The sequence below is a fragment of the Heptranchias perlo genome, chromosome 5 (genome assembly GCF_035084215.1).
Source record: "Heptranchias perlo isolate sHepPer1 chromosome 5, sHepPer1.hap1, whole genome shotgun sequence".
NCBI lineage: Eukaryota > Metazoa > Chordata > Chondrichthyes > Hexanchiformes > Hexanchidae > Heptranchias > Heptranchias perlo.
In genome coordinates, this window is record NC_090329.1 from 136,746,817 (window position 1) to 136,818,905 (window position 72,089).

Here is a 72,089-nt window from a genome sequence, read left to right on the forward strand (position 1 = left end):
GTTAAACTCACATTGAATATTATTATTGTCACCACTACTGCCACGTCTTGGCCATGCGTGACTGGCTTTTGTGATAGGGCCCTTTCATGAGGTTCACCATGAATGCCCACACTTGATGCCACCCATTGGGTCACTCTACAGTGGGTGTATGTATAGTTGCAGGACTGTTTTGTGCAGGAACGGGGGGGGGGGGTAGCGGGGCTGGTGTGGGCACTGCTCTATCCAGGTGGTGAGGACTGGACTCTTCACACTGCCTGATGTTAGGAGAACTGTTCACATATCAGTGACTCCCTGGCCTCATGAGCAGCCAGGTAAGCTGCTGTTCTGCCCATGGGCTCCTCCTCCTCCGCCTCCGCCTCCTCCTCCTCAATGTGGATGGCAGATGTGGTTGGGGCCACCTCAAGTGGCACCCCCTCTGTTGTGCTATGTTGTGCAGGGCTCAACACACGACTATAATGTGTCCCACTCTGTCTGGTGCGTGTTGAAGCTCTCCCCAGAACGATCAAGGCACCTAAATCGGGTCTTGAGCATGCTCAATTGTAGACCTGGTGGCGATGTGGCTGTCGTTATATCGACACAGTTGCTCGGTGATGGGGTTCATCAGAGGTGTCATGAGCCACGTGTGCAGGGGGTATCCCTTGTTCCCAAGGAACCAGACCTTAAGGGTGTTTGGTGCGTGGAAGAGGGGCAGGATGTTGGACTCCCGGAGGATGAAGGAATCGTGGCAGCTGCCAGGGAATCTGGCGCACACGTGAAGGAATCTTTTGCGATGGTCACAAATGAGCTGAGTGTTGGTGGAGTGATAGCCCTTCCTGTTGATGAACAGTCCTGGCTCGTGTGGAGGTGCTCGTATTGCTATATGGGTGCAATCAATTGCACCCTGCACCCATGGGAAGCCAGCCACAAAGTGAAATCCCACTGCCCTCTCTGTCTGGCTGAGGTCGTCCATGGGGAAGTTGACATACTGTGAGGCCCTGCGGAACAAGCCGTCGGTGACCTGCCTTATGTACTTGTGTGCAGACGACTAAGAGACCCCGGCGATGTCCCCGGTGGCACCCGGGAATGATCTGGAGGTGAAGAAATTGAGGGCAGTGTTGACTTTGACAGCGACAGGTAAGGCGATGCTGCTCGGCCCAGCCGGGTGCCGCTCTGCATGAAGGAGGCTGCGGATGTCTGCGACTATCTGAGCCTCCATATGCACTGCTCCTGAGAGAGGTTCAGGAAGTTGAGTCTCAATCTGTAGACCCTGTTGTGAGGGTAGTGCCTCCTGCGACGCCGCTCTCTCTGTTGTTGCCCTGTGTGCTCTTGTGCAGGTGCCTGTGGCGCAGCACTGTGTTATGAAGCTCCAAGTGGCGGAGATGGACGCCGTGCCTGGCGAGGCTGGTGATGTTGCTCGCCCTTGGATGTAGTGGTGAATGAAGCCCTGGCGCCCCCCCCCATCCTAACGGTGTGAGTTTGCGGGGGTCCGCAATGTAGTTAAATATGTTTGAACGGAAGAATTTTGAGTGGAAAGTAAGAATTTTGAGTGAAAACACAAAGATCTCACAGCCAAAACTTTGTCTGAAAGAACTGAGTGCCCTGCTGCAGTAAATGACTTTGTCCCCCCATCTGTCAAATAAGCATTTGAATGTGCAACTGGCTGCTGGCTGCAACATGTGTGTGTGTTGGTGTGTGTGAATGGGTGTGATTGTGTGTGTGATTGTGTGTATGTGTGAGTGTGTGTATGTGTGAGTGTGTGTGAGTGTGTGGGTGTGTATGATTGTGCGTGGGGCAGAGGTGCTGTTGTCATGGGAGCACAGTGAGGAAGTGGGAATGATTACTGAGTCCGGCAGGTCATTCAAATTACTCTGCATTAGGGTTAGGGTTAGGGTGCTCATATATGGTAAGCAGATCGCTTAAGACATGAATAGGTTATTTGTTCAGTAACTGTGTGTTTAGTGCAGTTGCCTCTACAGAAAGAAGAAACCTTTTTCTGTAATTTGTGTTTATTTTTACAGAGAGTGAAATTGAAATTCATGAAGAGATGGATAACAGGTAAGTAGAGAAAGCAACAATTTGTATAGTGCCTTTCATGTAATGACTTGAGCTTGGGTGTACAGGGCACAATTTCAAAATTTGCGGATGACACAAAACTTGGAAGTGTAGTAAACAGTGAGGAGGATAGTGATAGACTTCAAGAGGACATAGACAGGCTGGTGGAATGGGTGGACACATGGCAGATGAAATTTAACGCAGGGATGGGCAGTTGAGATTGTCCAGGTTACTTACCCGCCCTGGAGCAGCCTGGAGCTGAGCGCTCCCGATTATAACCTGCTCTACTGAGCAGGCAGCAAGGACACCCGGCCAAAGCCAGTGGGGTCCATGATGTCACTGGGACCTGACTGCAATTTTAACTCAGTGGCCTGAGCAGGGGAGTTGCAATTGGTTTTCCCACCAGGTGAAGACAGTTGGGAGGGAGGATCGGTGCCACAAGAGGTCCAAACAGGTATGTTATTTTAACTTTTGCTGTGATGCCAAGAGCAGCAGGAGCCCCATAAGAAACGCTTAGGCCTCCCTCTGCCATGGATTCGTACCCCCACCCCCCACCATCCTAATCATGAGACCCCCTCAAGGCGACCTTGGCAGCTGAATCAGCCAACTACTTGGTGTCAGTGGGCGGCTGTTGGGCCAGGAGATTTCCCACTGCTCCTGCCCGCAATGGGTGCGATGTCATCTGGCGGGATTTAAATTAGGCCTGGGAGTTACGAACATAAGAAATAGGAGCATGAGTAGGCCATACGGCCCCTCGAGCCTGCTCTGCCATTCAATCAGATCATGGCTGATCTTCTACCTCAACTCCACTTTCCCGCCCTATCCCTGTATCCCTTGATTCCTTCAGTGTCCAAATATCCATCGATTTCTTTCATGAACATACTCAAAGACTGAGCATCCACAGCCCTCTGGGGTAGTGAATTCCAAAGATTCACAACCCTCTGCATGAAGAAATTTTTCATCATCTCGGTCCTAAATGGCCGACCCCTTATCCTGAGACTGTACCCTCTAGTTCTAGACTCCCAACCAGGGGAAACAGCCTCTCAGCATCTACCGTGTCAAGTCCTTTAAGAATTTTATACATTTCAATGTGATCACCTCTCATTTTTCCAAACTCTAGAGAATATAGGCCCATTTTACTCAGTCTCTCCTTATAGGACAACCCTCTCATACCAGGAATTAATCTTGTAATCCCCTCCAAGGCAAGGAAACCAAAACTGTACACAGCACTCCAGGTGTGGTCTCATCAGACCATATATAATTGTAGCAAGACCTCCTTACTCTTATACTCCAACCTCCTTGCAATAAAAGCGAACATACCATTTGCCTTCCTTATTGCTTGCTGTACCTGCATATTTACTTTCTGTGATTTGTGTACAAGGTCAACCAAATCTCTCCGAATACCAACATTTCTTAGTCTCTCACTTTTAAAAAAATATTCTGCTTTTCTGTACTTCCTACCAAAGTGGCTAATTTCACATTTCCCCACATTTTACTCCATCTGCCACCTTCTCACCCATTCACTTAACCTGCCTCTCTAGTTGTGCAGCCTTTTTCTGTCCCCCTCACAGCTTACTTTCCCACCGAGCTTTGTATTGTCAGCCTATTCTCTGTTTTCTGTCCTTTTGTTATTCATTCATGGGATGTGGGCGTCGCTGGCAAGGCCAGCATTTATTGCTCATCCCTAATTGCCCTTGAAAAGGTGGTGAGCCGCCTTCTTAAACCGCTGCAGTCTGTGTGGTGAAGTTCTCCCACAGTGCTGTTCGGTAGGGAGTTCCAGGATCTTGACCCAGCGATGATGAAGGAATGGCGACATATTTCCAAGTCAGGATGGTGTGTGACTTGGAGAGGAACATGCAGGTGGCGTTGTTTCCATGCGCCTGCTGTCCTTGTCCTTCTAGGTGGTAGAGGTCGCGGGTTTGGGAGGTGCAGTGGAAGAAGCCTTGGCGAGTTGCTGCAGTGCATCTTGTAGATGGTACACACTGCAGCCACGGTGCGCTGTTTGAGGTGGTGGATGGGGTGCCAATCAAGGGGGCTGCTTTGTCCTGGATGGTGTCGAGCTTCTTGAGTGTTGTTGGAGCTGCACTCATCCAGGCAAGTGGAGAGTATTCCATCACACTCCTGACTTGTGCCTTGTAGATGGTGGAAAGGCTTTGGGGAGTCAGGAGGTGAGTCACTTGCCGCACAATACCCAGCCTCTGACCTGCTCTTGTAGCCACAGTATTTATGTGGCTGGTCCAGTTAAGTTTCTGGTCATTGGTGACCCCCAGGATGTTGATAGTGGGGGATTCGGTGATGGTAATGCCGTTGAATGTCAAGGGGAGGTGGATAGACTCTCTCTTGTTGGAGATAGTCATTGCCTGGCACTTGTCTGGCGTGAATGTTACTTGCCACTTATCAGCCCAAGCCTGGATGTTGTCCAGGTCTTGCTGCATGCGGGCTCGGACTGCGTCATTATCTGAGGGGTTGCGAATGGAACTGAACACTGTGCAATCATCAGCGAAAACCCCACTTCTGACCTTATGATGGATCTTGTGTAACAACTTCTTGTGTGGCAGCTTATCAAATGCCTTTTGAAAATCCAAATATACTACATCCACTGATTCCCTTTTATCTACTCAAAAAACTCGAATAGATTTGTCAAACACGATTTCCCTTTCATAAAACCGTGTTGACTCTGCCTAATCATATTATGATTTTCTAAGTGCCCTGTGACTAAAATAGCCAGGGCCTCATTTTCTGCAGCAGTTTCTAACTCTCACAGCTACCTACCCACCCAAAACCCGCCGGAGTTAAAATTGGGCCGTAGGATTTTGACTTTGTTGCTTTGGGTTGGGATGGGTAATGAAGCAGTGGAGATTGGGAAAGGCAGGGTGTGAAGGGGTCATGAGAGAGATGGGGGGAATGGGGAGGATATTACAGAGGTCAACCCGCGGCAAGCAAACTGGATACAATATTTGCCAGAAGCGGGGGATGAGCCCTTTGGGGTGGCTGGTCAGGGAGAGACAGCCATTGTAATGAAGCAACTGCTTCATTACAATGGAGAGGAGCTTCCACTGCCTGAACGAAAATTGGAGCAGGGCCAAACTTAGGTGGCAATCAGGAGAGGGTGGGGGGGGGAACTGATACCACCTAATTTTGCAACTCAATTCACATCATCTGCAACCATTTTCAGGAACAGAAAGGGTGTAAGATACACCAAAATCAGCCCCATCATGCCTTTCCACCTCTTGGACCAGCTTCAGTTCAATTCAGGCAGGGGATCAAGGTCTCCTCTCTCCAGGATCTGATGGAACATAGGCCTGCTGGCCTGGTTGCTTATCCTGATCAGAGCTGTAGTTGTCTTATCCGTTTGTCCGGCCCAGTGCAGGTAATTACTGGATCGATTCTTCTAGGCTCTGATGAGCCAATAAGAATGGCTACAAGTTTATTGATGTAACGTACCTGTGCATTTCTCAAGCTCTAGGTCAGAAGACAAGAAATCTGCACACCTTACCCTGTCCCCCACTTCAGAGGATTTGGTGACACAAATACAAAATATAGTCGGAGTAATGGAACAGACTGTTGGTAAGGAACAAAACATCAGCAAATGTAATTTCATATGTTAAATTCATTCACAGAATACTCGAGGTATATTTATACATATATATATATATATACACATAATATATATGTATATATATGTAAAACAGATACCCAGGAATGAATTACAGGCTATGAACTATTCAGTGGATTCAGGTGGTTTAGAGAGAGAATAGCAGATACCTGAGTACGAGTTACAGGCTATAATTACGTAGAATTTTACAGCATAGAAACAGGCCATTCGGCCCAACAGCTCCACATGAGCCTCCTCCCAACTTAATTCATCTAACCCTATCAGCATACCCTTCTATTCCTTTCTCCCTTGTGTACTTATTGAGCTTCCCTTAAATGCATCGATATAGAAACCGTCTGTTGTAGAAACTGCCCGTTGCAGAACCAGCCTATAAAGAAACGGACCGTCGTCGAAACCGCCCGTGAGAGTAACCGCCCGTGAGAGTAACCGCTCGTGAGAGTAACCGCCCTTGAGAGAAATCGTCCATGAGAGAAATCGCCCGTGAGAGAAACCGCCCGTGAGAGAAATCGCCCGTGAGAGAAACCGCCCGTGAGAGAAATCGCCCGTGAGAGAAACCGCCTGTGAGAGAAACCACCCTTGAGAGAAATCGCCCATGAGAGAAATCGCCCGTGAGAGAAACTGCCCGTGGGAGTAACGGACCGTCGTCGAAACCGCCGTGAGAGAAACCGCCCGTGAGAGAAACCGCCCGTGAGAGAAACCGCCCGTGAGAGAAATCGCCCGTGAGAGAAACCGCCTGTGAGAGAAACCGCCCTTGAGAGAAATCGCCCATGGGAGTAACGGACCGTCGTCGAAACCGCCCGTGAGAGAAATCGCCCGTGAGAGAAATCGCCCATGAGAGAAAACGCCCGTGAGAGAAATCGCCCATGGGAGTAACGGACCGTCGTCGAAACCGCCCGTGAGAGAAACCGCCCGTGAGAGAAACCGCCCATGAGAGAAATCGCCCATGAGAGAAATCGCCCGTGAGAGAAACCGCCCGTGAGAGAAATCGCCCGTGAGAGAAATCGCCCGTGAGAGAAACCGCCCGTGAGAGAAACCGCCCGTGAGAGTAACGGACCGTCGTCGAAACGGCCCATTATAGAAACGGCCCGTTGTAGGAACGGCCCATTGTAGGAACGGCCCGTTGTAGGAACGGCCCGTTGTAGGAACGGCCCGTTGTAGGAACGGCCCGTTGTAGGAACCGCCCATTGTAGGAACGGCCCATTGTAGGAACGGCCCATTGTAGGAACCGCCCATTGTAGGAACGGCCCATTGTAGAAACCGCCCATTGTAGGAACCGCCCATTGTAGGAATGGCTCATTGTAGGAACGGCCCATTGTAGGAACGGCCCATTGTAGGAACGGCCCATTGTAGGAACGGCCCATTGTAGAAACCGCCCATTGTAGGAACGGCCCATTGTAGGAACGGCCCATTGTAGGAACGGCCCATTGTAGAAACCGCCCATTGTAGGAACGGCCCATTGTAGGAACGGCCCATTGTAGAAACCGCCCATTGTAGGAACGGCCCATTGTAGGAACCGCCCATTGTAGGAACGGCCCATTGTAGGAACGGCCCATTGTAGGAACGGCCCATTGTAGGAACGGCCCATTGTAGAAACCGCCCATTGTAGGAACCGCCCATTGTAGGAACCGCCCATTGTAGGAACGGCCCATTGTAGGAACGGCCCATTGTAGGAACGGCCCATTGTAGGAACGGCCCATTGTAGGAACGGCCCATTGTAGGAACGGCCCATTGTAGGAACGGCCCATTGTAGGAACGGCCCATTGTAGGAACAGCCCATTGTAGAAACCGCCCATTGTAGGAACGGCCCATTGTAGGAACAGCCCATTGTAGAAACCGCCCATTGTAGGAAGGGCCCATTGTAGGAACCGCCCATTGTAGGAACCGCCCATTGCAGTAACGGCCCATTGTAGGAACGGCCCATTGTAGGAACGGCCCATTGTAGGAACCGCCCATTATAGGAACGGCCCATTGTAGGAACGGCCCATTGTAGGAACGGCCCATTGTAGGAACGGCCCATTGTAGGAACGGCCCATTGTAGGAACGGCCCATTGTAGGAACGGCCCATTGTAGGAACGGCCCATTGTAGGAACCGCCCATTGTAGGAACGGCCCATTGTAGGAACCGCCCATTGTAGAAACCGCCCATTGTAGGAAGGGCCCATTGTAGGAACGGACCATTGTAGGAACGGCCCATTGTAGAAACCGCCCATTGTAGGAACCGCCCATTGTAGGAACGGCCCATTGTAGGAACGGCCCATTGTAGGAACGGCCCATTGTAGGAACGGCCCATTGTAGGAACCGCCCATTGTAGGAACGGCCCATTGTAGGAACCGCCCATTGTAGGAACGGCCCATTATAGAAACCGCCCATTGTAGGAACGGCCCATTAAAGAAACCGCCCATTGTAGGAACGGCCCATTATAGAAACCGCCCATTGTAGCAACGGCCCATTATAGAAACCGCCCATTGTAGGAACGGCCCATTGTAGGAACGGCCCATTGTAGAAACCGCCCATTGTAGGAACGGCCCATTGTAGAAACCGCCCATTGTAGGAACCGCCCATTGTAGGAACCGCCCATTGTGGAAACCGCCCATTGTAGGAACGGCCCGTTGTAGGAACGGCCCGTTGTAGGAACGGCCCGTTGTAGGAACGGCCCATTGTAGGAACCGCCCATTGTAGGAACGGCCCATTGTAGGAACGGCCCATTGTAGGAACCGCCCATTGTAGGAACGGCCCATTGTAGGAACGGCCCATTGTAGAAACCGCCCATTGTAGGAACGGCCCATTGTAGGAACGGCTCATTGTAGGAACGGCCCATTGTAGGAACGGCCCATTGTAGGAACGGCCCATTGTAGGAACGGCCCATTGTAGGAACGGCCCATTGTAGAAACCGCCCATTGTAGGAACGGCCCATTGTAGGAACGGCCCATTGTAGAAACCGCCCATTGTAGGAACGGCCCATTGTAGGAACGGCCCATTGTAGAAACCGCCCATTGTAGGAACGGCCCATTGTAGGAACCGCCCATTGTAGGAACGGCCCATTGTAGGAACGGCCCATTGTAGGAACGGCCCATTGTAGGAACGGCCCATTGTAGAAACCGCCCATTGTAGGAACCGCCCATTGTAGGAACCGCCCATTGTAGGAACGGCCCATTGTAGGAACGGCCCATTGTAGGAACGGCCCATTGTAGGAACGGCCCATTGTAGGAACGGCCCATTGTAGGAACGGCCCATTGTAGGAACGGCCCATTGTAGAAACCGCCCATTGTAGGAACGGCCCATTGTAGGAACAGCCCATTGTAGAAACCGCCCATTGTAGGAAGGGCCCATTGTAGGAACCGCCCATTGTAGGAACCGCCCATTGTAGTAACGGCCCATTGTAGGAACGGCCCATTGTAGGAACGGCCCATTGTAGGAACCGCCCATTATAGGAACGGCCCATTGTAGGAACGGCCCATTGTAGGAACGGCCCATTGTAGGAACGGCCCATTGTAGGAACGGCCCATTGTAGGAACGGCCCATTGTAGGAACGGCCCATTGTAGGAACGGCCCATTGTAGGAACCGCCCATTGTAGGAACGGCCCATTGTAGGAACCGCCCATTGTAGAAACCGCCCATTGTAGGAAGGGCCCATTGTAGGAACGGACCATTGTAGGAACGGCCCATTGTAGAAACCGCCCATTGTAGGAACCGCCCATTGTAGGAACGGCCCATTGTAGGAACGGCCCATTGTAGGAACGGCCCATTGTAGGAACGGCCCATTGTAGGAACCGCCCATTGTAGGAACGGCCCATTGTAGGAACCGCCCATTGTAGGAACGGCCCATTATAGAAACCGCCCATTGTAGGAACGGCCCATTAAAGAAACCGCCCATTGTAGGAACGGCCCATTATAGAAACCGCCCATTGTAGGAACGGCCCATTATAGAAACCGCCCATTGTAGGAACGGCCCATTGTAGGAACGGCCCATTGTAGAAACCGCCCATTGTAGGAACGGCCCATTGTAGAAACCGCCCATTGTAGGAACCGCCCATTGTAGGAACCGCCCATTGTGGAAACCGCCCATTGTAGGAACGGCCCATTGTAGGAACGGCCCATTGTAGGAACGGCCCATTGTAGGAACGGCCCATTGTAGAAACCGCCCATTGTAGGAACAGCCCATTGTAGAAACCGCCCATTGTAGGAACGGCCCATTGTGGAAACCGCCCATTGTAGGAACGGCCCATTGTAGGAACGGCCCATTGTAGGAACGGCCCATTGTAGGAACGGCCCATTGTAGGAACGGCCCATTGTAGGAACCGCCCATTGTAGGAACGGCCCATTATAGATACCGCCCATTGTAGGAACGGCCCATTAAAGAAACCGCCCATTGTAGGAACGGCCCATTATAGAAACCGTCCATTGTAGGAACGGCCCATTATAGAAACCGCCCATTGTCGGAACGGCCCATTAAAGAAACCGCCCATTGTAGGAACGGCCCATTGTAGGAACGGCCCATTGTAGCAACGGCCCATTGTAGGAACCGCCCATTGTAGGAACGGCCCATTGTAGGAACGGCCCATTGTAGGAACCGCCCATTGTAGGAACGGCCCATTGTAGAAACCGCCCATTGTAGGAACGGCCCATTGTAGGAACGGCCCATTGTAGGAACGGCCCATTGTAGGAACGGCCCATTGTAGGAACCGCCCATTGCAGGAACGGCCCATTATAGATACCGCCCATTGTAGGAACGGCCCATTAAAGAAACCGCCCATTGTAGGAACGGCCCATTATAGAAACCGTCCATTGTAGGAACGGCCCATTATAGAAACCGCCCATTGTAGGAACGGCCCATTAAAGAAACCGCCCATTGTAGGAACGGCCCATTGTAGGAACGGCCCATTGTAGCAACGGCCCATTGTAGGAACCGCCCATTGTAGGAACGGCCCATTGCAGGAACGGCCCATTGTAGGAACCGCCCATTGTAGGAACGGCCCATTGTAGAAACCGCCCATTGTAGGAACGGGCCATTGTAGAAACCGCCCATTGTAGGAACCGCCCATTGTAGGAACCGCCCATTGTAGGAACGGCCCATTGTAGGAACCGCCCATTGTAGGAACGGCCCATTGTAGAAACCGCTCATTGTAGGAACCGCCCATTGTAGGAACGGCCCATTGTAGGAACGGCCCATTATAGAAACCGCCCATTGTAGGAACCGCCCATTGTAGGAACCGCCCATTGTAGGAACGGCCCATTGTAGGAACGGCCCATTGTAGAAACCGCCCATTGTAGGAAGGGCCCATTGTAGGAACGGCCCATTGTAGGAACGGCCCATTGTCGAAACCGCCCATTGTAGGAACCGCCCATTGTAGGAACGGCCCATTGTAGGAACGGTCCATTGTAGGAACGGCCCATTGTAGGAACGGCCCATTGTAGGAACCGCCCATTGTAGGAACGGCCCATTGTAGGAACGGCCCATTGTAGGAACGGCCCATTGTAGAAACGGCCCATTGTAGGAACGGCCCATTGTAGGAACGGCCCATTGTAGGAACGGCCCATTGTAGGAACCGCCCATGAAAGAAACCGCCCATTGTAGGAACGGCCCATTCAAGAAACCGCCCATTGTAGGAACGGCCCATTGTAGGAACGGCCCATTGTAGGAACGTCCCATTGTAGGAACGGCCCATTGTAGGAACCGCCCATTGTAGGAACCGCCCATTGTAGGAACGGCCCATTATAGAAACCGCCCATTGTAGGAACGGCCCATTAAAGAAACCGCCCATTGTAGGAACGGCCCATTATAGAAACCGCCCATTGTAGGAACGGCCCATTGTAGGAACGGCCCATTGTAGGAACGGCCCATTATAGAAACCGCCCATTGTAGGAACGGCCCATTAAAGAAACCGCCCATTGTAGGAACGGCCCATTATAGAAACCGCCCATTGTAGGAACGGCCCATTGTAGGAACGGCCCATTGTAGGAACGGCCCATTGTAGGAACGGCCCATTGTAGGAACCGCCCATTGTAGGAACCGCCCATTGTAGGAACGGCCCATTGTAGGAACGGCCCATTGTAGGAACCGCCCATTGTAGAAACCGCCCATTGTAGGAAAGGCCCATTGTAGAAACCGCCCATTGTAGGAACGGCCCATTGTCGGAACGGCCCATTGTAGGAACGGCCCATTGTAGAAACCGCCCATTGTCGGAACCGCCCATTGTAGAAACCGCCCATTGTAGGAACGGCCCATTGTGGAAACCGCCCATTGTAGGAACGGCCCATTGTACGAACGGCCCATTGTAGGAACGGCCCATTGTAGGAACCGCCCATTGTAGGAACGGCCCATTGTAGGAACGGCCCATTGTAGGAACGGCCCATTGTAGGAACGGCCCATTGTAGGAACCGCCCATTGTAGGAACGGCCCATTATAGATACCGCCCATTGTAGGAACGGCCCATTAAAGAAACCGCCCATTGTAGGAACGGCCCATTATAGAAACCGTCCATTGTAGGAACGGCCCATTATAGAAACCGCCCATTGTAGGAACGGCCCATTAAAGAAACCGCCCATTGTCGGAACGGCCCATTGTAGGAACGGCCCATTGTAGGAACGGCCCATTGCAGGAACGGCCCATTGTAGGAACGGCCCATTGTAGGAACGGCCCATTGTAGGAACCGCCCATTGTAGGAACGGCCAATTGTAGAAACCACCCATTGTAGGAACGGGCCATTGTAGAAACCGCCCATTGTAGGAACCGCCCATTGTAGGAACCGCCCATTGTAGGAACGGCCCATTGTAGGAACCGCCCATTGTAGGAACGGCCCATTGTAGAAACCGCTCATTGTAGGAACCGCCCATTGTAGGAACCGCCCATTGTAGGAACGGCCCATTGCTGGAACGGCCCATTATAGAAACCGCCCATTGTAGGAACCGCCCATTGTAGGAACCGCCCATTGTAGGAACGGCCCATTGTAGGAACGGCCCATTGTAGAAACCGCCCATTGTAGGAACGGCCCATTGTAGAAACCGCCCATTGTAGGAACGGCCCATTGTAGGAACGGCCCATTGTAGGAACCGCCCATTGTAGAAACCGCCCATTGTAGGAACCGCCCATTGTAGGAACGGCCCATTGTAGGAACGGTCCATTGTAGGAACGGCCCATTGTAGGAACGGCCCATTGTAGGAACCGCCCATTGTAGGAACGGCCCATTGTAGGAACCGCCCATTGTAGAAACGGCCCATTGTAGGAACGGCCCATTGTAGGAACGGCCCATTGTAGGAACGGCCCATTGTAGGAACCGCCCATGAAAGAAACCGCCCATTGTAGGAACGGCCCATTAAAGAAACCGCCCATTGCAGGAACGGCCCATTGTAGGAACGGCACATTACAGAAACCGCCCATTGTAGGAACGGCCCATTGTAGGAACCGCCCATTGTAGGAACGGCCCATTGTAGGAACGGCCCATTGTAGGAACGGCCCATTGTAGGAACGGCCCATTGTAGGAACGGCCCATTGTAGGAACCGCCCATTGTAGGAACGGCCCATTGTAGGAAGGGCCCATTGTAGGAATGGCCCATTGTAGGAACGGCCCATTGTAGGAACGTCCCATTGTAGGAACGGCCGATTGTAGGAACGGCCCATTGTAGGAAGGGCCCATTGTAGGAACGGCCCATTGTAGAAACCGCCCATTGTAGGAACCGCCCATTGTAGGAATGGCCCATTGTAGGAACGGCCCATTGTAGGAACGGCCCATTGTAGGAACCGCCCATTGTAGAAACGGCCCATTGTAGGAACGGCCCATTATAGAAACCGCCCATTGTTGGAACGGCCCATTAAAGAAACCGCCCATTGTAGGAACGGCCCATTGTAGAAACCGCCCATTGTAGGAACGGCCCATTATAGCAACCGCCCATTGTAGGAACGGCCCATTAAAGAAACCGCCCATTGTAGGAACGGCCCATTGTAGGAACGGCCCATTCTAGAAACCGCCCATTGTAGGAACGGCCCATTGTAGGAACGGCCCATTGTAGGAACGGCCCATTGTAGGAACCGCCCATTGTAGGAACGGCCCATTATAGGAACGGCCCATTGTAGGAACGGCCCATTGTAGGAACGGCCCATTGTAGGAACGGCCCATTGTAGGAACGGCCCATTGTAGAAACGGCCCATTGTAGGAACGGCCCATTGTAGGAACGGCCCATTGTAGGAACGGCCCATTATAGAAACCGCCCATTGCAGGAACCGCCCATTGTAGGAACCTCCCATTGTAGGAACGGCCCATTGTAGGAACGGCCCATTGTAGGAACCGCCCATTGTAGGAACCGCCCATTGTAGGAACGGCCCGTTGTAGGAACGGCCCGTTGTCGGAACGGCCCGTTGTAGGAACGGCCCGTTGTAGGAACGGCCCATTGTAGAAACCGCCCATTGTAGGAACGGCCCATTGTAGGAACGGCCCATTATAGAAACCGCCCATTGTAGGAAGCGCCCATTGCAGGAACGGCCCATTGTAGGAACGGCCCATTGTAGGAACCGCCCATTGTAGAAACCGCCCATTGTAGGAACGGCCCATTGTAGGAACGGCCCATTGTAGAAACCGCCCATTGTAGGAACGGCCCATTGTAGGAACGGCCCATTGTAGGAACGGCCCATTGTAGAAACCGCCCATTGTAGGAACGGCCCATTGTAGGAACGGCCCATTGTAGAAACCGCCCATTGTAGGAACGGCCCATTGTAGGAACGGCCCATTGTAGGAACGGCCCATTGTAGAAACCGCCCATTGTAGGAACGGCCCATTGTAGAAACCGCCCATTGTAGGAACGGCCCATTGTAGGAACGGCCCATTGTAGGAACGGCCCATTGTAGGAACGGCCCATTGTAGAAACCGCCCATTGTAGGAACGGCCCATTGTAGGAACGGCCCATTGTAGGAACGGCCCATTGTAGAAACCGCCCATTGTAGGAACGGCCCATTGCAGGAACGGCCCTTTGTAGGAATGGCCCATTATAGAAACCGCCCATTGTAGGAACGGCCCATTGTAGGAACGGCCCATTGTAGAAACCGCCCATTGTCGGAACGGCCCATTGTAGGAACGGCCCATTGGAGGAACCGCCCATTGCAGGAACGGCCCATTGTAGGAACGGCCCATTGCAGGAACGGCCCATTGTAGGAACGGCCCATTGTAGAAACCCCCCATTGTAGGAACGGCCCATTGTAGAAACCGCCCATTGTAGGAACGGCCCATTGTAGGAACCGCCCATTGTAGGAACGGCCCATTGTAGGAACGGCCCATTGTAGGAACCGCCCATTGTAGGAACCGCCCATTGCAGGAACGGCCCATTGTAGGAACGGCCCATTGTAGGAACGGCCCATTGTAGAAACCGCCCATTGGAGGAACGGCCCAATGTAGAAACCGCCCATTGTAGGAACGGCCCATTGTAGAAACCGCCCATTGTAGGAACGGCCCATTGTAGAAACCGCCCATTGTAGGAACGGCCCATTGTAGAAACCGCCCATTGTAGGAACGGCCCATTGTAGGAACCGCCCATTGTAGGAACCGACCATTGTAGGAACGGCCCATTGTAGAAACCGCCGATTGTCGGAACGGCCCATTGTAGAAACCGCCCATTGTAGGAACGGCCCATTGTAGAAACCGCCCATTGTATGAACGGCCCATTGTAGGAACGGCCCATTGTAGGAACGGCCCATTGTAGGAACGGCCCATTGTAGAAACCGCCCATTGTAGGAACGGCCCATTGTAGGAACGGCCCATTGTAGGAACGGCCCATTGTAGAAACCGCCCATTGTATGAACGGCCCATTGTAGGAACGGCCCATTGTAGGAACGGCCCATTGTAGGAATGGCCCATTGCAGAAAACGCCGATTGTCGGAACGGCCCATTGTAGGAACCGCCCATTGTAGGAACGGCCCATTGTAGAAACCGCCCATTGTAGGAACGGCCCATTGTAGAAACGGCCCATTGTAGGAACGGCCCATTGTAGGAACGGCCCATTGTAGAAACCGCCGATTGTCGGAACGGCCCATTGTAGAAACCGCCCATTGTAGGAACCGCCCATTGTAGGAACCGCCCATTGTAGGAACCGCCCATTGTAGGAACGGCCCATTGTAGGAACGGCCCATTGTAGAAACCGCCCATTGTAGGAACGGCCCATTGTAGGAACGGCCCATTGTAGAAACGGCCCATTTGTAGGAACGGCCCATTGTAGGAACGGCCCATTGTCGAAACCGCCCATTGTAGGAACGGCCCATTGTAGAAACCGCCCATTGTAGGAACGGCCCATTGTAGAAACCGCCCATTGTAGGAACGGCCCATTGTAGGAACCGCCCATTATAGAAACCGTCCATTGTAGGAACGGCCCATTGTAGGAACGGCCCATTGTAGGAACGGCCCATTGTAGGAAGGGCCCATTGTAGGAACGGCCCATTGTAGGAACGGCCCATTGTAGGAACGGCCCATTGTAGGAACGGCCCATTGTAGGAACGGCCCATTGTAGGAACGGCCCATTGTAGGAACGGCCCATTGTAGAAACCGCCCATTGTAGGAACCGCCCATTGTAGGAACGGCCCATTGTCGGAACGGCCCATTGTAGGAACGGCCCATTGTAGGAACCGCCCATTGTAGAAACGGCCCATTGTAGGAACGGCCCATTATAGAAACCGGCCATTGTAGGAACGGCCCATGAAAGAAACCGCCCATTGTAGGAACGGCCCATTATAGAAACCGCCCATTGTAGGAACGGCCCATTATAGAAACCGCCCATTGTAGGAACGGCCCATTAAAGAAACCGCCCATTGTAGGAACGGCCCATTGTAGGAACGGCCCATTATAGAAACCGCCCATTGTAGGAACGGCCCATTGTAGGAAGGGCCCATTGTAGGAACCGCCCATTGTAGGAACCGCCCATTGTAGGAACGGCCCATTGTAGGAACGGCCCATTGTAGGAACGGCCCATTGTAGGAACCGCACATTGTAGGAACAGCCCATTGTAGGAACGGCCCATTGTAGGAACCGCCCATTGTAGGAACGGCCCATTGTAGGAACGGCCCATTGTAGGAACGGCCCATTGTAGAAACCGCCCATTGTAGGAACGGCCCATTGTAGGAACGGCCCATTGTAGGAACGGCCCATTGTAGAAACGGCCCATTGTAGGAACGGCCCATTGTTGGAACGGCCCATTGTAGAAACCGCCCATTGCAGGAACGGCCCATTGTAGAAACCGCCCATTGTAGGAACGGCCCATTGTAGAAACCGCCCATTGTAGGAACGGCCCATTGTAGGAACCGCCCATTATAGAAACCGCCCATTGTAGGAACGGCCCATTGTTGGAATGGCCCATTGTAGGAACGGCCCATTGCAGGAAGGGCCCATTGTAGGAACGGCCCATTGTAGGAACGGCCCATTGTAGGAACGGCCCATTGTAGGAACGGCCCATTGTAGGAACGGCCCATTGTAGGAACGGCCCATTGTAGGAACGGCCCATTGTAGGAACGGCCCATTGTAGGAACCGCCCATTGTTGGAACGGCCCATTGTAGAAACCGCCCATTGTAGGAACCGCCCATTGTAGGAACGGCCCATTGTAGGAACGGCCCATTGTAGGAACGGCCCATTGTAGGAACCGCCCATTGTAGAAACCGCCCATTGTAGGAACGGCCCATTGTAGGAACCGCCCATTGTAGGAACCGCCCATTGTAGGAACGGCCCATTGTAGGAACGGCCCATTGTAGGAACGGCCCATTGTAGGAACGGCCCATTGTAGGAACGGCCCATTGTAGGAACGGCCCATTGCAGAAACGGCCCATTGTAGGAACGGCCCATTGTAGGAACGGCCCATTGTAGGAACGGCCCATGAAAGAAACCGCCCATTGTAGGAACCGCCCATTGTAGGAACCTCCCGTTGTAGGAACGGCCCATTGTAGGAACGGCCCATTGTAGGAACCGCCCATTGTAGGAACGGCCCATTGTAGGAACGGCCCGTTGTACGAACGGCCCGTTGTAGGAACGGCCCGTTGTAGGAACGGCCCATTGTAGGAACGGCCCATTATAGAAACCGCCCATTGCAGGAACGGCCCATTGTAGGAACGGCCCATTGTAGGAACCGCCCATTGTAGAAACCGCCCATTGTAGGAACGGCCCATTGTAGGAACGGCCCATTGTAGAAACCGCCCATTGTAGGAACGGCCCATTGTAGGAACGGCCCATTGTAGGAACGGCCCATTGTAGAAACCGCCCATTGTAGGAACGGCCCATTGTAGGAACGGCCCATTGTAGAAACCGCCCATTGTAGGAACGGCCCATTGTAGGAACGGCCCATTGTAGGAACGGCCCATTGTAGAAACGGCCCATTGTAGGAACGGCCCATTGTAGGAACGGCCCATTGTAGAAACCGCCCATTGTAGGAACGGCCCATTGTAGAAACCGCCCATTGTAGGAACGGCCCATTGTAGGAACGGCCCATTGTAGGAACGGCCCATTGTAGGAACGGCCCATTGTAGAAACCGCCCATTGTAGGAACGGCCCATTGTAGGAACGGCCCATTGTAGAAACGGCCCATTGTAGAAACCGCCCATTGTAGGAACGGCCCATTGTAGAAACCGCCCATTGTAGGAACGGCCCATTGTAGGAACGGCCCATTGTAGGAACGGCCCATTGTAGGAACGGCCCATTGTAGAAACCGCCCATTGTAGGAACGGCCCATTGTAGAAACCGCCCATTGTAGGAACGGCCCATTGTAGGAACGGCCCATTGTAGAAACGGCCCATTGTAGGAACGGCCCATTGTAGGAACGGCCCATTGTAGAAACCGCCCATTGTAGGAACGGCCCATTGTAGAAACCGCCCATTGTAGGAACGGCCCATTGTAGGAACGGCCCATTGTAGGAACGGCCCATTGTAGGAACGGCCCATTGTAGAAACCGCCCATTGTAGGAACGGCCCATTGTAGGAACGGCCCATTGTAGAAACGGCCCATTGTAGAAACCGCCCATTGTAGGAACGGCCCATTGTAGAAACCGCCCATTGTAGGAACGGCCCATTGTAGGAACGGCCCATTGTAGGAACGGCCCATTGTAGGAACGGCCCATTGTAGAAACCGCCCATTGTAGGAACGGCCCATTGCAGGGACGGCCCATTGTAGGAATGGCCCATTATAGAAACCGCCCATTGTCGGAACGGCCCATTGTAGGAACGGCCCATTGTAGAAACCGCCCATTGTAGGAACGGCCCATTGTAGGAACGGCCCATTGTAGGAACCGCCCATTGCAGGAACGGCCCATTGTAGGAACGGCCCATTGTAGGAACGGCCCATTGTAGGAACGGCCCATTGTAGGAACGGCCCATTGTAGAAACCGCCCATTGTAGGAACGGCCCATTGTAGGAACCGCCCATTGTAGGAACGGCCCATTGTAGGAAAGGCCCATTGTAGGAACGGCCCATTGTAGGAACCGCCCATTGCAGGAACGGCCCATTGTAGGAACGGCCCATTGTAGGAACGGCCCATTGTAGAAACCGCCCATTGTAGGAACGGCCCATTGTAGAAACCGCCCATTGTAGGAACGGCCCATTGTAGAAACCGCCCATTGTAGGAACGGCCCATTGTAGAAACCGCCCATTGTAGGAACGTCCCATTGTAGAAACCGCCCATTGTAGGAACGGCCCATTGTAGGAACCGCCCATTGTAGGAACGGCCCATTGTAGGAACGGCCCATTGTAGAAACCGCCGATTGTAGGAACGGCCCATTGTAGAAACCGCCCATTGTAGGAACGGCCCATTGTAGAAACCGGCCATTGTAGGAACGGCCCATTGTAGAAACCGCCCATTGAAGGAACGGCCCATTGTAGGAACGGCCCATTGTAGGAACGGCCCATTGTAGAAACCGTCCATTGTAGGAACGGCCCATTGTAGAAACCGCCCATTGTAGGAACCGCCCATTGTAGGAACGGCCCATTGTAGGAACGGCCCATTGTAGAAACCGCCCATTGTAGGAACGGCCCATTGTAGAAACCGCCCATTGTAGGAACGGCCCATTGTAGAAACGGCCCATTGTCGGAACGGCCCATTGTAGGAACGGCCCATTGTAGGAACGGCCCATTGTAGAAACCGCCCATTGTAGGAACCGCCCATTGTAGGAACGGCCCATTGTAGAAACCGCCCATTGTAGGAACGGCCCATTGTAGAAACCGCCCATTGTAGGAACGGCCCATTGTAGAAACCGCCCATTGTAGGAACGGCCCATTGTAGAAACCGCCCATTGTAGGAACCGCCCATTGTAGGAACGGCCCATTGTAGAAACCGCCCATTGTAGGAACGGCCCATTGTAGAAACCACCCATTGTAGGAACGGCCCATTGTAGGAACCACCCATTATAGAAACCGCCCATTGTAGGAACGGCCCATTGTAGGAACGGCCCATTGTAGGAACGGCCCATTGTAGGAAGGGCCCATTGTAGGAACGGCCCATTGTAGGAACGGCCCATTGTAGGAACGGCCCATTGTCGGAACGGCCCATTGTAGAAACCGCCCATTGTAGGAACCGCCCATTGTAGGAACGGCCCATTGTAGGAACGGCCCATTGTAGGAACGGCCCATTGTAGGAACGGCCCATTGCAGAAACCGCCCATTGTAGGAACGGCCCATTGTAGAAACCGCCCATTGTAGGAACGGCCCATTGTAGGAATGGCCCATTGTAGGAACGGCCCATTGTAGGAAGGGCCCATTGTAGGAACGGCCCATTGTAGGAACGGCCCATTGTAGGAACGGCCCATTGTCGGAACGGCCCATTGTAGAAACCGCCCATTGTAGGAACCGCCCATTGTAGGAACGGCCCATTGTCGGAACGGCCCATTGTCGGAACGGCCCATTGTAGGAACGGCCCATTATAGAAACCGCCCACTGTAGGAACGGCCCATTGTAGGAACGGCCCATTGTAGGAACCGCCCACTGTAGGAACGGCCCATTGTAGGAATGGCCCATGAAAGAAACAGCCCATTGTCGGAACGGCCCATTGTAGGAACGGACTGTTACAGAAACGCCTTTTGCAGAAACGGACCGCTTTCGAAACCGCCTGTTGCAGAAACCGCCCGTCGCAGAAACCGTCCATCGCAGAAACGGACCGTTGTAGAAATGGGCCATTACAGAAAACAGACCGTGACAGAAACCGCCTGTGATAGAAACGGACCATTATCGAAACCGTTCATTATAGAAACCGCCCATTGTAGAAACCGCCCATTATCGAAACCGTTCATTACAGAAACCGCCCATTGTAGAAACCGCCCATTATCGAAACCGTTCATTATAGAAACCGCCCATTGTAGAAACCGCCCATTATCGAAACCGTTCATTATAGAAACCGCCCATTGTAGAAACCGCCCATTATCGAAACCGTTCATTATAGAAACCGCCCATTGTAGAAACCGCCCATTATCGAAACCGCCCATTATAGAAACCGCCCATTATGGAAACGGACCGTTATAGAAACCGCCCATTACAGAAACGGACCATTGTAGAAACCGCCCATTATCGAAACCGCCCATTATAGAAACCGCCCATTATAGAAACGGACCGTTATAGAAACCGCCCATTACAGAAACGGACCATTATAGAAACCGCCCATTATCGAAACGGACCGTTATAGAAACCGCCCATTACAGAAACCGCCCATTATAGAAACGGACCGTTATAGAAACCGTCCATTATACAAACAGACCCTTATAGAAACTGCCCATCATACAAACAGACCGTTACAGAAACTGCCCATGATATAAACGGACCGTTATAGAAACTGCCCATTATATAAACGGACCGTTATAGAAACTGCCCATTATACAAACGGACCGTTACAGAAACTGCCCATTGTACAAACGGACCGTTATAGAAACTGCCCATGATATAAACGGACCGTTATAGAAACTGCCCATTATACAAACGGACCATTATAGAAACTGCCCATTATACAAACGGACCGTTATAGAAATGCCCATTATACAAACGGACCGTGATAGAAACTGCCCATTATATAAACGGACCGTTATAGAATCTGCCCATTATATAAACGGACCGTTATAGAAACTGCCCATTATACAAACGGACCGTTACAGAAACTGCCCATTATATAAACGGACCGTTACAGAAACCGCCCATGAAACAAACGGACCGTTATAGAAACTGCCCATTATACAATCAGACCCTTACACAAACTGCCCATTATACAAACGGACCATTATAGAAACTGCCCATCATACAAACAGACCGTTATAGAAACTGCCCATTATATAAACGGACCGTTATAGAAACTGCCCATTATATAAACGGACCGTTACAGAAACTGCCCATTATACAAACGGACCTTTACAGAAACTGCCCATTATACAAACGGACTGTTATAGAAACTGCCCATTATATAAACGGACCGTTACAGAAACTGCCCATTATATAAACGGACCGTTACAGAAACTGCCCATTATATAAACGGACCGTTATAGAAACTGCCCATTATATAAACGGACCTTTACAGAAACTGCCCATTATATAAAAGGACCGTTATAGAAACTGCCCATTATATAAACGGACTGTTATAGAAACTGCCCATTATATAAACGGACCGTTACAGAAACCGCCCATTATATAAACGGACCGTTATAGAAACTGCCCATTATATAAACGGACCGTTACAGAAACTGCCCATTATATAAACGGACTGTTATAGAAACTGCCCATTATATAAACGGACCGTTACAGAAACCGCCCATTATATAAACGGACCGTTATAGAAACTGCCCATTATTCAAACGGACCGTTACAGAAACTGCCCATTATATAAACGGACCGTTAGAGAAACTGCCCATTATACAAACGGACCGTTACAGAAACTGCCCATTATACAAACGGACCGTTACAGAAACTGCCCATTAGATAAACGGACCGTTACAGAAACTGCCCATTATATAAACGGACCGTTACAGAAACCGCCCATTATATAAACGGACCGTTATAGAAACTGCCCATTATACAAACGGACCGTTACAGAAACTGCCCATTATATAAACGGACCGTTACAGAAACTGCCCATTATATAAACGGACCGTTACAGAAACTGCCCATTATATAAACGGACCGTTACAGAAACTGCCCATTATATAAACGGACCGTTACAGAAACTGCCCATTATATAAACGGACCGTTACAGAAACTGCCCATTATATAAATGGACCGTTACAGAAACTGCCCATTATATAAACGGACCGTTATAGAAACTGCCCATTATACAAACGGACCGTTATAGAAACTGCCCATTATACAAACGGACCGTAATAGAAACTGCCCATTATATAAACGGACCATTATAGAAACTGCCCATTATACAAACGGACCGTTAGAGAAACTGCCCATTATATAAACGGACCGTTAGAGAAACTGCCCATTATATAAACGGACCGTTAGAGAAACTGCCCATTATACAAACGGACCGTTAGAGAAACTGCCCATTATATAAACGGACCGTTAGAGAAACTGCCCATTATACAAACGGACCGTTATAGAAACTGCCCATTATATAAACGGACCGTTACAGAAACCGCCCATTATACAAACGGACCGTTATAGAAACTGCCCATTATATAAACGGACCGTTAGAGAAACTGCCCATTATACAAACGGACCGTTATAGAAACTGCCCATTATACAAACGGACCGTTACAGAAACCGCCCATTATACAAACGGACCGTTATAGAAACTGCCCATTATATAAACGGACCTTTAGAGAAACTGCCCATTATATAAACGGACCGTTATAGAAACTGCCCATTATTCAAACGGACCGTTACAGAAACTGCCCATTATATAAATGGACCGTTATAGAAATGCCCATTATATAAACGGACCGTTACAGAAACCGCCCATTATATAAACGGACCGTTATAGAAATGCCCATTAAACAAACGGATCGTTATAGAAACTGCCCATTATATAAACGGACCGTTAGAGAAACTGCCCATTATACAAACGGACCGTTATAGAAACTGCCCATTATATAAACGGACCGTAAAAGAAACTGCCCATTATACAAACGGACCGTTATAGAAACTGCCCATTATATAAACGGACCGTTATAGAAACTGCCCATTATATAAACGGACCGTGAGAGAAACTGCCCATTATACAAACGGACCGTGACAGAAACTGCCCATTATATAAACGGACCGTTACAGAAACTGCCCATTATATAAACGGACTGTTATAGAAACTGCCCATTATACAAACGGACCGTTATAGAAACTGCCCATTATTCAAACGGACCGTTACAGAAACTGCCCATTATATAAAAGGACCGTTAGAGAAACTGCCCATTATACAAACGGACCGTTACAGAAACTGCCCATTATACAAACGGACCGTTACAGAAACTGCCCATTAGATAAACGGACCGTTACAGAAACTGCCCATTATATAAACGGACCGTTACAGAAACCGCCCATTATATAAACGGACCGTTATAGAAACTGCCCATGATACAAACGGACCGTTACAGAAACTGCCCATTATATAAACGGACCGTTACAGAAACTGCCCATTATATAAACGGACCGTTACAGAAACTGCCCATTATATAAACGGACCGTTACAGAAACTGCCCATTATATAAACGGACCGTTACAGAAACTGCCCATTATATAAACGGACCGTTACAGAAACTGCCCATTATATAAATGGACCGTTACAGAAACTGCCCATTATATAAACGGACCGTTATAGAAACTGCCCATTATACAAACGGACCGTTATAGAAACTGCCCATTATACAAACGGACCGTAATAGAAACTGCCCATTATATAAACGGACCATTATAGAAACTGCCCATTATACAAACGGACCGTTAGAGAAACTGCCCATTATATAAACGGACCGTTAGAGAAACTGCCCATTATATAAACGGACCGTTAGAGAAACTGCCCATTATACAAACGGACCGTTAGAGAAACTGCCCATTATATAAACGGACCGTTAGAGAAACTGCCCATTATACAAACGGACCGTTATAGAAACTGCCCATTATATAAACGGACCGTTACAGAAACCGCCCATTATACAAACGGACCGTTATAGAAACTGCCCATTATATAAACGGACCGTTAGAGAAACTGCCCATTATACAAACGGACCGTTATAGAAACTGCCCATTATACAAACGGACCGTTACAGAAACCGCCCATTATACAAACGGACCGTTATAGAAACTGCCCATTATATAAACGGACCTTTAGAGAAACTGCCCATTATATAAACGGACCGTTATAGAAACTGCCCATTATTCAAACGGACCGTTACAGAAACTGCCCATTATATAAATGGACCGTTATAGAAATGCCCATTATATAAACGGACCGTTACAGAAACCGCCCATTATATAAACGGACCGTTATAGAAATGCCCATTAAACAAACGGACCGTTATAGAAACTGCCCATTATATAAACGGACCGTTAGAGAAACTGCCCATTATACAAACGGACCGTTATAGAAACTGCCCATTATATAAACGGACCGTAAAAGAAACTGCCCATGATACAAACGGACCGTTATAGAAACTGCCCATTATATAAACGGACCGTTATAGAAACTGCCCATTATATAAACGGACCGTGAGAGAAACTGCCCATTATACAAACGGACCGTGACAGAAACTGCCCATTATATAAACGGACCGTTACAGAAACTGCCCATTATACAAACGGACTGTTATAGAAACTGCCCATTATACAAACGGACCGTTATAGAAACTGCCCATTATACAAACGGACCGTTATAGAAACTGCCCATTATATAAACGGACCGTTATAGAAACCGCCCATTATATAAACGGACTGTTATAGAAACTGCCCATTATACAAACGGACCGTTATAGAAACTGCCCATTATACAAACGGACCGTTATAGAAACTGCCCATCATACAAACGGACCGTTATAGAAACTGCCCATTATACAAACGGACCGTTATAGAAACTGCCCATTATATAAACGGACCGTTATAGAAACTGCCCATTATACAAACGGACCGTTATCGAAACCGCCCATTATATAAACGGACCGTTACAGAAACTGCCCATTATATAAACGGACCGTTACAGAAACTGCCCATGATACAAACGGACCGTTATAGAAACTGCCCATTATACAAACGGACCGTTATAGAAACTGCCCATTATACAAACGGACCGTTATAGAAACTGCCCATTATACAAACCGACCGTTATAGAAACCGCCCATTATAGAAACGGACCGTTATAGAAACTGCCCATTATACAAACGGACCGTTATAGAAACCGCCCATTATAGAAACGGACCGTTATAGAAACTGCCCATTATACAAACGGACCGTAATAGAAACTGCCCATTATATAAACGGACCGTTATAGAAACTGCCCATTATATAAACGGACCGTTATAGAAACTGCCCATTATACAAACGGACCGTTACAGAAACTGCCCATTATACAAACGGACCGTTATAGAAACTGCCCATTATACAAACGGACCGTTACAGAAACTGCCCATTTTTCAAACGGACCGTTATAGAAACTCCCCATTATACAAACGGACCGTTATAGAAACTGCCCATTATACATACGGACCGTTACAGAAACTGCCCATTATACAAACGGACCGTTATAGAAACTGCCCATTATACAAACGGACCGTTATAGAAACTGCCCATTATATAAACGGACCGTTATAGAAACTGCCCATTATACAAACGGACCGTTACAGAAACTGCCCATTATATAAACGGACCGTTATAGAAACTGCCCATTATACAAACGGACCGTGACAGAAACTGCACATTATATAAACGGACCGTTACAGAAACTGCCCATCATACAAACGGACCGTTACAGAAACTGCCCATTATACAAACGGACCGTTATAGAAACTGCCCATTGTACAAACGGACCGTAATAGAAACTGCCCATTATACAAACGGACCGTTATAGAAACTGCCCATTATACAAACGGACCGTTACAGAAACTGCCCATTATACAAATGGACCGTTATAGAAACCGCCCATTATACAAACGGACCGTTACAGAAACTGCCCATTATACAAACGGACCGTTATATAAACTGCCCATTATATAAACGGACCGTTATAGAAACTGCCCATTATACAAACGGACCGTTACAGAAACCGCCCATTATATAAACGGACCGTTATAGAAATGCCCATTGTACAAACGGACCGTGAGAGAAACTGCCCATTATATAAACGGACCGTTATAGAAACTGCCCATTATATAAACGGACCGTTATAGAAACTGCCCATTATATAAACGGACCGTTATAGAAACTGCCCATTATATAAACGGACCGTTATAGAAACTGCCCATTATATAAACGGACCGTTATAGAAACTGCCCATTATATAAACGGACCGTTATCGAAACTGCCCATTATACAAACGGACCGTTATCGAAACTGCCCATTATATAAACGGACCGTTATAGAAACTGCCCATGATATAAACGGACCGTTATAGAAACTGCCCATAATATAAACGGACTGTTACAGAAACTGCCCATTATACAAACGGACTGTTACAGATACTGCCCATTATATAAACGGACCGTTACAGAAACTGCCCATGAAATAAACGGACTGTTGCAGAAACTGCCCATTATACAAACAGACCGTTACAGAAACTGCCCATTATATAAACGGACTGTTACAGAAACTGCCCATCATATAAACGGACTGTTACAGAAACTGCCCATTATATAAACGGACCGTTACAGAAACTGCCCATTTTATAAACAGACCGTTACAGAAACTGCCCATTATATAAACGGACTGTTACAGAAACTGCCCATTATTCAAACGGACCGTTACAGAAACTGCCCATTATATAAACGGACCGTAATAGAAACTGCCCATTATATAAATGGACCGTTACAGAAACTGCCCATTATATAAACGGACCGTTACAGAAACCGCCCATTATACAAACGGACCGTTATAGAAACTGCCCATTATACAAACGGAACGTTATAGAAACTGCCCATTATACAAACGGACCGTTACAGAAACTGCCCATTATACAAACGGACCGTTATAGAAACTGCCCATTATACAAACGGACCGTTATAGAAACTGCCCATGACACAAACGGACCGTAATAGAAACTGCCCATAATAGAAACAGACTGTTATAGAAACTGCCCATTATAGAAACCGCCCATTATAGAAACGGACCGTTATAGAAACTGCCCATTATACAAACGGACCGTTATAGAAACTGCCCATGAAACAAATGGGCCGTTATAGAAACTGCCCATTATACAAACGGACCGTTACAGAAACTGCCCATGACACAAACGGACCGTAATAGAAACTGCCCATAATCGAAACAGACTGTTATAGAAACTGCCCATTATAGAAACCGCCCATTATACAAACGGACCGTTACAGAAACTGCCCATTATACAAACGGACCGTTACAGAAACTGCCCATGAAACAAACGGGCCGTGAGAGAAACTGCCCATTATACAAACGGACCGTTAGAGAAACTGCCCATTATACAAACGGACCGTTTTTGAAACTGCCCATTATATAAACGGACCGTTATAGAAACTGCCCATTATATAAACGGACCGTTATTGAAACTGCCCATTATATAAACGGACCGTTATAGAAACTGCCCATTATACAAACGGACCTTTACAGAAACTGCCCATTATATAAACGGACCGTTATAGAAACTGCCCATTATACAAACGGACCATTACAGAAACTGCCCATTATATAAACGGACCGTTATAGAAACTGCCCATTATACAAACGGACCATTACAGAAACTGCCCATTATATAAACGGACCGTTATAGAAACTGCCCATTATATAAACGGACCATTATAGAAACGGACCATTATAGAAACGGACCGTTATAGAAACCGCCCATTATAGAAACGGACCATTATAGAAACTGCCCATTATAGAAACCGCCCATTATAGAAACCGCCCATTATAGAAACGGACCGTTATAGAAACCGCCCATTATACAAACAGACCCTTATAGAAACTGCCCATCACACAAACAGACCGTTACAGAAACTGCCCATGATATAAACGGACCGTTATAGAAACTGCCCATTATATAAACGGACCGTTATAGAAACTGCCCATTATACAAACGGACCGTTACAGAAACTGCCCATTGTACAAACGGACCGTTATAGAAACTGCCCATTATATAAACGGACCGTTACAGAAACTGCCCATGATACAAACGGACCGTTATAGAAACTGCCCATTATACAAACGGACCGTTATAGAAACTGCCCATTATACAAACGGACCGTTATAGAAACTGCCCATTATACAAACCGACCGTTATAGAAACCGCCCATTATAGAAACGGACCGTTATAGAAACTGCCCATTATACAAACGGACCGTTATAGAAACCGCCCATTATAGAAACGGACCGTTATAGAAACTGCCCATTATACAAACGGACCGTAATAGAAACTGCCCATTATATAAACGGACCGTTATAGAAACTGCCCATTATATAAACGGACCGTTATAGAAACTGCCCATTATACAAACGGACCGTTACAGAAACTGCCCATTATACAAACGGACCGTTATAGAAACTGCCCATTATACAAACGGACCGTTACAGAAACTGCCCATTTTTCAAACGGACCGTTATAGAAACTGCCCATTATACAAACGGACCGTTATAGAAACTGCCCATTATACATACGGACCGTTACAGAAACTGCCCATTATACAAACGGACCGTTATAGAAACTGCCCATTATACAAACGGACCGTTATAGAAACTGCCCATTATATAAACGGACCGTTATAGAAACTGCCCATTATACAAACGGACCGTTACAGAAACTGCCCATTATATAAACGGACCGTTATAGAAACTGCCCATTATACAAACGGACCGTGACAGAAACTGCACATTATATAAACGGACCGTTACAGAAACTGCCCATCATACAAACGGACCGTTACAGAAACTGCCCATTATACAAACGGACCGTTATAGAAACTGCCCATTGTACAAACGGACCGTAATAGAAACTGCCCATTATACAAACGGACCGTTATAGAAACTGCCCATTATACAAACGGACCGTTACAGAAACTGCCCATTATACAAATGGACCGTTATAGAAACTGCCCATTATACAAACGGACCGTTACAGAAACTGCCCATTATACAAACGGACCGTTATAGAAACTGCCCATTATATAAACGGACCGTTATAGAAACTGCCCATTATACAAACGGACCGTTACAGAAACCGCCCATTATATAAACGGACCGTTATAGAAATGCCCATTGTACAAACGGACCGTGAGAGAAACTGCCCATTATATAAACGGACCGTTATAGAAACTGCCCATTATATAAACGGACCGTTATAGAAACTGCCCATTATATAAACGGACCGTTATAGAAACTGCCCATTATATAAACGGACCGTTATAGAAACTGCCCATTATATAAACGGACCGTTATAGAAACTGCCCATTATATAAACGGACCGTTATCGAAACTGCCCATTATACAAACGGACCGTTATCGAAACTGCCCATTATATAAACGGACCGTTATAGAAACTGCCCATGATATAAACGGACCGTTATAGAAACTGCCCATTATATAAACGGACTGTTACAGAAACTGCCCATTATACAAACGGACCGTTACAGAAACTGCCCATTATATAAACGGACTGTTACAGAAACTGCCCATTATATAAACGGACTGTTACAGAAACTGCCCATTATATAAACGGACTGTTACAGAAACTGCCCATCATATAAACGGACTGTTACAGAAACTGCCCATTATATAAACGGACCGTTACAGAAACTGCCCATTTTATAAACAGACCGTTACAGAAACTGCCCATTATATAAACGGACTGTTACAGAAACTGCCCATTATTCAAACGGACCGTTACAGAAACTGCCCATTATATAAACGGACCGTAATAGAAACTGCCCATTATATAAATGGACCGTTACAGAAACTGCCCATTATATAAACGGACCGTTACAGAAACCGCCCATTATACAAACGGACCGTTATAGAAACTGCCCATTATACAAACGGACCGTTACAGAAACTGCCCATTATACAAACGGAACGTTATAGAAACTGCCCATTATACAAACGGACCGTTATAGAAACTGCCCATGACACAAACGGACCGTAATAGAAACTGCCCATAACAGAAACAGACTGTTATAGAAACTGCCCATTATAGAAACCGCCCATTATAGAAACGGACCGTTATAGAAACTGCCCATTATATAAACGGACCGTTATAGAAACTGCCCATGAAACAAATGGGCCGTTATAGAAACTGCCCATTATACAAACGGACCGTTACAGAAACTGCCCATGACACAAACGGACCGTAATAGAAACTGCCCATAATCGAAACAGACTGTTATAGAAACTGCCCATTATAGAAACCGCCCATTATACAAACGGACCGTTACAGAAACTGCCCATTATACAAACGGACCGTTACAGAAACTGCCCATGAAACAAACGGGCCGTGAGAGAAACTGCCCATTATACAAACGGACCGTTAGAGAAACTGCCCATTATACAAACGGACCGTTATAGAAACTGCCCATTATATAAACGGACCGTTATAGAAACTGCCCATTATATAAACGGACCGTTATTGAAACTGCCCATTATATAAACGGACCGTTATAGAAACTGCCCATTATACAAACGGACCGTTACAGAAACTGCCCATTATATAAACGGACCGTTATAGAAACTGCCCATTATACAAACGGACCATTACAGAAACTGCCCATTATATAAACGGACCGTTATAGAAACTGCCCATTATACAAACGGACCATTACAGAAACTGCCCATTATATAAACGGACCGTTATAGAAACTGCCCATTATATAAACGGACCATTATAGAAACGGACCATTATAGAAACGGACCGTTATAGAAACCGCCCATTATAGAAACGGACCATTATAGAAACTGCCCATTATAGAAACCGCCCATTATAGAAACCGCCCATTATAGAAACGGACCGTTATAGAAACCGCCCATTATACAAACAGACCCTTATAGAAACTGCCCATCACACAAACAGACCGTTACAGAAACTGCCCATGATATAAACGGACCGTTATAGAAACTGCCCATTATATAAACGGACCGTTATAGAAACTGCCCATTATACAAACGGACCGTTACAGAAACTGCCCATTGTACAAACGGACCGTTATAGAAACTGCCCATTATATAAACGGACCGTTATAGAAACTGCCCATTATACAAACGGACCATTATAGAAACTGCCCATTATACAAACGGACCGTTATAGAAATGCCCATTATACAAACGGACCGTTATAGAAACTGCCCATTATATAAACGGACCGTTATAGAAACTGCCCATTATATAAACGGACCGTTATAGAAACTGCCCATTATACAAACGGACCGTTACAGAAACTGCCCATTATATAAACGGACCGTTACAGAAACCGCCCATTATACAAACGGACCGTTATAGAAACTGCCCATTATACAATCAGACCCTTACACAAACTGCCCATTATACAAACGGACCATTATAGAAACTGCCCATCATACAAACAGACCGTTATAGAAACCGCCCATTATACAAACGGACCGTTATAGAAACTGCCCATTATACAAACGGACCGTTACAGAAACTGCCCATTATACAAACGGACCGTTATAGAAACTGCCCATTATACAAACGGACCGTTAGAGAAACTGCCCATTATATAAACGGACCGTTATAGAACATAAGAACATAAGAAATTGGAGCAGGAGTAGGCCAATCGGCCCCTCGAGCCTGCTCCGCCATTCAATAAGATCATGGCTGATCTGATCCCAACCACAAATCTGAAGAACACAAGAAGTCGGAGCAGGACCCGGCCACATAGCCCCTGGGCCCTCTCCGCCACCCACAGGGCATTGACCGATCCGAACTCAGCTTCATGTCCAATTTCCTGCCCGCTCCCCATAACCCCTAATTCCCTTTACTTCTAGGAAACTGTCTATTTCTGTTTTAAATTTATCTAATGATGTAGCTTCCACAGCTTCCTGGGGCAGCAAATTCCACAGACCTACCACCCTCTGAGTGAAGAAGTTTCTCCTCATCTCAGTTTTGGAAGAGCAGCCCCTTATTCTAAGATTATGCCCCCTGGTTCTAGTTTCACCCATCTTTGGGAACATCCTTACTGCATCCACCCGATCAAGACCCTTCACAATCTTATATGTTTCAATAAGATCGCCTCTCATTCTTCTGAACTCCAATGAGTAGAGTCCCAATCTACTCAACCTCTCCTCATATGTCCGCCCCCTCATCCCCGGGATTAACCGAGTGAACCTTCTTTGTACTGCCTCGAGAGCAAGTATGTCTTTTCTTAAGTATGGAGACCAAAACTGTATGCAGTATTCCAGGTGCGGTCTCACCAATACCTTATATAACTGCAGCAATACCTCCTTGTTTTTATATTCTATCCCCCCAGCAATAAAAGCCAACATTCCGTTGGCTTTCTTGATCACCTGCTGCACCTGCATACCAACTTTTTGATTTTCTTGCACTAGGACCCCCAGATCCCTTTGTACTGCAGTACTTTCCAGTCTCTCGCCATTAAGAAAATAACTTGCTCTCTGATTTTTCCTGCCAAAGTGCATAACCTCACATTTTCCAATATTATATTGCATCTGCCAAATCTCCGCCCACTCACCCAGCCTGTCTATATCCCCTTGCAGGTTTTTTATGTCCTCCTCACTCTCTACTTTCCCTCCCATCTTTGTATCATCTGCAAATTTTGATATGTTGCACTCGGTCCCCTCCTCCAAATCGTTAATATAGATTGTAAAGAGTTGGGGACCCAGCACCGACCCCTGTGGAACACCACTGGTTACTGGTTGCCAGTCCGAAAATGAACCATTTATCCCAACTCTCTGCTTCCTGTTTGATAACCAATCCTCCACCCATGCCAGAATATTACCCCCAATCCCGTGATTTTTTATCTTAAGTAATAATCTTTTATGTGGCACCTTGTCGAATGCCTTCTGGAAGTCTAAATACACTACGTCCACTGGTTCCCCTTTATCCACCCTATACGTTATATCCTCGAAGAACTCAAGCAAATTTGTCAGACATGACTTCCCCTTCATAAAGCCATGCTGACTTTGTCCTATTAAATTATGCTTATCTAAATGTTCCGTTACTGTCTCCTTAATAATAGACTCCAAAATTTTACCCACCACAGATGTTAAGCTCACTGGCCTATAATTTCCAGCCTTCTGCCTACTACCCTTTTTATAGAAACTGCCCATTATATAAACGGACCGTTATAGAAACTGCCCATTATATAAACGGACCGTTATAGAAACTGCCCATTATACAAACAGACCGTGACAGAAACTGCCCATTATATAAACGGACTGTTACAGAAACTGCCCATTATACAAACGGACCGTTACAGAAACTGCCCATTATATAAACGGACCGTTACAGAAACTGCCCATTATACAAACGGACCGTTATAGAAACTGCCCATTATACAAACGGACCTTTACAGAAACTGCCCATTATACAAAAGGACTGTTATAGAAACTGCCCATTATATAAACGGACCGTTACAGAAACTGCCCATTATATAAACGGACCGTTACAGAAACTGCCCATTATATAAACGGACCGTTATAGAAACTGCCCATTATATAAACGGACCTTTACAGAAACTGCCCATTATATAAACGGACCGTTATAGAAACTGCCCATTATATAAACGGACTGTTATAGAAACTGGCCATTATACAAACGGACCGTTACAGAAACTGCCCATTATATAAACGGACCGTTACAGAAACCGCCCATTATACAAACGGACCGTTATAGAAACTGCCCATTATACAATCAGACCCTTACACAAACTGCCCATTATACAAACGGACCATTATAGAAACTGCCCATCATACAAACAGACCGTTATAGAAACTGCCCATTATATAAACGGACCGTTATAGAAACCGCCCATTATACAAACGGACCGTTATAGAAACTGCCCATTATACAAACGGACCGTTACAGAAACTGCCCATTATACAAACGGACCGTTATAGAAACTGCCCATTATACAAACGGACCGTGAGAGAAACTGCCCATTATATAAACGGACCGTTATAGAAACTGCCCATTATATAAACGGACCGTTATAGAAACTGCCCATTATATAAACCGACCGTTATAGAAACTGCCCATTATACAAACAGACCGTTACAGAACTGCCCATTATATAAACGGACTGTTACAGAAACTGCCCATTATACAAACGGACCGTTACAGAAACTGTCCATTATATAAACGGACCGTTACAGAAACTGCCCATTATACAAACGGACCATTATAGAAACTGCCCATTATACAAACGGACCTTTACAGAAACTGCCCATTATACAAACGGACTGTTATAGAAACTGCCCATTATGTAAACGGACCGTGTCAGAAACTGCCCATTATATAAACGGACCGCAACAGAAACTGCCCATTATACAAACGGACCGTTATAGAAACTGCCCATTATATAAACGGACCTTTACAGAAACTGCCCATTATATAAACGGACCGTTATAGAAACTGCCCATTATATCAACGGACTGTTATAGAAACTGCCCATTATATAAACGGACCGTTACAGAAACCGCCCATTATAGAAACGGACCGTTATAGAAACTGCCCATTATATAAACGGACCGTTACAGAAACTGCCCATTATATAAACGGACTGTTATAGAAACTGCCCATTATATAAACGGACCGTTACAGAAACCGCCCATTATATAAACGGACCGTTATAGAAACTGCCCATTATTCAAACGCACCGTTACAGAAACTGCCCATTATATAAACGGACCGTTAGAGAAACTGCCCATTATACAAACGGACCGTTACAGAAACTGCCCATTATACAAACGGACCATTACAGAAACTGCCCATTATATAAACGGACCGTCACAGAAACTGCCCATTATATAAACGGACCGTTACAGAAACCGCTCATTATATAAACGGACCGTTATAGAAACTGCCCATTATACAAACGGACCGTTACAGAAACTGCCCATTATATAAACGGACCGTTACAGAAACTGCCCATTATATAAACGGACCGTTACAGAAACTGCCCATGATATAAACGGACCGTTACAGAAACTGCCCATTATATAAACGGACCGTTACAGAAACTGCCCATTATATAAACGGACCGTTACAGAAACTGCCCATTATATAAACGGACCGTTACAGAAACTGCCCATTATATAAACGGACCGTTATAGAAACTGCCCATTATACAAACGGACCGTTATAGAAACTGCCCATTATACAAACGGACCGTTATAGAAACTGCCCATTATATAAACGGACCGTTATAGAAACTGCCCATTACACAAACGGACCGTTATAGAAACTGCCCATTATACAAACGGACCGTAAGAGAAACTGCCCATTATATAAACGGACCGTTAGAGAAACTGCCCATTATACAAACGGACCGTTATAGAAACTGCCCATTATATAAACGGACCGTTACAGAAACCGCCCATTATACAAACGGACCGTTATAGAAACTGCCCATTATATAAACGGACCGTTAGAGAAACTGCCCATTATACAAACGGACCGTTATAGAAACTGCCCATTATACAAACGGACCGTTACAGAAACCGCCCATTATACAAACGGACCGTTATAGAAACTGCCCATTACATAAACGGACCTTTAGAGAAACTGCCCATTATATAAACGGACCGTTATAGAAACTGCCCATTATTCAAACGTACCGTTACAGAAACTGCCCATTATATAAACGGACCGTTATAGAAATGACCATTATATAAACGGACCGTTACAGAAACCGCCCATTATATAAACGGACCGTTATAGAAATGCCCATTATACAAACGGACCGTTAGAGAAACTGCCCATTATATAAACGGACCGTTAGAGAAACTGCCCATTATACAAACGGACCGTTACAGAAACTGCCCATTATACAAACGGACCGTTACAGAAACCACCCATTAAACAAACGGACCGTTATAGAAACTGCCCATTATATAAACGGACCGTTAGAGAAACTGCCCATTATACAAACGGACCGTTATAGAAACTGCCCATAAAAAAACGGACCGTTATAGAAACTGCCCATTATACAAACGGACCGTTATAGAAACTGCCCATTATATAAACGGACCGTTATAGAAACTGCCCATTATATAAACGGACCGTTAGAGAAACTGCCCATTATACAAACGGACCGTTACAGAAACTGCCCATTATATAAACGGACCGTTACAGAAACTGCCCATTATACAAACGGACCGTTATAGAAACTGCCCATTATACAAACGGACCGTTATAGAAACTGCCCATTGTACAAACGGACCGTTATAGAAACTGCCCATTATATAAACGGACTGTTATAGAAACCGCCCATTATACAAACGGACCGTTATAGAAACCGCCCATTATAGAAACGGACCGTTATAGAAACTGCCCATTATACAAACGGACCGTTATAGAAACTGCCCATTATACAAACGGAATGTTATAGAAACTGCCCATTATACAAACGGACCGTTATAGAAACTGCCCATTATATAAACGGACCGTTATAGAAACCGCCCATTATAGAAACGAACCGTTATAGAAACTGCCCATTATACAAACGGACCGTAATAGAAACTGCCCATTATATAAACGGACCGTTATAGAAACCGCCCATTATATAAACGGACCGTTATAGAAACTGCCCATTATACAAACGGACCGTTACAGAAACTGCCCATTATACAAACGGACCGTTATAGAAACCGCCCATTATACAAACGGACCGTTATAGAAACTGCCCATTATACAAACGGACCGTTATAGAAACTGCCCATTATACAAACGGACCGTTACAGAAACTGCCCATGATACAAACGGACCGTTATAGAAACTGCCCATTATACAAACGGACCGTTATAGAAACTGCCCATTATATAAACGGACCGTTATAGAAACTGCCCATTATACAAACGGACCGTTACAGAAACTGCCCTTTATATAAACGGACCGTTATAGAAACTGCCCATTATACAAACGGACCGTGACAGAAACTGCCCATTATATAAACGGACCGTTACAGAAACTGCCCATCATACAAACGGACCGTTACAGAAACTGCCCATTATACAAACGGACCGTTATAGAAACTGCCCATTATACAAACGGACCGTTATAGAAACTGCCCATTATACAAACGGACCGTTACAGAAACTGCCCATTATACAAATGGACCGTTATAGAAACCGCCCATTATACAAACGGACCGTTATAGAAACTGCCCATTATACAAACGGACCGTTATAGAAACTCCCCATTATATAAACGGACCGTTATAGAAACTGCCCATTATACAAACGGACCATTACAGAAACCGCCCATTATATAAACGGACCGTTATAGAAATGTCCATTGTACAAACGGACCGTTATAGAAACTGCCCATTATATAAACGCACCGTTATAGAAACTGCCCATTATATAAACGGACCGTTATAGAAACTGCCCATTATATAAACGGACCGTTATAGAAACTGCCCATTATACAAACGGACCGTTATAGAAACTGCCCATTATATAAACGGACCGTTATATAAACTGCCCATTATATAAACGGACCGTTATAGAAACTGCCCATTATATAAACGGACTGTTACAGAAACTGCCCATTATATAAACGGACTGTTACAGAAACTGCCCATTATATAAACGGACTGTTACAGAAACTGCCCATTATATAAACGGACCGTTACAGAAACTGCCCATTATATAAACAGACCGTTACAGAAACTGCCCATTATATAAACGGACTGTTACAGAAACTGCCCATCATATAAACGGACTGTTACAGAAACTGCCCATTATATAAACGGACCGTTACAGAAACTGCCCATTATATAAACAGACCGTTACAGAAACTGCCCATTATATAAACGGACTGTTACAGAAACTGCCCATTATTCAAACGGACCGTTACAGAAACTGCCCATTATATAAACGGACCGTAATAGAAACTGCCCATTATATAAACGGACCGTTACAGAAACTGCCCATTATATAAACGGACCGTTACAGAAACCGCCCATTATACAAACGGACCGTTATAGAAACTGCCCATTATACAAACGGAACGTTATAGAAACTGCCCATTATACAAACGGACCGTTACAGAAACTGCCCATTATACAAACGGACCGTTATAGAAACTGCCCATTATACAAACGGACCGTTATAGAAACTGCCCATGATACAAACGGACCGTAATAGAAACTGCCCATAATAGAAACAGACTGTTATAGAAACTGCCCATTAGAGAAACCGCCCATTATAGAAACGGACCGTTATAGAAACTGCCCATTATATAAACGGACCGTTATAGAAACTGCCCATGAAACAAATGGGCCGTTATAGAAACTGCCCATTATACAAACGGACCGTTACAGAAACTGCCCATGATACAAACGGACCGTAATAGAAACTGCCCATAATCGAAACAGACTGTTATAGAAACTGCCCATTATAGAAACCGCCCATGATACAAAACGGACCGTTACAGAAACTGCCCATTATACAAACGGACCGTTACAGAAACTGCCCATGAAACAAACGGGCCGTTATAGAAACTGCCCATTATACAAACGGACCGTTAGAGAAACTGCCCATTATACAAACGGACCGTTATAGAAACTGCCCATTATATAAATGGACCGTTATAGAAACTGCCCATTATATAAACGGACCGTTATAGAAACTGCCCATTATACAAACGGACCATTACAGAAACTGCCCATTATACAAACGGACCGTTATAGAAACTGCCCATTATACAAACGGACCGTTACAGAAACTGCCCATTATACAAACGGACCGTTATAGAAACTGCCCATTATACAAACGGACCGTTATAGAAACTGCCCATGATACAAACGGACCGTAATAGAAACTGCCCATAATAGAAACAGACTGTTATAGAAACTGCCCATTATAGAAACCGCCCATTATAGAAACGGACCGTTATAGAAACTGCCCATAAAATAAACGGACCGTTATAGAAACTGCCCATGAAACAAACGGGCCGTTATAGAAACTGCCCATTATACAAACGGACCGTTGCAGAAACTGCCCATGATACAAACGGACCGTAATAGAAACTGCCCATAATAGAAACAGACTGTTATAGAAACTGCCCATTATAGAAACCGCCCATTATAGAAACGGACCGTTATAGAAACTGCCCATTATACAAACGGACCGTTACAGAAACTGCCCATTATACAAACGGACCGTTACAGAAACTGCCCATGAAACAAACGGGCCGTTATAGAAACTGCCCATTATACAAACGGACCGTTAGAGAAACTGCCCATTATACAAACGGACCGTTATAGAAACTGCCCATTATATAAACGGACCGTGATAGAAACTGCCCATTATATAAACGGACCGTTATTGAAACTGCCCATTATATAAACGGACCGTTATAGAAACTGCCCATTATATAAACGGACCGTTAGAGAAACTGCCCATTATACAAACGGACCGTTATAGAAACTGCCCATTATATAAACGGACCGTTATAGAAACTGCCCATTATATAAACGGACCGTTATAGAAACTGCCCATTATACAAACGGACCGTTACAGAAACTGCCCATTATATAAACGGACCGTCATAGAAACTGCCCATTATATAAACGGACCGTTATAGAAACTGCCCATTATATAAACGGACCCTTACAGAAACTGCCCATTATATAAATGGACCGTTATAGAAACTGCCCATTATACAAACGGACCGTTATAGAAACCGCCCATTATATAAACGGACCGTTATAGAAACTGCCCATTATACAAACGGACCGTTACAGAAACTGCCCATTATATAAACGGACCGTCATAGAAACTGCCCATTATATAAACGGACCGTTATAGAAACTGCCCATTATATCAACGGACTGTTATAGAAAATGCCCATTATATAAACGGACCGTTACAGAAACCGCCCATTATAGAAACGGACCGTTATAGAAACTGCCCATTATATAAACGGACCGTTACAGAAACTGCCCATTATATAAACGGACTGTTATAGAAACTGCCCATTATATAAACGGACCGTTACAGAAACCGCCCATTATATAAACGGACCGTTATAGAAACTGCCCATTATTCAAACGCACCGTTACAGAAACTGCCCATTATATAAACGGACCGTTAGAGAAACTGCCCATTATACAAACGGACCGTTACAGAAACTGCCCATTATACAAACGGACCATTACAGAAACTGCCCATTATATAAACGGACCGTCACAGAAACTGCCCATTATATAAACGGACCGTTACAGAAACCGCTCATTATATAAACGGACCGTTATAGAAACTGCCCATTATACAAACGGACCGTTACAGAAACTGCCCATTATATAAACGGACCGTTACAGAAACTGCCCATTATATAAACGGACCGTTACAGAAACTGCCCATGATATAAACGGACCGTTACAGAAACTGCCCATTATATAAACGGACCGTTACAGAAACTGCCCATTATATAAACGGACCGTTACAGAAACTGCCCATTATATAAACGGACCGTTACAGAAACTGCCCATTATATAAACGGACCGTTATAGAAACTGCCCATTATACAAACGGACCGTTATAGAAACTGCCCATTATACAAACGGACCGTTATAGAAACTGCCCATTATATAAACGGACCGTTATAGAAACTGCCCATTACACAAACGGACCGTTATAGAAACTGCCCATTATACAAACGGACCGTAAGAGAAACTGCCCATTATATAAACGGACCGTTAGAGAAACTGCCCATTATACAAACGGACCGTTATAGAAACTGCCAATTATATAAACGGACCGTTACAGAAACCGCCCATTATACAAACGGACCGTTATAGAAACTGCCCATTATATAAACGGACCGTTAGAGAAACTGCCCATTATACAAACGGACCGTTATAGAAACTGCCCATTATACAAACGGACCGTTACAGAAACCGCCCATTATACAAACGGACCGTTATAGAAACTGCCCATTACATAAACGGACCTTTAGAGAAACTGCCCATTATATAAACGGACCGTTATAGAAACTGCCCATTATTCAAACGTACCGTTACAGAAACTGCCCATTATATAAACGGACCGTTATAGAAATGACCATTATATAAACGGACCGTTACAGAAACCGCCCATTATATAAACGGACCGTTATAGAAATGCCCATTATACAAACGGACCGTTAGAGAAACTGCCCATTATATAAACGGACCGTTAGAGAAACTGCCCATTATACAAACGGACCGTTACAGAAACTGCCCATTATACAAACGGACCGTTACAGAAACCACCCATTAAACAAACGGACCGTTATAGAAACTGCCCATTATATAAACGGACCGTTAGAGAAACTGCCCATTATACAAACGGACCGTTATAGAAACTGCCCATAAAAAAACGGACCGTTATAGAAACTGCCCATTATACAAACGGACCGTTATAGAAACTGCCCATTATATAAACGGACCGTTATAGAAACTGCCCATTATACAAACGGACCGTTAGAGAAACTGCCCATTATACAAACGGACCGTTACAGAAACTGCCCATTATACAAACGGACCGTTACAGAAACTGCCCATTATACAAACGGACCGTTATAGAAACTGCCCATTATACAAACGGACCGTTATAGAAACTGCCCATTGTACAAACGGACCGTTATAGAAACTGCCCATTATATAAACGGACTGTTATAGAAACCGCCCATTATACAAACGGACCGTTATAGAAACCGCCCATTATAGAAACGGACCGTTATAGAAACTGCCCATTATACAAACGGACCGTTATAGAAACTGCCCATTATACAAACGGAATGTTATAGAAACTGCCCATTATACAAACGGACCGTTATAGAAACTGCCCATTATATAAACGGACCGTTATAGAAACCGCCCATTATAGAAACGAACCGTTATAGAAACTGCCCATTATACAAACGGACCGTAATAGAAACTGCCCATTATATAAACGGACCGTTATAGAAACCGCCCATTATATAAACGGACCGTTATAGAAACTGCCCATTATACAAACGGACCGTTACAGAAACTGCCCATTATACAAACGGACCGTTATAGAAACCGCCCATTATACAAACGGACCGTTATAGAAACTGCCCATTATACAAACGGACCGTTATAGAAACTGCCCATTATACAAACGGACCGTTACAGAAACTGCCCATGATACAAACGGACCGTTATAGAAACTGCCCATTATACAAACGGACCGTTATAGAAACTGCCCATTATATAAACGGACCGTTATAGAAACTGCCCATTATACAAACGGACCGTTACAGAAACTGCCCTTTATATAAACGGACCGTTATAGAAACTGCCCATTATACAAACGGACCGTGACAGAAACTGCCCATTATATAAACGGACCGTTACAGAAACTGCCCATCATACAAACGGACCGTTACAGAAACTGCCCATTATACAAACGGACCGTTATAGAAACTGCCCATTATACAAACGGACCGTTATAGAAACTGCCCATTATACAAACGGACCGTTACAGAAACTGCCCATTATACAAATGGACCGTTATAGAAACCGCCCATTATACAAACGGACCGTTATAGAAACTGCCCATTATACAAACGGACCGTTATAGAAACTCCCCATTATATAAACGGACCGTTATAGAAACTGCCCATTATACAAACGGACCATTACAGAAACCGCCCATTATATAAACGGACCGTTATAGAAATGTCCATTGTACAAACGGACCGTTATAGAAACTGCCCATTATATAAACGCACCGTTATAGAAACTGCCCATTATATAAACGGACCGTTATAGAAACTGCCCATTATATAAACGGACCGTTATAGAAACTGCCCATTATACAAACGGACCGTTATAGAAACTGCCCATTATATAAACGGACCGTTATATAAACTGCCCATTATATAAACGGACCGTTATAGAAACTGCCCATTATATAAACGGACTGTTACAGAAACTGCCCATTATATAAACGGACTGTTACAGAAACTGCCCATTATATAAACGGACTGTTACAGAAACTGCCCATTATATAAACGGACCGTTACAGAAACTGCCCATTATATAAACAGACCGTTACAGAAACTGCCCATTATATAAACGGACTGTTACAGAAACTGCCCATCATATAAACGGACTGTTACAGAAACTGCCCATTATATAAACGGACCGTTACAGAAACTGCCCATTATATAAACAGACCGTTACAGAAACTGCCCATTATATAAACGGACTGTTACAGAAACTGCCCATTATTCAAACGGACCGTTACAGAAACTGCCCATTATATAAACGGACCGTAATAGAAACTGCCCATTATATAAACGGACCGTTACAGAAACTGCCCATTATATAAACGGACCGTTACAGAAACCGCCCATTATACAAACGGACCGTTATAGAAACTGCCCATTATACAAACGGAACGTTATAGAAACTGCCCATTATACAAACGGACCGTTACAGAAACTGCCCATTATACAAACGGACCGTTATAGAAACTGCCCATTATACAAACGGACCGTTATAGAAACTGCCCATGATACAAACGGACCGTAATAGAAACTGCCCATAATAGAAACAGACTGTTATAGAAACTGCCCATTAGAGAAACCGCCCATTATAGAAACGGACCGTTATAGAAACTGCCCATTATATAAACGGACCGTTATAGAAACTGCCCATGAAACAAATGGGCCGTTATAGAAACTGCCCATTATACAAACGGACCGTTACAGAAACTGCCCATGATACAAACGGACCGTAATAGAAACTGCCCATAATCGAAACAGACTGTTATAGAAACTGCCCATTATAGAAACCGCCCATGATACAAAACGGACCGTTACAGAAACTGCCCATTATACAAACGGACCGTTACAGAAACTGCCCATGAAACAAACGGGCCGTTATAGAAACTGCCCATTATACAAACGGACCGTTAGAGAAACTGCCCATTATACAAACGGACCGTTATAGAAACTGCCCATTATATAAATGGACCGTTATAGAAACTGCCCATTATATAAACGGACCGTTATAGAAACTGCCCATTATACAAACGGACCATTACAGAAACTGCCCATTATACAAACGGACCGTTATAGAAACTGCCCATTATACAAACGGACCGTTACAGAAACTGCCCATTATACAAACGGACCGTTATAGAAACTGCCCATTATACAAACGGACCGTTATAGAAACTGCCCATGATACAAACGGACCGTAATAGAAACTGCCCATAATAGAAACAGACTGTTATAGAAACTGCCCATTATAGAAACCGCCCATTATAGAAACGGACCGTTATAGAAACTGCCCATAAAATAAACGGACCGTTATAGAAACTGCCCATGAAACAAACGGGCCGTTATAGAAACTGCCCATTATACAAACGGACCGTTGCAGAAACTGCCCATGATACAAACGGACCGTAATAGAAACTGCCCATAATAGAAACAGACTGTTATAGAAACTGCCCATTATAGAAACCGCCCATTATAGAAACGGACCGTTATAGAAACTGCCCATTATACAAACGGACCGTTACAGAAACTGCCCATTATACAAACGGACCGTTACAGAAACTGCCCATGAAACAAACGGGCCGTTATAGAAACTGCCCATTATACAAACGGACCGTTAGAGAAACTGCCCATTATACAAACGGACCGTTATAGAAACTGCCCATTATATAAACGGACCGTGATAGAAACTGCCCATTATATAAACGGACCGTTATTGAAACTGCCCATTATATAAACGGACCGTTATAGAAACTGCCCATTATATAAACGGACCGTTAGAGAAACTGCCCATTATACAAACGGACCGTTATAGAAACTGCCCATTATATAAACGGACCGTTATAGAAACTGCCCATTATATAAACGGACCGTTATAGAAACTGCCCATTATACAAACGGACCGTTACAGAAACTGCCCATTATATAAACGGACCGTCATAGAAACTGCCCATTATATAAACGGACCGTTATAGAAACTGCCCATTATATAAACGGACCCTTACAGAAACTGCCCATTATATAAATGGACCGTTATAGAAACTGCCCATTATACAAACGGACCGTTATAGAAACCGCCCATTATATAAACGGACCGTTATAGAAACTGCCCATTATACAAACGGACCGTTACAGAAACTGCCCATTATATAAACGGACCGTCATAGAAACTGCCCATTATATAAACGGACCGTTATAGAAACTGCCCATTATACAAACGGACCATTACAGAAACTGCCCATTAGAAAACGGACCATTATAGAAACTGCCCATTATACAAACGGACCGTTACAGAAACTGCCCATTATACAAACGGACCGTCATAGAAACTGCCCATTATATAAACGGACCGTTATAGAAACTGCCCATTATACAAACGGACCATTACAGAAACTGCCCATTATATAAACGGACCGTTATAGAAACTGCCCATTATATAAACGAACCGTTATAGAAACTGCCCATTATATAAACGGACCGTTAGAGAAACCGCCCATTATACAAACGGACCGTTATAGAAACTGCCCATTATACAAACGGACCATCACAGAAACTGCCCATTATATAAACGGACCGTTATAGAAACTGCCCATTATACAAACGGACCGTTAGAGAAACTGCCCATTATATAAACGGACCGTTATAGAAACTGCCCATTATATAAACGGACCGTTATAGAAACCGCCCATTATATAAACGGACCATTATAGAAACTGCCCATTGTACAAACGGACCGTTATACAAACTGCCCATTATACAAACGGACCGTTATAGAAACTGCCCATTGTACAAACGGACCGTTATACAAACTGCCCATTATACAAACGGACCGTGATACAAACTGCCCATTATACAAACGGACCGTTACAGAAACTGCCCATTATACAAACGGACCGTTACAGAAACTGCCCATTATACAAACGGACCGTTATAGAAACTGCCCATTATACAAACGGACCGTTACAGAAACTGCCCATTATACAAACGGACCGTTATAGAAACTGCCCATTATATAAACGGACCGTTATAGAAACTGCCCATTATACAAACGGACCGTTATAGAAACTGCCCATAATAGAAACAGACTGTTACAGAAACTGCCCATTATACAAACGGACCGTTACAGAAACTGCCCATAATACATACGGACCGTTATAGAAACCGCCCATAAAACAAACGGACCGTTATAGAAACCGCCCATTATATAAACGGACCGTTATAGAAACCGGCCATTATATAAACGGACCATTATAGAAACTGCCCATTATACAAACGGACCGTTATAGAAACCGGCCATTATATAAACGGACCATTATAGAAACTGCCCATTATACAAACGGACCGTTATAGAAACCGCCCATTATACAAACGGACCGTTATAGAAACTGCCCATTATACAAACGGACCGTTATAGAAACTGCCCATTAGACAAACGGACCGTTATAGAAACTGCCCATTATACAAACGGTCCGTTATAGAAACTGCCCATTATACAAACGGACCGTTACAGAAACTGCCCATTATATAAACGGACCGTTATAGAAATTGCCCATTATACAAACGGACCGTTATAGAAACTGCCCATTATACAAACGGACTGTTATAGAAACTGCTCATAATAGAAACAGACTGTTATAGAAACTGCCCATTATAGAAACCGCCCATTATAGAAACGGACCGTTATAGAAACTGCCCATTATACAAACGGACCGTTATAGAAACTGCCCATTATACAAATGGACCGTTACAGAAACTGCCCATTATACAAACGGACCGTTATAGAAACTGCCCATTATACAAATGGACCGTTACAGAAACTGCCCATTATACAAACGGACTGTTATAGAAACTGCTCATAATAGAAACAGACTGTTATAGAAACTGCCCATTATAGAAACCGCCCATTATAGAAACGGACCGTTATAGAAACTGCCCATTATACAAACGGACCGTTATAGAAACTGCCCATTATACAAATGGACCGTTACAGAAACTGCCCATTATACAAACGGACCGTTATAGAAACTGCCCATTATACAAATGGACCGTTACAGAAACTGCCCATTATACAAACGGACTGTTATCGAAACTGCTCATAATAGAAACAGACTGTTATAGAAACTGCCCATTATAGAAACCGCCCATTATAGAAACGGACCGTTATAGAAACTGCCCATTATACAAACGGACCGTTATAGAAACTGCCCATTATACAAACGGACCGTTATAGAAACTGCCCATTATACAAACGGACCGTTATAGAAACTGCCCATTATACAAACGGACCGTTACAGAAACTGCCCATTATATAAACGGACCGTAATAGAAACTGCCCATAATAGAAACAGACTGTTATAGAAACCGCCCATTATAGAAACGGACCGTTATAGAAACTGCCCATTATATAAACGGACCGTTATAGAAACTGCCCATTATATAAACGGACCGTTATAGAAACCGCCCATTATTCAAACGGACCGTTATAGAAACTGCCCATGAAACAAACGGACCGTAATAGAAACTGCCCATTATACAAACGGACCGTTACAGAAACTGCCCATTATACAAACGGACCGTTACAGAAACTGCCCATTATCCAAACGGACCGTTATAGAAACTGCCCATTATACAAACGGACCGTTACAGAAACTGCCCATTATACAAACGGACCGTTATAGAAACTGCCAATTATATAAACGGACCGTTATAGAAACTGCCCATTATACAAACGGACCGTTATAGAAACTGCCCATAATAGAAACAGACTGTTACAGAAACTGCCCATTATACAAACGGACCGTTACAGAAACTGCCCATAATACAAACGGACCGTTACAGAAACTGCCCATTATACAAACGGACCGTTATAGAAACCGCCCATGAAACAAACGGACCGTTATAGAAACCGCCCATTATATAAACGGACCGTTATAGAAACCGCCCATTATACAAACGGACCGTTATAGAAACCGCCCATTATATAAACGGACCGTTATAGAAACCGGCCATTATATAAACGGACCATTATAGAAACTGCCCATTATACAAACGGACCGTTATAGAAACCGGCCATTATATAAACGGACCATTATAGAAACTGCCCATTATACAAACGGACCGTTATAGAAACCGCCCATTATACAAACGGACCGTTATAGAAACTGCCCATTATACAAACGGACCGTTATAGAAACTGCCCATTATACAAACGGTCCGTTATAGAAACTGCCCATTATACAAACGGACCGTTACAGAAACTGCCCATTATATAAACGGACCGTTATAGAAACTGCCCATTATACAAACGGACCGTTATAGAAACTGCCCATTATACAAACGGACTGTTATAGAAACTGCTCATAATAGAAACAGACTGTTATAGAAACTGCCCATTATAGAAACCGCCCATTATAGAAACGGACCGTTATAGAAACTTCCCATTATACAAACGGACCGTTATAGAAACTGCCCATTATACAAATGGACCATTACAGAAACTGCCCATTATACAAACGGACCGTTATAGAAACTGCCCATTATACAAATGGACCGTTACAGAAACTGCCCATTATACAAACGGACTGTTATAGAAACTGCTCATAATAGAAACAGACTGTTATAGAAACTGCCCATTATAGAAACCGCCCATTATAGAAACGGACCGTTATAGAAACTGCCCATTATACAAACGGACCGTTATAGAAACTGCCCATTATACAAACGGACCGTTACAGAAACTGCCCATTATACAAACGGACCGTTATAGAAACTGCCAATTATATAAACGGACCGTTATAGAAACTGCCCATTATACAAACGGACCGTTATAGAAACTGCCCATAATAGAAACAGACTGTTACAGAAACTGCCCATTATACAAACGGACCGTTACAGAAACTGCCCATAATACAAACGGACCGTTACAGAAACTGCCCATTATACAAACGGACCGTTATAGAAACCGCCCATGAAACAAACGGACCGTTATAGAAACCGCCCATTATATAAACGGACCGTTATAGAAACCGCCCATTATACAAACGGACCGTTATAGAAACCGCCCATTATATAAACGGACCGTTATAGAAACCGGCCATTATATAAACGGACCATTATAGAAACTGCCCATTATACAAACGGACCGTTATAGAAACCGGCCATTATATAAACGGACCATTATAGAAACTGCCCATTATACAAACGGACCGTTATAGAAACCGCCCATTATACAAACGGACCGTTATAGAAACTGCCCATTATACAAACGGACCGTTATAGAAACTGCCCATTATACAAACGGTCCGTTATAGAAACTGCCCATTATACAAACGGACCGTTACAGAAACTGCCCATTATATAAACGGACCGTTATAGAAACTGCCCATTATACAAACGGACCGTTATAGAAACTGCCCATTATACAAACGGACTGTTATAGAAACTGCTCATAATAGAAACAGACTGTTATAGAAACTGCCCATTATAGAAACCGCCCATTATAGAAACGGACCGTTATAGAAACTTCCCATTATACAAACGGACCGTTATAGAAACTGCCCATTATACAAATGGACCATTACAGAAACTGCCCATTATACAAACGGACCGTTATAGAAACTGCCCATTATACAAATGGACCGTTACAGAAACTGCCCATTATACAAACGGACTGTTATAGAAACTGCTCATAATAGAAACAGACTGTTATAGAAACTGCCCATTATAGAAACCGCCCATTATAGAAACGGACCGTTATAGAAACTGCCCATTATACAAACGGACCGTTATAGAAACTGCCCATTATACAAATGGACCGTTACAGAAACTGCCCATTCTACAAACGGACCGTTATAGAAACTGCCCATTATACAAATGGACCGTTACAGAAACTGCCCATTATACAAACGGACTGTTATAGAAACTGCTCATAATAGAAACAGACTGTAAAAGAAACTGCCCATTATAGAAACCGCCCATTATAGAAACGGACCGTTATAGAAACTGCCCATTATACAAACGGACCGTTATAGAAACTGCCCATTATACAAATGGACCGTTACAGAAACTGCCCATTATACAAACGGACCGTTATAGAAACTGCCCATTATACAAATGGACCGTTACAGAAACTGCCCATTATACAAACGGACTGTTATCGAAACTGCTCATAATAGAAACAGACTGTTATAGAAACTGCCCATTATAGAAACCGCCCATTATAGAAACGGACCGTTATAGAAACTGCCCATTATACAAACGGACCGTTATAGAAACTGCCCATTATACAAACGGACCGTTATAGAAACTGCCCATTATACAAACGGACCGTTATAGAAACTGCCCATTATACAAACGGACCGTTACAGAAACTGCCCATTATATAAACGGACCGTTATAGAAACCGCCCATTATTCAAACGGACCGTTATAGAAACTGCCCATGAAACAAACGGACCGTTGTAGAAACTGCCCATTATGCAAACGGACCGTAATAGAAACTGCCCATAATAGAAACAGACTGTTATAGAAACCGCCCATTATAGAAACGGACCGTTATAGAAACTGCCCATTATATAAACGGACCGTTATAGAAACTGCCCATTATATAAACGGACCGTTATAGAAACCGCCCATTATTCAAACGGACCGTTATAGAAACTGCCCATGAAACAAACGGACCGTAATAGAAACTGCCCATTATACAAACGGACCGTTACAGAAACTGCCCATTATACAAACGGACCGTTACAGAAACTGCCCATTATCCAAACGGACCGTTATAGAAACGGCCCATTATACAAACGGACCGTTACAGAAACTGCCCATTATACAAACGGACCGTTATAGAAACTGCCAATTATATAAACGGACCGTTATAGAAACTGCCCATTATACAAACGGACCGTTATAGAAACTGCCCATAATAGAAACAGACTGTTACAGAAACTGCCCATTATACAAACGGACCGTTACAGAAACTGCCCATAATACAAACGGACCGTTACAGAAACTGCCCATTATACAAACGGACCGTTATAGAAACCGCCCATGAAACAAACGGACCGTTATAGAAACCGCCCATTATATAAACGGACCGTTATAGAAACCGCCCATTATACAAACGGACCGTTATAGAAACCGCCCATTATATAAACGGACCGTTATAGAAACCGGCCATTATATAAACGGACCATTATAGAAACTGCCCATTATACAAACGGACCGTTATAGAAACCGGCCATTATATAAACGGACCATTATAGAAACTGCCCATTATACAAACGGACCGTTATAGAAACCGCCCATTATACAAACGGACCGTTATAGAAACTGCCCATTATACAAACGGACCGTTATAGAAACTGCCCATTATACAAACGGTCCGTTATAGAAACTGCCCATTATACAAACGGACCGTTACAGAAACTGCCCATTATATAAACGGACCGTTATAGAAACTGCCCATTATACAAACGGACCGTTATAGAAACTGCCCATAATACAAACGGACTGTTATAGAAACTGCTCATAATAGAAACAGACTGTTATAGAAACTGCCCATTATAGAAACCGCCCATTATAGAAACGGACCGTTATAGAAACTTCCCATTATACAAACGGACCGTTATAGAAACTGCCCATTATACAAATGGACCATTACAGAAACTGCCCATTATACAAACGGACCGTTATAGAAACTGCCCATTAAACAAATGGACCGTTACAGAAACTGCCCATTATACAAACGGACTGTTATAGAAACTGCTCATAATAGAAACAGACTGTTATAGAAACTGCCCATTATAGAAACCGCCCATTATAGAAACGGACCGTTATAGAAACTGCCCATTATACAAACGGACCGTTATAGAAACTGCCCATTATACAAACGGACCGTTACAGAAACTGCCCATTATACAAACGGACCGTTATAGAAACTGCCAATTATATAAACGGACCGTTATAGAAACTGCCCATTATACAAACGGACCGTTATAGAAACTGCCCATAATAGAAACAGACTGTTACAGAAACTGCCCATTATACAAACGGACCGTTACAGAAACTGCCCATAATACAAACGGACCGTTACAGAAACTGCCCATTATACAAACGGACCGTTATAGAAACCGCCCATGAAACAAACGGACCGTTATAGAAACCGCCCATTATATAAACGGACCGTTATAGAAACCGCCCATTATACAAACGGACCGTTATAGAAACCGCCCATTATATAAACGGACCGTTATAGAAACCGGCCATTATATAAACGGACCATTATAGAAACTGCCCATTATACAAACGGACCGTTATAGAAACCGGCCATTATATAAACGGACCATTATAGAAACTGCCCATTATACAAACGGACCGTTATAGAAACCGCCCATTATACAAACGGACCGTTATAGAAACTGCCCATTATACAAACGGACCGTTATAGAAACTGCCCATTATACAAACGGTCCGTTATAGAAACTGCCCATTATACAAACGGACCGTTACAGAAACTGCCCATTATATAAACGGACCGTTATAGAAACTGCCCATTATACAAACGGACCGTTATAGAAACTGCCCATTATACAAACGGACTGTTATAGAAACTGCTCATAATAGAAACAGACTGTTATAGAAACTGCCCATTATAGAAACCGCCCATTATAGAAACGGACCGTTATAGAAACTTCCCATTATACAAACGGACCGTTATAGAAACTGCCCATTATACAAATGGACCATTACAGAAACTGCCCATTATACAAACGGACCGTTATAGAAACTGCCCATTATACAAATGGACCGTTACAGAAACTGCCCATTATACAAACGGACTGTTATAGAAACTGCTCATAATAGAAACAGACTGTTATAGAAACTGCCCATTATAGAAACCGCCCATTATAGAAACGGACCGTTATAGAAACTGCCCATTATACAAACGGACCGTTATAGAAACTGCCCATTATACAAATGGACCGTTACAGAAACTGCCCATTCTACAAACGGACCGTTATAGAAACTGCCCATTATACAAATGGACCGTTACAGAAACTGCCCATTATACAAACGGACTGTTATAGAAACTGCTCATAATAGAAACAGACTGTAAAAGAAACTGCCCATTATAGAAACCGCCCATTATAGAAACGGACCGTTATAGAAACTGCCCATTATACAAACGGACCGTTATAGAAACTGCCCATTATACAAACGGACCGTTATAGAAACTGCCCATTATACAAACGGACCGTTATAGAAACTGCCCATGAAACAAACGGACCGTTGTAGAAACTGCCCATTATGCAAACGGACCGTAATAGAAACTGCCCATAATAGAAACAGACTGTTATAGAAACCGCTCATTATAGAAACGGACCGTTATAGAAACTGCCCATTATATAAACGGACCGTTATAGAAACTGCCCATTATATAAACGGACCGTTATAGAAACCGCCCATTATTCAAACGGACCGTTATAGAAACTGCCCATGAAACAAACGGACCGTAATAGAAACTGCCCATTATACAAACGGACCGTGACAGAAACTGCCCATTATACAAACGGACCGTTACAGAAACTGCCCATTATACAAACGGACCGTTATAGAAACTGCCCATTATACAAACGGACCGTTACAGAAACTGCCCATTATACAAACGGACCGTTATAGAAACTGCCCATTATATAAACGGACCGTTATAGAAACTGCCCATAATAGAAACAGACTGTTACAGAAACTGCCCATTATACAAACGGACCGTTACAGAAACTTCCCATAATACAAACGGACCGTTACAGAAACTGCCCATTATACAAACGGACCGTTATAGAAACCGCCCATGAAACAAACGGACCGTTATAGAAACCGCCCATTATATAAACGGACCGTTATAGAAACCGCCCATTATACAAACGGACCGTTATAGAAACCGCCCATTATATAAACGGACCGTTATAGAAACCGGCCATTATATAAACGGACCATTATAGAAACTGCCCATTATACAAACGGACCGTTATAGAAACCGGCCATTATATAAACGGACCATTATAGAAACTGCCCATTATACAAACGGACCGTTATAGAAACCGCCCATTATACAAACGGACCGTTATAGAAACTGCCCATTATACAAACGGACCGTTATAGAAACTGCCCATTATACAAACGGTCCGTGAAAGAAACTGCCCATTATACAAACGGACCGTTACAGAAACTGCCCATTATATAAACGGACCGTTATAGAAACTGCCCATTATACAAACGGACCGTTATAGAAACTGCCCATTATACTAACGGACTGTTATAGAAACTGCTCATAATAGAAACAGACTGTTATAGAAACTGCCCATTATAGAAACCGCCCATTATAGAAACGGACCGTTATAGAAACTGCCCATTATACAAACGGACCGTTATAGAAACTGCCCATTATACAAATGGACCGTTACAGAAACTGCCCATTATACAAACGGACCGTTATAGAAACTGCCCATTATACAAATGGACCGTTACAGAAACTGCCCATTATACAAACGGACTGTTATAGAAACTGCTCATAATAGAAACAGACTGTTATAGAAACTGCCCATTATAGAAACCGCCCATTATAGAAACGGACCGTTATAGAAACTGCCCATTATACAAACGGACCGTTATAGAAACCGGCCATTATATAAACGGACCATTATAGAAACTGCCCATTATACAAACTGCCCATTATAGAAACCGCCCATTACAGAAACGGACCGTTATAGAAACTGCCCATTATACAAACGGACCGTTATAGAAACTGCCCATTATACAAATGGACCGTTACAGAAACTGCCCATTATACAAACGGACCGTTATAGAAACTGCCCATTATACAAATGGACCGTTACAGAAACTGCCCATTATACAAACGGACTGTTATAGAAACTGCTCATAATAGAAACAGACTGTTATAGAAACTGCCCATTATAGAAACCGCCCATTATAGAAACAGACCGTTATAGAAACTGCCCATTATACAAACGGACCGTTATAGAAACTGCCCATTATACAAATGGACCGTTACAGAAACTGCCCATTATACAAACGGACCGTTATAGAAACTGCCCATTATACAAATGGACCGTTACAGAAACTGCCCATTATACAAACGGACTGTTATAGAAACTGCTCATAATAGAAACAGACTGTTATAGAAACTGCCCATTATAGAAACCGCCCATTATAGAAACGGACCGTTATAGAAACTGCCCATTATACAAACGGACCGTTATAGAAACTGCCCATTATACAAACGGACCGTTATAGAAACTGCCCATTATACAAACGGACCGTTATAGAAACTGCCCATTATACAAACGGACCGTTACAGAAACTGCCCATTATATAAACGGACCGTTATAGAAACCGCCCATTATTCAAACGGACCGTTATAGAAACTGCCCATGAAACAAACGGACCGTTGTAGAAACTGCCCATTATGCAAACGGACCGTAATAGAAACTGCCCATAATAGAAACAGACTGTTATAGAAACCGCCCATTGTAGAAACGGACCGTTATAGAAACTGCCCATTATATAAACGGACCGTTATAGAAACTGCCCATTATATAAACGGACCGTTATAGAAACCGCCCATTATTCAAACGGACCGTTATAGAAACTGCCCATGAAACAAACGGACCGTAATAGAAACTGCCCATTATACAAACGGACCGTTACAGAAACTGCCCATTATACAAACGGACCGTTACAGAAACTGCCCATTATCCAAACGGACCGTTATAGAAACTGCCCATTATACAAACGGACCGTTACAGAAACTGCCCATTATCCAAACGGACCGTTATAGAAACTGCCAATTATATAAACGGACCGTTATAGAAACTGCCCATTATACAAACGGACCGTTATAGAAACTGCCCATAATAGAAACAGACTGTTACAGAAACTGCCCATTATACAAACGGACCGTTACAGAAACTGCCCATAATACAAACGGACCGTTACAGAAACTGCCCATTATACAAACGGACCGTTATAGAAACCGCCCATGAAACAAACGGACCGTTATAGAAACCGCCCATTATATAAACGGACCGTTATAGAAACCGCCCATTATACAAACGGACCGTTATAGAAACCGCCCATTATATAAACGGACCGTTATAGAAACCGGCCATTATATAAACGGACCATTATAGAAACTGCCCATTATACAAACGGACCGTTATAGAAACCGGCCATTATATAAACGGACCATTATAGAAACTGCCCATTATACAAACGGACCGTTATAGAAACCGCCCATTATACAAACGGACCGTTATAGAAACTGCCCATTATACAAACGGACCGTTATAGAAACTGCCCATTATACAAACGGTCCGTTATAGAAACTGCCCATTATACAAACGGACCGTTACAGAAACTGCCCATTATATAAACGGACCGTTATAGAAACTGCCCATTATACAAACGGACCGTTATAGAAACTGCCCATTATACAAACGGACTGTTATAGAAACTGCTCATAATAGAAACAGACTGTTATAGAAACTGCCCATTATAGAAACCGCCCATTATAGAAACGGACCGTTATAGAAACTTCCCATTATACAAACGGACCGTTATAGAAACTGCCCATTATACAAATGGACCATTACAGAAACTGCCCATTATACAAACGGACCGTTATAGAAACTGCCCATTATACAAATGGACCGTTACAGAAACTGCCCATTATACAAACGGACTGTTATAGAAACTGCTCATAATAGAAACAGACTGTTATAGAAACTGCCCATTATAGAAACCGCCCATTATAGAAACGGACCGTTATAGAAACTGCCCATTATACAAACGGACCGTTATAGAAACTGCCCATTATACAAATGGACCGTTACAGAAACTGCCCATTATACAAACGGACCGTTATAGAAACTGCCCATTCTACAAATGGACCGTTACAGAAACTGCCCATTATACAAACGGACTGTTATAGAAACTGCTCATAATAGAAACAGACTGTTATAGAAACTGCCCATTATAGAAACCGCCCATTATAGAAATGGACCGTTATAGAAACTGCCCATTATACAAACGGACCGTAATAGAAACTGCCCATAATAGAAACAGACTGTTATAGAAACCGCCCATTATAGAAACGGACCGTTATAGAAACTGCCCATTATATAAACGGACCGTTATAGAAACTGCCCATTATATAAACGGACCGTTATAGAAACCGCCCATTATTCAAACGGACCGTTATAGAAACTGCCCATGAAACAAACGGACCGTAATAGAAACTGCCCATTATACAAACGGACCGTTACAGAAACTGCCCATTATACAAACGGACCGTTACAGAAACTGCCCATTATACAAACGGACCGTTATAGAAACTGCCCATTATACAAACGGACCGTTACAGAAACTGCCCATTATACAAACGGACCGTTATAGAAACTGCCCATTATATAAACGGACCGTTATAGAAACTGCCCATAATAGAAACAGACTGTTACAGAAACTGCCCATTATACAAACGGACCGTTACAGAAACTTCCCATAATACAAACGGACCGTTACAGAAACTGCCCATTATACAAACGGACCGTTATAGAAACCGCCCATGAAACAAACGGACCGTTATAGAAACCGCCCATTATACAAACGGACCGTTATAGAAACCGCCCATTATATAAACGGACCGTTATAGAAACCGGCCATTATATAAACGGACCATTATAGAAACTGCCCATTATACAAACGGACCGTTATAGAAACCGGCCATTATATAAACGGACCATTATAGAAACTGCCCATTATACAAACGGACCGTTATAGAAACCGCCCATTATACAAACGGACCGTTATAGAAACTGCCCATTATACAAACGGACCGTTATAGAAACTGCCCATTATACAAACGGTCCGTTATAGAAACTGCCCATTATACAAACGGACCGTTACAGAAACTGCCCATTATATAAACGGAACGTTATAGAAACTGCCCATTATACAAACGGACCGTTATAGAAACTGCCCATTATACAAACGGACTGTTATAGAAACTGCTCATAATAGAAACAGACTGTTATAGAAACTGCCCATTATAGAAACCGCCCATTATAGAAACGGACCGTTATAGAAACTGCCCATTATACAAACGGACCGTTATAGAAACTGCCCATTATACAAATGGACCGTTACAGAAACTGCCCATTATACAAACGGACCGTTATAGAAACTGCCCATTATACAAATGGACCGTTACAGAAACTGCCCATTATACAAACGGACTGTTATAGAAACTGCTCATAATAGAAACAGACTGTTATAGAAACTGCCCATTATAGAAACCGCCCATTATAGAAACGGACCGTTATAGAAACTGCCCATTATACAAACGGACCGTTATAGAAACCGGCCATTATATAAACGGACCATTATAGAAACTGCCCATTATACAAACGGACCGTTATAGAAACCGCCCATTATACAAACGGACCGTTATAGAAACTGCCCATTATACAAACGGACCGTTATAGAAACTGCCCATTAGACAAACGGACCGTTATAGAAACTGCCCATTATACAAACGGTCCGTTATAGAAACTGCCCATTATACAAACGGACCGTTACAGAAACTGCCCATTATATAAACGGACCGTTATAGAAACTGCCCATTATACAAACGGACCGTTATAGAAACTGCCCATTATACAAACGGACTGTTATAGAAACTGCTCATAATAGAAACAGACTGTTATAGAAACTGCCCATTATAGAAACCGCCCATTATAGAAACGGACCGTTATAGAAACTGCCCATTATACAAACGGACCGTTATAGAAACTGCCCATTATACAAATGGACCGTTACAGAAACTGCCCATTATACAAACGGACCGTTATAGAAACTGCCCATTATACAAATGGACCGTTACAGAAACTGCCCATTATACAAACGGACTGTTATAGAAACTGCTCATAATAGAAACAGACTGTTATAGAAACTGCCCATTATAGAAACCGCCCATTATAGAAACGGACCGTTATAGAAACTGCCCATTATACAAACGGACCGTTATAGAAACTGCCCATTATACAAATGGACCGTTACAGAAACTGCCCATTATACAAACGGACCGTTATAGAAACTGCCCATTATACAAATGGACCGTTGCAGAAACTGCCCATTATACAAACGGACTGTTATAGAAACTGCTCATAATAGAAACAGACTGTTATAGAAACTGCCCATTATAGAAACCGCCCATTATAGAAACGGACCGTTATAGAAACTGCCCATTATACAAACGGACCGTTATAGAAACTGCCCATTATACAAACGGACCGTGATAGAAACTGCCCATTATACAAACGGACCGTTATAGAAACTGCCCATTATACAAACGGACCGTTACAGAAACTGCCCATTATATAAACGGACCGTTATAGAAACCGCCCATTATTCAAACGGACCGTTATAGAAACTGCCCATGAAACAAACGGACCGTTGTAGAAACTGCCCATTATGCAAACGGACCGTAATAGAAACTGCCCATAATAGAAACAGACTGTTATAGAAACCGCCCATTATAGAAACGGACCGTTATAGAAACTGCCCATTATATAAACGGACCGTTATAGAAACTGCCCATTATATAAACGGACCGTTATAGAAACCGCCCATTATTCAAACGGACCGTTATAGAAACTGCCCATGAAACAAACGGACCGTAATAGAAACTGCCCATTATACAAACGGACCGTTACAGAAACTGCCCATTATACAAACGGACCGTTACAGAAACTGCCCATTATCCAAACGGACCGTTATAGAAACTGCCCATTATACAAACGGACCGTTACAGAAACTGCCCATTATACAAACGGACCGTTATAGAAACTGCCAATTATATAAACGGACCGTTATAGAAACTGCCCATTATACAAACGGACCGTTATAGAAACTGCCCATAATAGAAACAGACTGTTACAGAAACTGCCCATTATACAAACGGACCGTTACAGAAACTGCCCATAATACAAACGGACCGTTACAGAAACTGCCCATTATACAAACGGACCGTTATAGAAACCGCCCATGAAACAAACGGACCGTTATAGAAACCGCCCATTATATAAACGGACCGTTATAGAAACCGCCCATTATACAAACGGACCGTTATAGAAACCGCCCATTATATAAACGGACCGTTATAGAAACCGGCCATTATATAAACGGACCATTATAGAAACTGCCCATTATACAAACGGACCTTTATAGAAACCGGCCATTATATAAACGGACCATTATAGAAACTGCCCATTATACAAACGGACCGTTATAGAAACCGCCCATTATACAAACGGACCGTTATAGAAACTGCCCATTATACAAACGGACCGTTATAGAAACTGCCCATTATACAAACGGTCCGTTATAGAAACTGCCCATTATACAAACGGACCGTTACAGAAACTGCCCATTATATAAACGGACCGTTATAGAAACTGCCCATTATACAAACGGACCGTTATAGAAACTGCCCATTATACAAACGGACTGTTATAGAAACTGCTCATAATAGAAACAGACTGTTATAGAAACTGCCCATTATAGAAACCGCCCATTATACAAACGGTCCGTTATAGAAACTGCCCATTATACAAACGGACCGTTACAGAAACTGCCCATTATATAAACGGACCGTTATAGAAACTGCCCATTATACAAACGGACCGTTATAGAAACTGCCCATTATACAAACTGACTGTTATAGAAACTGCTCATAATAGAAACAGACTGTTATAGAAACTGCCCATTATAGAAACCGCCCATTATAGAAACGGACCGTTATAGAAACTGCCCATTATACAAACGGACCGTTATAGAAACTGCCCATTATACAAATGGACCGTTACAGAAACTGCCCATTATACAAACGGACCGTTATAGAAACTGCCCATTATACAAATGGACCGTTACAGAAACTGCCCATTATACAAACGGACTGTTATAGAAACTGCTCATAATAGAAACAGACTGTTATAGAAACTGCCCATTATAGAAACCGCCCATTATAGAAACGGACCGTTATAGAAACTGCCCATTATACAAACGGACCGTTATAGAAACCGGCCATTATATAAACGGACCATTATAGAAACTGCCCATTATACAAACGGACCGTTATAGAAACCGCCCATTATACAAACGGACCGTTATAGAAACTGCCCATTATACAAACGGACCGTTATAGAAACTGCCCATTAGACAAACGGACCGTTATAGAAACTGCCCATTATACAAACGGTCCGTTATAGAAACTGCCCATTATACAAACGGACCGTTACAGAAACTGCCCATTATATAAACGGACCGTTATAGAAACTGCCCATTATACAAACGGACCGTTATAGAAACTGCCCATTATACAAACGGACTGTTATAGAAACTGCTCATAATAGAAACAGACTGTTATAGAAACTGCCCATTATAGAAACCGCCCATTATAGAAACGGACCGTTATAGAAACTGCCCATTATACAAACGGACCGTTATAGAAAATGCCCATTATACAAATGGACCGTTACAGAAACTGCCCATTATACAAACGGACCGTTATAGAAACTGCCCATTATACAAATGGACCGTTACAGAAACTGCCCATTATACAAACGGACTGTTATAGAAACTGCTCATAATAGAAACAGACTGTTATAGAAACTGCCCATTATAGAAACCGCCCATTATAGAAACGGACCGTTATAGAAACTGCCCATTATACAAACGGACCGTTATAGAAACTGCCCATTATACAAATGGACCGTTACAGAAACTGCCCATTATACAAACGGACCGTTATAGAAACTGCCCATTATACAAATGGACCGTTACAGAAACTGCCCATTATACAAACGGACTGTTATAGAAACTGCTCATAATAGAAACAGACTGTTATAGAAACTGCCCATTATAGAAACCGCCCATTATAGAAACGGACCGTTATAGAAACTGCCCATTATACAAACGGACCGTTATAGAAACTGCCCATTATACAAACGGACCGTTATAGAAACTGCCCATTATACAAACGGACCGTTATAGAAACTGCCCATTATACAAACGGACCGTTACAGAAACTGCCCATTATATAAACGGACCGTTATAGAAACCGCCCATTATTCAAATGGACCGTTATAGAAACTGCCCATGAAACAAACGGACCGTTGTAGAAACTGCCCATTATGCAAACGGACCGTAATAGAAACTGCCCATAATAGAAACAGACTGTTATAGAAACCGCCCATTATAGAAACGGACCGTTATAGAAACTGCCCATTATATAAACGGACCGTTATAGAAACTGCCCATTATATAAACGGACCGTTATAGAAACCGCCCATTATTCAAACGGACCGTTATAGAAACTGCCCATGAAACAAACGGACCGTAATAGAAACTGCCCATTATACAAACGGACCGTTACAGAAACTGCCCATTATCCAAACGGACCGTTATAGAAACTGCCCATTATACAAACGGACCGTTACAGAAACTGCCCATTATACAAACGGACCGTTATAGAAACTGCCAATTATATAAACGGACCGTTATAGAAACTGCCCATTATACAAACGGACCGTTATAGAAACTGCCCATAATAGAAACAGACTGTTACAGAAACTGCCCATTATACAAACGGACCGTTACAGAAACTGCCCATAATACAAACGGACCGTTACAGAAACTGCCCATTATACAAACGGACCGTTATAGAAACCGCCCATGAAACAAACGGACCGTTATAGAAACCGCCCATTATATAAACGGACCGTTATAGAAACCGCCCATTATACAAACGGACCGTTATAGAAACCGCCCATTATATAAACGGACCGTTATAGAAACCGGCCATTATATAAACGGACCATTATAGAAACTGCCCATTATACAAACGGACCTTTATAGAAACCGGCCATTATATAAACGGACCATTATAGAAACTGCCCATTATACAAACGGACCGTTATAGAAACCGCCCATTATACAAACGGACCGTTATAGAAACTGCCCATTATACAAACGGACCGTTATAGAAACTGCCCATTATACAAACGGTCCGTTATAGAAACTGCCCATTATACAAACGGACCGTTACAGAAACTGCCCATTATATAAACGGACCGTTATAGAAACTGCCCATTATACAAACGGACCGTTATAGAAACTGCCCATTATACAATCGGACTGTTATAGAAACTGCTCATAATAGAAACAGACTGTTATAGAAACTGCCCATTATAGAAACCGCCCATTATAGAAACGGACCGTTATAGAAACTTCCCATTATACAAACGGACCGTTATAGAAACTGCCCATTATACAAATGGACCATTACAGAAACTGCCCATGATACAAACGGACCGTTATAGAAACTGCCCATTATACAAATGGACCGTTACAGAAACTGCCCATTATACAAACGGACTGTTATAGAAACTGCTCATAATAGAAACAGACTGTTATAGAAACTGCCCATTATAGAAACCGCCCATTATAGAAACGGACCGTTATAGAAACTGCCCATTATACAAACGGACCGTTATAGAAACTGCCCATTATACAAATGGACCGTTACAGAAACTGCCCATTATACAAACGGACCGTTATAGAAACTGCCCATTATACAAATGGACCGTTACAGAAACTGCCCATTATACAAACGGACTGTTATAGAAACTGCTCATAATAGAAACAGACTGTTATAGAAACTGCCCATTATAGAAACCGCCCATTATAGAAACGGACCGTTATAGAAACTGCCCATTATACAAACGGACCGTTATAGAAACTGCCCATTATACAAATGGACCGTTACAGAAACTGCCCATTGTACAAACGGACTGTTATAGAAACTGCTCATAACAGAAACAGACTGTTATAGAAACTGCCCATTATAGAAACCGCCCATTATAGAAACGGACCGTTATAGAAACTGCCCATTATACAAACGGACCGTTATAGAAACTGCCCATTATACAAACGGACCGTTATAGAAACTGCCCATTATACAAACGGACCGTTATAGAAACTGCCCATTATACAAACGGACCGTTACAGAAACTGCCCATTATATAAACGGACCGTTATAGAAACCGCCCATTATTCAAACGGACCGTTATAGAAACTGCCCATGAAACAAACGGACCGTTGTAGAAACTGCCCATTATGCAAACGGACCGTAATAGAAACTGCCCATAATAGAAACAGACTGTTATAGAAACCGCCCATTATAGAAACGGACCGTTATAGAAACTGCCCATTATATAAACGGACCGTTATAGAAACTGCCCATTATATAAACGGACCGTTATAGAAACCGCCCATTATTCAAACGGACCGTTATAGAAACTGCCCATGAAACAAACGGACCGTAATAGAAACTGCCCATTATACAAACGGACCGTTACAGAAACTGCCCATTATACAAACGGACCGTTACAGAAACTGCCCATTATCCAAACGGACCGTTATAGAAACTGCCCATTATACAAACGGACCGTTACAGAAACTGCCCATTATACAAACGGACCGTTATAGAAACTGCCAATTATATAAACGGACCGTTATAGAAACTGCCCATTATACAAACGGACCGTTATAGAAACTGCCCATAATAGAAACAGACTGTTACAGAAACTGCCCATTATACAAACGGACCGTTACAGAAACTGCCCATAATACAAACGGACCGTTACAGAAACTGCCCATTATACAAACGGACCGTTATAGAAACCGCCCATGAAACAAACGGACCGTTATAGAAACCGCCCATTATATAAACGGACCGTTATAGAAACCGCCCATTATACAAACGGACCGTTATAGAAACCGCCCATTATATAAACGGACCGTTATAGAAACCGGCCATTATATAAACGGACCATTATAGAAACTGCCCATTATACAAACGGACCTTTATAGAAACCGGCCATTATATAAACGGACCATTATAGAAACTGCCCATTATACAAACGGACCGTTATAGAAACCGCCCATTATACAAACGGACCGTTATAGAAACTGCCCATTATACAAACGGACCGTTATAGAAACTGCCCATTATACAAACGGTCCGTTATAGAAACTGCCCATTATACAAACGGACCGTTACAGAAACTGCCCATTATATAAACGGACCGTTATAGAAACTGCCCATTATACAAACGGACCGTTATAGAAACTGCCCATTATACAATCGGACTGTTATAGAAACTGCTCATAATAGAAACAGACTGTTATAGAAACTGCCCATTATAGAAACCGCCCATTATAGAAACGGACCGTTATAGAAACTTCCCATTATACAAACGGACCGTTATAGAAACTGCCCATTATACAAATGGACCATTACAGAAACTGCCCATGATACAAACGGACCGTTATAGAAACTGCCCATTATACAAATGGACCGTTACAGAAACTGCCCATTATACAAACGGACTGTTATAGAAACTGCTCATAATAGAAACAGACTGTTATAGAAACTGCCCATTATAGAAACCGCCCATTATAGAAACGGACCGTTATAGAAACTGCCCATTATACAAACGGACCGTTATAGAAACTGCCCATTATACAAATGGACCGTTACAGAAACTGCCCATTATACAAACGGACCGTTATAGAAACTGCCCATTATACAAATGGACCGTTACAGAAACTGCCCATTATACAAACGGACTGTTATAGAAACTGCTCATAATAGAAACAGACTGTTATAGAAACTGCCCATTATAGAAACCGCCCATTATAGAAACGGACCGTTATAGAAACTGCCCATTATACAAACGGACCGTTATAGAAACTGCCCATTATACAAACGGACCGTTATAGAAACTGCCCATTATACAAACGGACCGTTATAGAAACTGCCCATGAAACAAACGGACCGTTGTAGAAACTGCCCATTATGCAAACGGACCGTAATAGAAACTGCCCATAATAGAAACAGACTGTTATAGAAACCGCCCATTATAGAAACGGACCGTTATAGAAACTGCCCATTATATAAACGGACCGTTATAGAAACTGCCCATTATATAAACGGACCGTTATAGAAACCGCCCATTATTCAAACGGACCGTTATAGAAACTGCCCATGAAACAAACGGACCGTAATAGAAACTGCCCATTATACAAACGGACCGTTACAGAAACTGCCCATTATACAAACGGACCGTTACAGAAACTGCCCATTATACAAACGGACCGTTATAGAAACTGCCCATTATACAAACGGACCGTTACAGAAACTGCCCATTATACAAACGGACCGTTATAGAAACTGCCCATTATATAAACGGACCGTTATAGAAACTGCCCATAATAGAAACAGACTGTTACAGAAACTGCCCATTATACAAACGGACCGTTACAGAAACTTCCCATAATACAAACGGACCGTTACAGAAACTGCCCATTATACAAACGGACCGTTATAGAAACCGCCCATGAAACAAACGGACCGTTATAGAAACCGCCCATTATATAAACGGACCGTTATAGAAACCGCCCATTATACAAACGGACCGTTATAGAAACCGCCCATTATATAAACGGACCGTTATAGAAACCGGCCATTATATAAACGGACCATTATAGAAACTGCCCATTATACAAACGGACCGTTATAGAAACCGGCCATTATATAAACGGACCATTATAGAAACTGCCCATTATACAAACGGACCGTTATAGAAACCGCCCATTATACAAACGGACCGTTATAGAAACTGCCCATTATACAAACGGACCGTTATAGAAACTGCCCATTATACAAACGGTCCGTTATAGAAACTGCCCATTATACAAACGGACCGTTACAGAAACTGCCCATTATATAAACGGACCGTTATAGAAACTGCCCATTATACAAACGGACCGTTATAGAAACTGCCCATTATACAAACGGACTGTTATAGAAACTGCTCATAATAGAAACAGACTGTTATAGAAACTGCCCATTATAGAAACCGCCCATTATAGAAACGGACCGTTATAGAAACTGCCCATTATACAAACGGACCGTTATAGAAACTGCCCATTATACAAATGGACCGTTACAGAAACTGCCCATTATACAAACGGACCGTTATAGAAACTGCCCATTATACAAATGGACCGTTACAGAAACTGCCCATTATACAAACGGACTGTTATAGAAACTGCTCATAATAGAAACAGACTGTTATAGAAACTGCCCATTATAGAAACCGCCCATTATAGAAACGGACCGTTATAGAAACTGCCCATTATACAAACGGACCGTTATAGAAACCGGCCATTATATAAACGGACCATTATAGAAACTGCCCATTATACAAACGGACCGTTATAGAAACCGCCCATTATACAAACGGACCGTTATAGAAACTGCCCATTATACAAACGGACCGTTATAGAAACTGCCCATTAGACAAACGGACCGTTATAGAAACTGCCCATTATACAAACGGTCCGTTATAGAAACTGCCCATTATACAAACGGACCGTTACAGAAACTGCCCATTATATAAACGGACCATTATAGAAACTGCCCATTATACAAACGGACCGTTATAGAAACTGCCCATTATACAAACGGACTGTTATAGAAACTGCTCATAATAGAAACAGACTGTTATAGAAACTGCCCATTATAGAAACCGCCCATTATAGAAACGGACCGTTATAGAAACTGCCCATTATACAAACGGACCGTTATAGAAACTGCCCATTATACAAATGGACCGTTACAGAAACTGCCCATTATACAAACGGACTGTTATAGAAACTGCTCATAATAGAAACAGACTGTTATAGAAACTGCCCATTATAGAAACCGCCCATTATAGAAACGGACCGTTATAGAAACTGCCCATTATACAAACGGACCGTTATAGAAACTGCCCATTATACAAATGGACCGTTACAGAAACTGCCCATTATACAAACGGACCGTTATAGAAACTGCCCATTATACAAATGGACCGTTACAGAAACTGCCCATTATACAAACGGACTGTTATAGAAACTGCTCATAATAGAAACAGACTGTTATAGAAACTGCCCATTATAGAAACCGCCCATTATAGAAACGGACCGTTATAGAAACTGCCCATTATACAAACGGACCGTTATAGAAACTGCCCATTATACAAACGGACCGTTATAGAAACTGCCCATTATACAAACGGACCGTTATAGAAACTGCCCATTATACAAACGGACCGTTGCAGAAACTGCCCATTATATAAACGGACCGTTATAGAAACCGCCCATTATTCAAACGGACCGTTATAGAAACTGCCCATGAAACAAACGGACCGTTGTAGAAACTGCCCATTATGCAAACGGACCGTAATAGAAACTGCCCATAATAGAAACAGACTGTTATAGAAACCGCCCATTATAGAAACGGACCGTTATAGAAACTGCCCATTATATAAACGGACCGTTATAGAAACTGCCCATTATATAAACGGACCGTTATAGAAACCGCCCATTATTCAAACGGACCGTTATAGAAACTGCCCATGAAACAAACGGACCGTAATAGAAACTGCCCATTATACAAACGGACCGTTACAGAAACTGCCCATTATACAAACGGACCGTTACAGAAACTGCCCATTATCCAAACGGACCGTTATAGAAACTGCCCATTATACAAACGGACCGTTACAGAAACTGCCCATTATACAAACGGACCGTTATAGAAACTGCCAATTATATAAACGGACCGTTATAGAAACTGCCCATTATACAAACGGACCGTTATAGAAACTGCCCATAATAGAAACAGACTGTTACAGAAACTGCCCATTATACAAACGGACCGTTACAGAAACTGCCCATAATACAAACGGACCGTTACAGAAACTGCCCATTATACAAACGGACCGTTATAGAAACCGCCAATGAAACAAACGGACCGTTATAGAAACCGCCCATTATATAAACGGACCGTTATAGAAACCGCCCATTATACAAACGGACCGTTATAGAAACCGCCCATTATATAAACGGACCGTTATAGAAACCGGCCATTATATAAACGGACCGTTATAGAAACTGCCCATTATACAAATGGACCGTTATAGAAACCGGCCATTATATAAACGGACCATTATAGAAACTGCCCATTATACAAACGGACCGTTATAGAAACCGCCCATTATACAAACGGACCGTTATAGAAACTGCCCATTATACAAACGGACTGTTATAGAAACTGCCCATTATACAAACGGTCCGTTATAGAAACTGCCCATTATACAAACGGACCGTTACAGAAACTGCCCATTATATAAACGGACCGTTATAGAAACTGCCCATTATACAAACGGACCGTTATAGAAACTGCCCATTATACAAACGGACTGTTATAGAAACTGCTCATAATAGAAACAGACTGTTATAGAAACTGCCCATTATAGAAACCGCCCATTATAGAAACGGACCGTTATAGAAACTTCCCATTATACAAACGGACCGTTATAGAAACTGCCCATTATACAAATGGACCATTACAGAAACTGCCCATTATACAAACGGACCGTTATAGAAACTGCCCATTATACAAATGGACCGTTACAGAAACTGCCCATTATACAAACGGACTGTTATAGAAACTGCTCATAATAGAAACAGACTGTTATAGAAACTGCCCATTATAGAAACCGCCCATTATAGAAACGGACCGTTATAGAAACTGCCCATTATACAAACGGACCGTTATAGAAACTGCCCATTATACAAATGGACCGTTACAGAAACTGCCGATTATACAAACGGACCGTTATAGAAACTGCCCATTATACAAACGGACCGTTATAGAAACTGCCCATTATACAAACGGACCGTTATAGAAACTGCCCATTATACAAACGGACCGTTATAGAAACTGCCCATGAAACAAACGGACCGTTGTAGAAACTGCCCATTATGCAAACGGACCGTAATAGAAACTGCCCATAATAGAAACAGACTGTTATAGAAACCGCCCATTATAGAAACGGACCGTTATAGAAACTGCCCATTATATAAACGGACCGTTATATAAACTGCCCATTATATAAACGGACCGTTATAGAAACCGCCCATTATTCAAACGGACCGTTATAGAAACTGCCCATGAAACAAACGGACCGTAATAGAAACTGCCCATTATACAAACGGACCGTTACAGAAACTGCCCATTATACAAACGGACCGTTACAGAAACTGCCCATTATACAAACGGACCGTTATAGAAACTGCCCATTATACAAACGGACCGTTACAGAAACTGCCCATTATACAAACGGACCGTTATAGAAACTGCCCATTATATAAACGGACCGTTATAGAAACTGCCCATAATAGAAACAGACTGTTACAGAAACTGCCCATTATACAAACGGACCGTTACAGAAACTTCCCATAATACAAACGGACCGTTACAGAAACTGCCCATTATACAAACGGACCGTTATAGAAACCGCCCATGAAACAAACGGACCGTTATAGAAACCGCCCATTATATAAACGGACCGTTATAGAAACCGCCCATTATACAAACGGACCGTTATAGAAACCGCCCATTATATAAACGGACCGTTATAGAAACCGGCCATTATATAAACGGACCATTATAGAAACTGCCCATTATACAAACGGACCGTTATAGAAACCGGCCATTATATAAACGGACCATTATAGAAACTGCCCATTATACAAACGGACCGTTATAGAAACCGCCCATTATACAAACGGACCGTTATAGAAACTGCCCATTATACAAACGGACCGTTATAGAAACTGCCCATTATACAAACGGTCCGTTATAGAAACTGCCCATTATACAAACGGACCGTTACAGAAACTGCTCATTATATAAACGGACCGTTATAGAAACTGCCCATTATACAAACGGACCGTTATAGAAACTGCCCATTATACAAACGGACTGTTATAGAAACTGCTCATAATAGAAACAGACTGTTATAGAAACTGCCCATTATAGAAACCGCCCATTATAGAAACGGACCGTTATAGAAACTGCCCATTATACAAACGGACCGTTATAGAAACTGCCCATTAT